This window comes from Bos indicus, chromosome 28, assembly GCF_029378745.1.
Source record: "Bos indicus isolate NIAB-ARS_2022 breed Sahiwal x Tharparkar chromosome 28, NIAB-ARS_B.indTharparkar_mat_pri_1.0, whole genome shotgun sequence".
NCBI lineage: Eukaryota > Metazoa > Chordata > Mammalia > Artiodactyla > Bovidae > Bos > Bos indicus.
The window spans coordinates 22,093,896-22,165,984 of NC_091787.1; positions in this window are offsets into that span (position 1 = coordinate 22,093,896).

The following is a 72,089-nucleotide window of genomic DNA, read 5'->3' on the forward strand; positions in this document are numbered from 1 at the left end:
TTGATTTGCTTGTGGATCCATTTATAGATGTATTTATTTATATAATGAATTCCTATAAACCCACTACCCAACTAGCCAATAACCATCTTTGGGATTTTTGCTTTTGAATAATAAATAAATAAATAAGTCAATAAATATGAGCTCCTTTGTTTTAATCCCTTATGTTGTCATTTCTGCTGTTCTGTTCCCAGAGAGCTAAGGGCTTTTTCTTTGAAAATCCACTTCGGGAACTAGTCACAAGCTTCATACTCTTCAATTCCCATAACTTCCTAGAAAGCTCTTCTTTAGCTCATCCATCTCTACCCCAGGACTCAGTCCTCATACAGCAAGTCAGAAGCCTTTTTTCTGCCCTATCTCCAAATGAGGGAGAAAACTGACTACTATGAAGGAAACATTCTTCTATGCCCGTATTAATTTATAATGTGCATTTATGTCTAGTTACTCTGGGCTGTGGCTCTTGTAATACAACATTAATTTTCCTTGAGAAGTTTTTCTTCCCTGATGATTTTAAAGTCCTATTCTTAAAGCCAATACTTGATGAGTTTGTTCTTTGCGGTTTTATGTGGTATTTTTTACTATGTGGGCCAATTAATCATTTTGACTGAAGAGAAAAGGGCAAAAGACGGAAAAAATATTCAGAATTAAAAATGAATGCATCAATATATAAGAATGGTCTCATTTTAAAATGAAACTACTCAAGAAAGTAAAAGCAAAGGTGAAAGCTACTGTTTTCCAATTTCTAGAATGTTACATTGAATACAACTGGCTTCATTGAAGTATGGGTGGTCAAATGTTACCTGAATCCTAGTCCTACTTGAGATCTTTTGAATTCTATCTATCTAATCTCTGTCCAGTATCATGTAAGAATATACAGATAAAGAAGAAATACAGACATAAAATCAACACACGTGAATCAAAACTCAGCGTTAAATGGAACATCACAAGAAACATTCAAAACTGAAATACCATCTGAAACCCTGATTTCCCTCTAGTATCAAATATATTTCTTAATTTTGTGCTTACTGCTTTTGCTTTTCACACTCATTTTAATGCAAGTGGATTTTTTAAAAATATGAAACTATTATACTTTTTATTTTTAAGTTTATATCAATAAGAGTATATGAAATGGATTATTGCCATTTTCTTTTTAACTCAATTTAATATTTAATGCTATTCACACAGATTTACTTGATGTTTTTAATGCTTCTAAGTATTCTATTGGATGGATATTCTATAAAATTTAAATTAATTTCAATATGTTCTGTGTGATATCATTTTGGAAATTTTTTGAGATATACTTTCTGTCTCAGTGCAGAATAAATTTTCATAATTTTGTTCATGTGTAAGGATATCTTTCCTGGTGGCTACTGCCTGTAATGCAGGAGACCAGGGTTTGATCCCTGGGTTGGGAGATCCCCTGGAGAAGGGAATGGCTACCCACTCCAGTATTCTTGCCTGGAGAATTCCAGGGACAGAGGAGTCTGGCAGGCTACAGTCCATGGGGTCGTAAAGAGTCAGACACAACTGGGTGACTAACACTTTCACTTCAAAGATATACTTGGGTTGAAATGATTGCATTTGACAATTACAGAGTTCTTGCATTAAATGCAACCTGCCTTTTTCTTCTCTCCAATTTCATGCTCTGAAAGAAAGAAGATCTGTGCATTTTTTTCCACTGTAGATGTGACTATGGGGGGATATCAGTCCTCCTGCAATGAGTATTCCAACCTGTTTGATAGTGCTGCTTGTCTCCTTGCAGTCAACAAATTGTAATTTGTATGTCAGTCTCGTGATTCTTATGATTGTGCGCCAATGTAAGCTTACTTCAGAAAGATCAAATCCATTTCCTAGGATGGCAGACTTGAGGATAAAAATCCTTTAGTCTCAAGCAATTTTGTTTCCCTAGAAAACCTTTCATCTTTCTTATCGTGCCACACAGTTCCTCAGAGAATTCCTTTTCTGAAAACTATAGGATCAATGATGCTAGCCCTACCCACAGTGGCTCTTTTGCTTATTCTCAGAAAAATGTATATTAATGAAGTGGCGTAAATGACCCAAACAAATAAATACAAGTCCTTCTGATATAATACAAAATTGTTCAGTCTTTATTCTTGTAAGATATTAGCTTCAATATGGATTAGCACACAATGGAAAAATATTCTCCTACGTTTTTATTTTCCTTTCATTGTTTTTTAATTTTCCTCATTCATTTATTCTTAATTTAATTGGCTTTCCTTGTTGATAATTAAGAAAAGTTACTAATGTTTGAGAAGGGGTATTGAAGGAAAAGCCATGGAAAATAATCATATGCCATTTTAAAAATTATAATGTATCATGCTAATTCATGTGATAAAGAAAGATAGAAATCTGTTGAAATGAGATATAATTAATGTCATTTAAAAAGTTAATTGGTGGGAGCCAAGATAATTTCTAATTAATAAATGACAGTTTAATAGAAGTAATGCAAAAAGTATGAACTAATTCTGAAATAAGATTGTATTTCTAAAGAAGCATATTTTGACTTTCAAAGCCTAAATTCTGTCAGATTTTTTTCTCTTTGAGTCAACCAACAATTGAGTTTTCTTGTAGACTTAAGGAAAATTATTATTTAAATATGAGGCTAGTTCTTGATGAATTTAATCTTCAAATTCCTTGCTCTATTCTAATTGTCTTGTGCTTGCCTAGGGATTATATTTGTATGTTATCACTGTAGTCTTCCTTATTCTGATATTCATACACAGTCTATTGATTCATAAATATTAATGCTATGAATCAAATAAACTTTGTCATTGCTATAGGCAAAACTGTATAAAAAAGGAAATCTCAAAGGGGGCTTTCTCAGATTGTATTAGTATTATTCTGTGTCTGTTTCAGCCTCATTTGTCTGTAAATATTAAAAATGTAACTTTCAAGGTAATTCCTCTCCTCACAGAATTCATTTCCCCACAATTCTAAAATCATATGTTATAGAAATTAAAATGTTCTAATTTTTCATTTTTGGGGGCTAATTTCTCCATATTTGCATTATTTCCTTTGTGAAATACTATACACAAAATGTGATTTTCATTGAGTATGCCCAGACTAAAGTTTTGGTGATTACTCTAAGTCATTTCATATTTATTAAGTACTAATTGTTTAGTCTTATAGATGAGAAAATCAATATTGTTTAATTGTTGCTAGTGACCAACTCTATAATGTGTTATATTCATTATTGCATGTTCACTTAAACATAAAATTAATAAGTCATATGCAGGTGATGTTTAAATTTGGAAGACTAATTTTTCCTGAGATCTAAGTATGTAGTTAACAATCTTGTTAGCTGAGATGAACTAAGCATGATGATTACAAACAAGTGTTTTTCACATGTGATCATACTCCAGAACTAACATTGTCAGATTGATTATTGATGTAACAATGCATATGAGCATCATGTCATCTACATATGTATATAGTAGATATAGAAAGAGATATAGAGATAAGTATTCTCGTTATTTGCTAATCTCATATTCATACCCTTTTCTACTTGAGAAAATTTATTTCTGATTTTGAAGTACTTTTACAGTCACTCATGGACATGTGGAGAGAGGTAAAAAATTCAAGTCACCCAAGATATATGCTTCCACCCAGCTGAGGTCAAATAAGATGATGCACTTAGTTTTATAGCTTTCATGTTATAAACATTTGTGTTAATTTTTCACAGTCTGTTTAGTGTCACACTGTTCACATTTGTGTGCTTTTTGTTGGTTGATGATCTTACTGCTTAAAGTGATCCACAAGCATAGTGCTAAAGTGCTCTCCATTGTTCTAAGCACATGAAGCTGTGATGTGCCTTATGGAGAAATACATGTGTTAGATAAGCTTACTTAAGGTATGAGGAATAGAGCCAGGTGGCTGCGAGTTCAACATTGATCAACTATATATACTTATATTTGTATTCTTATATTTCCTTATGTTTATATTATATGAAATGTCCAGATAACAACACATATAAAACAAGACTACTTATAAATCACTTGAGGAAAATGTGGTGACCAGAGGCTCTAACCTTTATGGGACTCTAACCTTTATTTTGGGGCAATGGTTCAGATTTTATTAATTCAGGTTCTGCAGAGCCTGTAGATTATAATTACCATTAATAATGAGAATTGACTGTAAATAGATGATAGATAATTGACATACAGACAAGTAGATCTATGCATACATAAATTAGTGAAAATATAGGTGTTTTAATAACTCTTTTACAATGAATTCTGATATAGCTCTCACAGAGATGCAAGATTTTGCCTAACTTAAAAGAAAGAATGTTTTTGACTGTATTTATTGTGTAAACACATGAATGTTGCACAAAAATATTTTGTAAACTTACATGTGTTCCTGAATTTCTGTTTTGGCACATATAAGTTACAATTTCTGTTTTAGTATAGACATGTGGTTTTCAAAGTGTCTTCCTGAACTAGCAGCATTAGGATGTCTATGTTCCAATTTCTCCATAATTTGGTCAACACATTTTTTTTTCCTTTGGTACACTAGCAGTTCTAATGGGTCCAATTTGAGATTCCATGCTGACTTAATTTGCATTTCCCTAAATAATGATATTGAGTATCTTTTCATGTTCTTGTCCATGACTTGTAAATCTTCTTAGGAGAAAAGTTTATTTATATTGTTCATCCATTTTAATTTGAATAAGATAGTAGATTTATATCAACTCATTATTTGGCTTCTCTACTTGACTACACTATAAATAAAAATGATGACACTTTCAGAAAAATGATGTTAACACTAATTCAATATATGATTCTAAAATCAATTTCTTTCATTGAAGCTAGAACTCTTAGGAGATAATCTTTTATGAACATTTGTAGGCAACTTTAGTCAGTCATACATAGCAACATACCACATGCACAATTAGTGCAACATGTCACATGCACATGTATAAACCCACACCTAAGCACACATACATTGTTTATTCAGGCTATTTGATGGTAGGCATTACCAATGACAAGTAATTTCAAAAATATTTGCTTGTGCTTATTTGCTGTAATAAAAATACAAAAGATAATTTTCAAACTACTTATCTCAGGAAAAAAACATAAGCACATTAATATAGCATTCTTCACTTTCTGAGGATCTTTGTATAGGATATAAATTATAGTTCAGTGATATTCTATAAGCATTATTAATATGGAATTTTGAATAAGAAAGTTAGATTAATTATAAAAACCCAGAAAAGAAATTCTGATGCTCAAAGATAACTATACAGTATCTTCAGTGACAGAAAACAAATATATATCTGAGAGATTTTAATAAGAATATAATCCTAATATCTTGGCATTTTCCTAAAAGAATGCTGATTTCAGAATGAAACACTACAGAATCTGTTTAGGTTCATCTATTTTAAATATCCACACCAGTGCATAGCTTATTTAAATTTTTTGTCACAATTTCCACCATACTAAAGGCTAGTTATATAACAAAGCCAAACCTTACCAACTTCTAGGACTAAAATCACTACATCAAGTACCTCTTGTGACTTTATCTGGGTTTTACAAATATCTTGTGCAAGATCATTAGCTTTGAGTCTAGACATCTCTAAATGACTTCTGGAAAAGTCTTCACACAGACCTAAAGGTACAAAGAAGACCTGAAGTAAATGGAAGATACAGTACTATATTTAGACCAGTAAAATATAAGTTTGCAGCAAATATAATGATAAACTTGTTTTTTATCTCTCTCTCTCTTTTTTTTTTCATTTTGGAAGATAATTTGCTTTTCTCTCATGGTGTGATTTTATAGGCAGGGAAATAAACACTAGTTTGTAGGTAATAACTATTTCTCAAAGGGTTTAATGCAGCCAAAAATTAAGAACTGGAAAAAGCGTAGCTTCATGCTGTGTTTACAGAATAAGAAGTTGTATTTTGACCAAATTTTAATATTTCCAGTTTGAAAAAGAATAATTGAAAATTTGCTGCTCACAAATGTAATGAGTTTCACTGTGTTGAAATGTCTCAGCTTTTTAACTTTTAAGTGAACCACTTTGAGCCACTTTATGGAACGGTCTTCTGTAATTTTACAGAATCTTTATCATCACGGTTTGTCCAGAGCTTGAGATATGCTTAGAACATTTCTGGGCCTGTATCCCAAACAATCATAATTTATATATATACCTAATTCATATAATTTGCCAAGAGCTATTTTGCCATGTAAATCTATTCTGAACTTTGTTTTGTATGTAACAGCTGCACTCACGATGTGAGTAGAAAACAAAATTATTATCTTCACAAGATGAGTACAAGCATATTTTATTTAAAGAAAACTCCTCACTGAGCTTCCCTGGTGCCCAAGCAGTAAAAAATCCACCTGCTAATGCAAGGGGTGTGGGTCAATCCCTGTATCGGGAAGATCCCTTGGAGAAGGAAACGGCAGCCCACTCCATTATTCTTGCTTGGAAATCTTAAGAACAGAGGAGCGTGGTGGGCTGCAGTCCATAGTGTTGCAAAAGAGTGAGACATGTTGCTGCTGCTGCTGCTAAGTCGCTTCAGTTGTGTCCGACTCTTTGCGACCCCATGGACAGCAGCCTACCAGGCTCCCCCATCCCTGGGGTTCTCCAGGTAAGAATACTGGAGTGGGTTGCCATTTCCTTCTCCAATGCATGCAAGTGAAAAGTGCAAGTGAGACTTAGTAGCTAAACAACAGCAACCTCACTGGAGTAGAACTAAGAACAAGTGGAACAAGCAAAATTGCCTACTTGCTTGGGCTTAATGCACTACTTCAGACCACTAGGAAACCTCTAAGTAAATTCCTATTCTGAAAAACTCCAGTGCTGGAATAATACAGCTATGCTAGTTAGCATGTTCCTGATTCTAATACATTCCCCATTCAAATACATAGGCCTGAAATCTGGGAGTCTACTGGTAAGTGTCAGTCATTCAATACAACATGAAGTGATACTGCCTTCTAGGGTATTACTGAAAGTCAAAGTGAAAGTGAAGTTGCTCAGTCGTGCCTGACTCTTTGCGGCCCCATGGATAGTAGCCTGCACCAAGCTCCTCTGTCCATGGGATTTTCAAGGCAATAGTACTGGAGTGGGTTGCCATTTCCTTCTCCAGGGAATATTCCCAACCCAGGGATCGAACCCAGGTCTCTCACATTGTAGACAGACGCTTTACCGTCTGAGCCACCAGGGAAGTCCAGGGTATTACTAACATAATCAAATTCACCTTAAGGCAATGTTACAGCATGTAAGAATTGAGGAAAAGGCAACAAGATATGATAATAACTTCAAAAATAAACATATTCCATTTAAATTCCTTTCTGGAGCTCCTAATATATTAGAGAATATCTTACTGAGATTGACTAAGCGGAAAAAAAAAGGCTTAATTTACTTCTTATAATTTTTGTTTTTTTTGGTCTGTAAAATGTCCCTCATGTTTGCATCATTGTTTTTTCTTCTCTAAGAATGTGAGTTGTTCTGGTCCATTGCCTGCTTTTGTTTTTTGTGGTGTTTTGGAGTACAGTAAAATGCAGTTTAAAAATTTACCATTTGTTATATTTAGTACATTCACAATGTTGTGCAAGAATTACCACTATCGAGACTATTGAGTTTGAAAACATTTTAATCATCCCAAAAGGAAATTTCACACCTGTTATGCAGTCACCCTACTTTCCTCCCTCCTACTATCTCCTGGAATCTGCTAATTTGCTTTCTGTCTCCATAGATAGTCTATTTTGGATATTTCACAGAGATGAAATAATTTAATACTTGACCTTTCTGAGTCTCATTTCTTTCACTTAACATATTTTCAAGGTTCATCCTACTATCAATAGTAGCATGTCTGGGTATTTCATTTGTATTGACAAATAATATTCCACAGTATATATCGTTTCATCAGTTAATGAACATTTAGGTTGCATCCACTTTGGGCCTTCAGTGCTTCTATGAAGGCTTGTGTAAAAATGTTTTTTTGAGAACCTGTTTACTATTCTTTTAGGCATTTAGCCAGGAGTGGAATCATGTGGTTTTATGGTTATTCTATGTTTAACTTTTAAGGAACTGCTAAACTATTTTTCATAGTGCTTGTGACATTTTGCATTCCATCAGCAATGTCCAAGTGCCCCAGTTTCTCCATTATTTGGTCAATGCTATTTTTTGGTACAGTAGCAATTCTAATGTGTGTAATTTTAGATCACATTGTGGCTTGATTTGCATTTCCCTAAATAATAAGATTGAGTATCTTTTCATGTGCTTGTTTGTGACATGAAAATCTTCTTAGGAGAAAAGTTTATTTATATACTTCATCAATTGTTTAAAACTTGGGCTGCTTTTCTTTTTGTTGTTGAGTCATAATTGCTTTTTGTATTCTGGATACTAATTTGTTATCATATATATGTTTCACAAATATATTCTCCCATTCTGTGGGTTGCCTTTCATTCTGTTTATAGTGTCATTTGGTGCATGGAATTTTTACCTTTAATAAAGCCAAATTTCTTTCTTTTTTTCTTGTGTTTTTGATGTCATGCATAAATAGCCATTACCAATTTCAAGGTTATGAATATTTATCCCTAATATCTTCTTCTAAAAGGTTTAGGGTTTTAGCTATTGTATTCATGATTCTGATCCATTTGGAGTTAATTCTTGCATATGGTTTGAAGTAAGGATTCAACCTCATTTCCTTGAACATTCCCAATGCAAGGTCTTGAAAAGATGGTCTTTCCTCATTGAATGAACTTCACACTCTTGCCAGAAGTTACTTGATCATAGAGTATGGGCTTATTTCTGCACAGTCACTATTCTTCTATTGACCTGTATGCATATCCTTATGTAATATCAAAATTTATAGTTATTGTAGCTTTATAGGAACTTTGAAATTTGGAACGTGTGAGTCCCTTAACATTGTCCTTTTTCAAGATTGTTTTGGCTATTTAGCTGCTGCTGCTGCTAAGTCGCTTCAGTCGTGTCCAACTCTGTGCCACCCCATAGACGGCAGCCCACCAGGCTCCCCCATCCCTGGGATTCTCTAGGCAAGAATACTGGAGCAGGTTGCCGTTTCCTTCTCCAATGCATGAAAGTGAAAAGTCAAAGTGAAGTCACTCAGTCGTGTCCAACTCTTAGCGAACCTATGCAAATCCGTACACATTTTAGAGTAGAATTTCCATTTCTTCAAGAAAGCTGTTGAGATTTTGATGGATAATGCATTGAAAGCATAGACAGTTTTGAGCAGTGCTGTGCTGTGTTAAGTCACTTCAGTCGTGCCTGACTCTTTGTGACGTGATGGATTATAGCCCGCCAGGCTCCTCAGTCCATGGGATTTTCCAGGCAAGAATACTGATTGGGTCAACATTTCCTCCTCCAGGTTGTCTTCCCAACCAAGGGATCAAACCCACATCTCTTATGTATCTTGCACTGGCAGAAAGGTTCTTTACTATTAACACCACCAGAGTGGTAGCATTATTTTAAGAATTTTATATCTAGCAATTCATACATGCAGATGTCTTTCCACTTATTTTCATTATTTCAAGAATATTTTGTAGTTTTCATTGTACATATTTTGTAGCTCCATCAATAAATTTGTTCTAAGTATCATCATTCTGTTTGATGTTATTATAAATGTAACTTTCTTTCATCCTGTATAGAAATCAGATCAGATCAGATCAGATCAGTTGCTCAGTCGTGTCTGACTCTTTGCAACCCCATGAATCACAGCACGCCAGGCCTCCCTATCCATCACCAACTCCCAGAGTTTACTCAGACTCACGTCCATCAAGTCAGTGATGCCATCCAGCCATCTCAGCCTCTGTTGTCCCCTTCTCCTCCTGCCCCCAATCCCTCCCAGCATCAGAGTCCTTTCCAATGAGTCAACTCTTCGCATGAGGTGGCCAAAGTACTGGAGTTTCAGCTTTAGCATCATTCCTTCCAAAGAAATGCCAGGGCTGATCTCCTTCAGAATGGACTGGTTGGATCTCCTTGCAGTCCAAGGGACTCTGAAGAGTCTTCTCCAACACCACAGTTCAAAAGCATCAATTCTTTGGTGCTCAGCCTTCTTCACAGTCCAACTCTCCCATCCATACATGACCACAGGAAAAACCATAGCCTTGACTAGCCGGACCTTTGTTGGCAAAGTAATATCTCTGCTTTTGAATATGCTATCAAGGTTGGTCATAACTTTCCTTCCAAGGAGTAAGCGTCTTTTAATTTCATGGCTGCAGTCACCATCTGTAGTGATTTTGGAGCCCAGAAAAATAAAGTCTGACACTGTTTCCACTGTTGCCCCATCTATTTCCCATGAAGTGATGGGACAGGATGCCATGATCTTCGTTTTCTGAATGTTGAGCTTTACGCCAACTTTTTCACTCTCCACTTTCACTTTCATCAAGAGGCTTTTGAGTTCCGCTTCACTTTCTGCCATAAGGGTGGTGTCATCTGCATATCTGAGGTTATTGATATTTCTCCTGGCAATCTTGATTGCAGTTTGTGTTTCTTCCAGTCCAGAGTTTCTCATGATATACTCTGCATATAAGTTAAATAAACAGGGTGACATTATACAGCCTTGACAAACTCCTTTTCCTATTTGGAACCAGTCTGTTGTTCCATGTCCAGTTCTAACTGTTGCTTCCTGACCTGCGTACAAATTTCTCAAGAGGCAGATCAGGTGGTCTGGTAATCCCATCTTTTTCAGAATTTTCCACAGTTTATTGTGATCCACACAGTCAAAGGCTTTGGCATAGTCAATAAAGCAGAAATAGATGTTTTTCTGGAACTCTCTTGCTTTTCACATGATCCAGCGGATGTTGGCAATTGGATCTCTGGTTCCTCTGCCTTTGCTAAAACCAGCTTGAATATCTGGAAGTTCACGGTTCACATATTGCTGAAGCCTGGCTTGGAGAATTTTGAGCATTACTTTACTAGCGTGTGAGATGAGTGCAATTGTGTGGTAGTTTGAGCATTCTTTGGCATTGCCTTTCTTTGGGATTGGAATGAAAACTGACCTTTTCCAGTCCTGTGGCCACTGCTGAGTTTTCCAAATTTGCTGGCATATTGAGTGCAGCACTTTCACAGCATCATCTTTCAGGATTTGGAATAGCTCAACTGGAATTCCATCACCTCCACTAGCTTTGTTCGTACCGATGCTTTCTGAGGCCCACTTGACTTCACATTCTAGGATGTCTCGCTCTAGTTCAGTGATCATACCATCGTGATTATCTGGGTCATGAACATCTTTTTTGTACAGTTCTTCTGTGTATTCTTGCCATCTCTTCTTAATATCTTCTGCTTCTGTTAGGTCCATACCATTTCTGTCCTTTATTGAGCTCATCTTTGCATGAAATGTTCCTTTGGTATCTCTGATTTTCTTGAAGAGATCCCTAGTCTTTCCCATTCTGTTGTTTTCCTCTATTTCTTTGCATTGATCACTGAGGAAGGCTGTCTTATTTCTTCTTGCTATTCTTTGGAACTCTGCATTCAGATGGTTATATCTTTCCTTTTCTCCTTTGCTTTTCACTTCTCTTCTTTTTACAGCTATTTGTAAGGCCTCCCCAGACAGCCATTTTGCTTTTTTGCATTTCTTTTCTATGAGAATGGTCTTGATCCCTGTCTCCTGTACAATGTCATGAACCTCATTCCATAGTTCATCAGATACTCTATCAGATCTAGGCCCTTAAATCTATTTCTCACCTCCAGTGTATAATCATAAGGGATTTGATTTAGGTCATACCTGAATGGTTAGTGGTTTTCCCTACTTTCTTCAAATTCAGTCTGAATTTGGCAATAAGGAGTTCATGATTTGAGCCACAGTCAGCTCCTGGTCTTATTTTTGCTGACTGTATAGAGCTTCTCCATCTTTGGCTGCAAAGAATATAATCAATCTGATTTCGGTGTTGACCATCTGGTGATGTCCATGTATAGAGTCTTCTCTTGTGTTGTTGGAAGAGGGTGTTTGTTATGACCAGTGCATTTTCTTGGCAAAACTCTATCAGTCTTTGCCCTGATTCATTCTGTATTCCAAGGCCAAATTTGCCTGTTACTCCAGGTGTTTCTTGACTTCCTACTTTTGCATTGCAGTCCCCTATAATGAAAAGGACATCTTTTTTGGGTGTTAGTTCTAAAACGTCTTGTAGGTCTTCATAGAACCATTCAACTTCAGCTTCTTCAGCATTACTGGTTGGGGCATAGACTTGGATTACTGTGATATTGAATGGTTTGCCTTGGAAATGAATAGACATCATTCTCTTGTTTTTGAGATTGCATCCAAGTACTGCATTTTGGACTCTTTTGTTGACCATGATGGCCACTCCATTTCTTCTGAGGGATTCCTGCCCACAGTAGTAAATATAATGGTCATCTGAGTTAAATTCACCCATTCCAGTCCATTTCAGTTTGCTGATTCCTAGAATGTCGACATTCACTCTTGCCACCTCTTGTTTGACCACTTCCAATTTGCCTTGATTCATGGACCTGACATTCCAGGTTCCTATGCAATATGCTCTTTATAGCATCGGACCTTGCTTCTATCACCAGTCACATCCACAGCTGGGTATTCTTTTTGCTTTGGCTCCATCCCTTCATTCTTTCTGGAGTTATTTCTCCACTGATCTCCAGTAGCATATTGGGCACCTACTGACCTGGGGAGTTCCTCTTTCAGTATCCTATCATTTTGCCTTTTCATACTGTTCATGGGATTCTCAAGGCAAGAATACTGAAGTGGTTTGCCATTCCCTTCTCCAGTGTACCACATTCTGTCACATCTGTCCACCATGACCCGCCCGTCTTGGGTTGCCCCACGGGCATGGTTTAATTTCATTGAGTTAGACAAGGCTGTGGTCCTCATGTGATTAGATTGACTAGTTTTCTGTGAGTATGGTTTCAGTGTGTTTGCCCTCTAATGCCTTCTTGCAACACCTACCGTCTTACTTGGGTTTCTCTTACCTTGGGCATGGGGTATCTCTTCATGGCTGCTCCAGCAAAGCGCAGCCATTGCTCCTTACCTTGGAGGAAGGGTATCTCCTCACAACAGCCCTTCCTGACCTTCACCGTGGGATAGCTCCTCTAGGCCCTCCTGCGCCGGCACAGCCATGGCTCCTTGTACAGGGGGTTGGTCCTCCCGGCCACCGCTCCTGGCCTCGGGTGTGGGGTAGCTCCTCCCACCGGCCGCCCCTGGCCTCAGGCTTGGGGCATTGGGTATCTCCTCCCGGTCACCGCCCCTGACCTTGGACGTGGGGTAACTCCTCTCATCACCGCCCCTGACCTTGGACGCTGGGTATCTCCTCTCACAACTGAACTTTTCATATTAATCTTGTACTCAGCATTTTGATGACTTCTTCTACTAGCTATAATAGTTTTTTGTTGGATTCCATAAGATTTTCAATAGATAAAGTTATGTCTTTTGCAAATGGAAAAAAATTACTCTTTCCTTTCCATCTTGGATGCTGCTCATCTCTTTTTGTTGACTAATTTCCCTCACTAGAACTCACAGTAGAGCATTGAACAATGTGAAAATGTGATGCCTGACTTGGTCCTGATCTTTGGGGTATAACTTTCACTCTTTTACCATTCAATAGTATGTTTAACTGGACATGGAACAACAGACTGGTTCCAAATAGGAAAAGGAGTTCGTCAAGGCTGTATACTGTTTATTTAACTTATATGCAGAGTACATCATGAGAAATGCTGGGCTGGAAGAAACACAAGCTGGAATCAAGATTGCCGGGAGAAATATCAGTAACCTCAGATATGCAGATGACACCACCCTTATAGCAGAAAGTGAAGCGGAACTCAAAAGCCTCTTGATGAAAGTGAAAGTGGAGAGTGAAAAAGTTGGCTTAAAGCTCAACATTTAGAAAACGAAGATCATGGCATCCGGTCCCATCACTTCATGGGAAATAGATGGGGCAACAGTGGAAACAGTGTCAGACTTTATTTTTTGGGGCTCCAAAATCACTACAGATGGTGACTGCAGCCATGAAATTAAAAGACGCTTACTCCTTGGAAGCAAAGTTATGACCAACCTAGATAGCATATTCAAAAGCAGAGACATCGCTTTGCCAACAAAGGTCCATCTAGTCAAGGCTATGGTTTTTCCTGTGGTCATGTATGGATGGGAGAGTTGGACTGTGAAGAAGCCTGAGCGCCGAAGAATTGATGCTTTTGAACTGTGGTGTTGGAGAAGACTCTTGAGAGTCCCTTGGACTGCAAGGAGATCCAACCAGTCCATTCTGAAGGAGATCAGCCCTGGCATTTCTTTGGAAGGAATGATGCTAAAGCTGAAACTCCAGTACTTTGGCCACCTCATGCGAAGAGTTGACTCATTAGAAAAGACTCTGATGCTGGGAGGGATTGGGGGCAGGAGGAGAAGGGGACGACAGAAGTTGAGATGGCTGGATGGCATCACTGACTTGATGGACGTGAGTCTGAGTGAACTCCGGGAGTTGGTGATGGACAGGGAGGCCTGACGTGCTGTGATTCATGGGGTCGCAAAGAGTCAGACACGACTGAGCGACTGATCTGATCTCATCTCATCTGAGTATGTTTGCTGCTGCCGCTATGTCACTTCAGTCGTGTTCGACTCTGTGCGACCCCATAGACGGCAGCCCACCAGGCTCCCCTGTCCCTGGGATTCTCCAGGCAAGAACACTGGAGTGGGTTGCTATTTCCTTCTCCAATGCATGAAAGTGAAAAGTGAAAGTGAATTCGCGCAGTCGTGTCCGACTCTTTGAGACCCCATGGAATGCGGCCCACCAGGCTCCTCTGTCCATGGGATTTTCCGGGCAAGAGTACTGGAGTGGGGTGCCATTGAGTATGTTTAACTATCGATTATTCATCAATGTTTTTATTATGTTGAACAAATTCCTATATAGTTTAACTTCCCTCTTTTTTGTTATGAAAGGATGTTGAATTTTTTTCCAGGCTTTTTTTCTGTCAATTGAAAACATTATGTCAGTTTTCCCTTCCTAATGAAAATGTGGTATATTATATTTACCTATTTTCATATGTTGAACCACCTTACATTCTTGAGATAAATCCCATTTGGCCATGGAGAAAAATAATTTCAATATGTTGCATTTGCTGTACTACTATTTTATTGAGAATTTTCACATCTCTCTTTCTATATGATCTGCTTTCTTTTCTTGTGGTATCATTGTCTAGCTTGGTATCAGAAAAGTTTTGACCTTATAGAATGGCTTAGGGAATATTTCTTCATTTTGTATATTTGTTTGAAGAAATTTGAGAAGTATTTATGTTAAATCTTTTAAAAATATTTGGTGGAATTCACCTATGAAGTGATCTAGTCCTAGTTATTTCTTTTTGAGGAGGTTTGGGCTTCCCTGGTGGCCCAGTGGTTAAAGCATCTGCCTGGAATGAGGGAGACTGGGGTTTGATCCCTGGGTCTGGAAGATCCCCTGGAGCAGGAAATGGCAACCCACTCCAGTATTCTTGCCTGGAGAATCCCACGGAGGGAGGAGCCTGGTAGGCTACAGTCCATGGGTAGCAAAGAGTCGGACACCACTGAGCGACTTCACTTTCACTTTGATTAATAAATTTCTTTATCAGTCTGTTATGATTCACTATTTATTCTTATGTAAGTTTTAGTAATGTGTATGCCTCTAGGAGGGCTTCCCTTGTGGCTCAGCTGGGAAAGAATCTGCCTGCAATGCGGGAGACCTGGTTTAAATACCTGGGTTGGGAAGATTCCCTGGAGAAGGGAAAGGCTACCCGCTCCTGCATTCTGGCCTAGATAAGTCCATGGACTGTATAGTCCATGGGGTCGCAAAGAGTCAGACACGACTAAGTGATTTTCACTTTCATGCCTATTGGAAATATTCCATTTTATCTAGTTTTCTCTAATTTGTTAGCACAATCATTAATGATATTCTTTTAATATTGTTTTTTTTTATTTTTATTTTTGTAGAGTCAAAAGTAATCTCTTCACTTTCATTTTGGATTTCAGTTACTCTTTTTGTAATAGTCGATCAACTCTAGTGTTTGTTATTTCTATTGTTTTTCTATTTTATTTCATTTATATTCATTCTAATCTCTATTATATTCTTCCTTATATTTGTTTTGGGTTTTTGTTATTTTTCTAGTTTTTTTAATACATAATGTTAGGTTATTGATTTGCCGTTTTTCTTCTCTTGTAGTATAGGCATTTATAATTATAGATCTCCCTCTGAGCACTCCTCAGAGGTGTGAAAGAGTGGTAGAAGAAAAGTATTCTATGGTCTTATGATTAAATCTCAGTTTTTAACTGGGCTTCTTTCTAAGACCTATGACCTTCACAAGTTTCTCTTACCTTTCCCCCTCTCTTCTCACCTTACATCAGACAGGAAGGTTAGAGCCAGGTGATTTTGACAACTATCATCTCTGTGAATGTGACTCCACATTGTGTTGTTTTTACTTATCCTCACAGACTAGCTTATAGCTCTTTTGAAACTGACTCTTGGCTTACTCCTTGTTTCAGTCTGAGTGCTCTGAATCTCAGCTGATGCATGTCAGACAGGCAGAAAAAGATCCAGAGAATGGCGATGCCCAATGAATTTAAGAAAAGAGAATTTTGAAAAATAGAAAATATGAGCATTGACAAATGTAATGGGAACACAAAGAAAATCATGTTTCAGAAGCTTGATGGATACACAGATGGTATCATTGCTGTTTACTCTGATTTAATAGATGTCTTTTTTTTTAAACATTTTTGGACTTGAATTAGATTTTTACTTTTAGAATATGTATATATCCACAATATTCACTCATTTATCTTTTATTTGTTCAAAAAAAGTCTCAACAAAGAAAAATAAAAAATAAAGAGTGGACAAATATTCTATCAAAAATCAGAGTAAATGACTATTATTGCTTTCATTTTTAAAAGTTTAACAGAAATATCTTGTGAAAGATGGTATCTTTGATGGAAAAGTAACTTTAATTTTTTTTTTTCAAAAGAAGCATCAGTTCAATTGAAACATGCTATGCACACTCCTAAGAACACAGTCAGAATGCATTTATAGAGATTTTATTCAAATATCAACAACTGAAAAACATTAAATTACACTTCTCATTAAAGTTGGCACATTCTTAAACCTTTACAGGTCCCCATAAATGTAACCTTACATGTATACTTTTTAATATCACTCACTGAATTTTAGATGTAAGAGAAATTTTAGAAAACATGATGATCTATTATAAGTCTTAATTTGTACAGCACTCTTTTAACATTTATGCTCATATAATAACTGGGTTCAAACTCACATAACAATGAAATCACTCAATTCTAGGACATAAAAAGAAGCCAAGTTCTGTAGCTATTCTTATAAGGATGCTAGGGTGACAGTTAAAATAAGTTGTAATTGACACTAATTGGTGCTCCAGATTGCTATGGCATTATCTTCTTTATAATAATGTGGGCAGAATAGCTTGATACTTTAAAGTATTAAAAACATGTCTTGTATGAAATAAAGCCACTGACATCTATAACTGAATAACAAACAGCAGCAAATAGAGATGACATTTTGAAAAATGTATTATTGTTTTACAAAAATATTCAGAAGTAATTAGGGCTGCAGATTACATATAACTTTTTTCTATTTAAAGTGAATTTTTATTGTGATATTAATTAAAAATTAAACTTAAATATTAAAAACTATCCTATCTGAAGTATAATTATTCAATCACAACTATTCTCTACAGTATGTGTATTCCTTCAAGTTGTCTTTTTGTAGACAATTGAAATATTATGCATGATTTAATGTTGCTCTTTTTCTCCTATCTTCAACTAATAAATATTTTCCAGTGCTCTCCAAAAGTATTACCTATTAACATTTTCAATAGCTGCATATAATTTTATTATTAATTAATCACCGTATACTTAGCCTATCTCTTATGTTTGGAAATGTAGACTATTTCCAAATGGCAAAGTTATTAAAAATATTACATTTAATATCTTTGTCCTTATCAGTGTTTATAATTCGTATTTATTTCTAGAATGAACAACTGTAAAACTTCTTGGATAGACACAGAAATATTTTAAATGTGTTGGTATAAGAATATATTTCCAAACTCTTTTATAGAAAGATAAATCCACTTGCCAGTCTAAAAGATCTTATGAAAACTTATCAGTCTAGGTAATGTTTTTTTCTATTTTTTTTTAAACTTTTGGACTCTGTGGGAGAGGGCGAGGGTGGGATGATTTGGGAGAATGACATTGAAACATGAATAATATCATATGTGAAACGAATCGCCAGTCCAGGTTCAATGCATGATACAGGATGCTTGAGGCTGGTGCACTGGGATGACCCAGAGGGATGGTATTGGGAGGGAAGTGGGATGGGGGGGTCAGGATGGGGAACACGTGTACACCCGTGGTGGATTCATGTTGATGTATGGAAAAACCAATACAATATTGTAAAGTAATTAGCCTCCAATTAAAATAGATAAATTTATATTTAAAAAATAAACTGCATTTCTCTTATTACTTGGATGCAGACTATTCTTATATATTTGCCTAATACATGTGTGCCAAAGGGGTTATCAGTTCCTTGTCTTTATTCACTTTTTAATTGAGGTCACAGTGTTTCATCTTATTGCTGTATACACATTTCTTATTTATTAAAGTATAAATGTATGTCATATGGCAATACATGTATTCCCTATCTTTGATCTCTGGTTTTTGGTTACTATTTTACCTATGCAACTTTCAAAATTTTGTAAAGTTAAAATCCATCCATCTTCTGCTTTATAATATCCTATTATTTTAATAAAAATTAATCTATCCAAAATAATTTGTATCCATTCAGAATATTTTGGCATCTGCTGTAAAGACAGGACTCTATCATTTTTCCAACTAGTTTACCAAATTGTCTCTACACTATTTAATATAAATCCCATTCCTCCTTGAGTCACGCTTTCTCTCTTGTCATATAAACTAATATGTGGTAGATCCTATTTCATGGCTGTCAACTCTGTTTTATTGCCCTGTTCCTCTAATTTTACATTGTTTCATACTATTAAAATTAGGTCTAAAATGGCTATTGTCTTCTCATTGCCCTTCTATATTAGAATTCTTTTTGCTGGTCTTGTTTGCTTATTTTTCTTCATAGGCTTCAAAGTAATTTGGTCAAATCTCAAAAATAAGTTATTCTGGGCTTTTTTGTCTTTATGGAACTAAATTAAACCCATTTGTGAATAGGAGTTAAATTTTGTCTAAGAGTGGTTTCTACCCAAAATAAGGAAGTTTTTCTGAATTTATCACAGAGTTTAAAAGGCAAAAGAGACACAGATGTATAGAACAGTTTTTTAGACTCCGTGGGAGAGGGCGAGGGTGGGATGGTTTGGGAGAATGGCAATGAAATATGTATATTATCATATGTGAAACAAATTGCCAGTCTAGGTTCAATGCATGATACAGGATGCTCAGGGCTGGTGCACTGGGATGACCCAGAGTGATGGGATGGGGAGGGAAGTGAGGGGGGGATGGTTCGGGATGGGGAACACATGTACACCTGTGGCTGATTCATGTCAATGTATGGTAAAAACCCATACAATATTGTAAAGTAATTAGCCTCCAATTAAAATAAATAAATTAAAACAAATTTTAAAAAAGGATTAGTAATCAAAACTAATTCAGTCAACATTTCTTCACCATAGTCCTCCAAGATTTGTAAACATGCTGCTAATCCATGTAATTCAGCATTTCTTATTTATTAAATGTTGCTATTCAGTCCCTGCAAATATTTCAACTTGTAGGAATTATGAGAATTTCACTTTGTCTTCCCCCCATGATGTCAGTAGTCACAAAGCTGGACATGAGGATCAATTAAACACTGGGATGAGGTACTAAATGTTATAGATAACATTAACGAGCTAAAAGCAAGGTTCACAGTACAAGGCTTACTTTTCCTGTCATAAGAGGGCTATGTATTTCCTGACATTTTGGCAATCACAGGAGGTGAGTGGACTATAATTTTGCAAGGTGAGGAAAGATTGTTTCCGCTTTCTGTATAATCACTATTAAGAATATCAGCTTCTAAGGGAACTGGGAGAAGTTCTTCCTGGAGTTGCATTAGAATATATATTTCAGGATGCATTCGTGTATGCTAAGTCACTTCAGTTGTATCCGACTCTTTGCAACGCTATGGACTGTAGGCCACCAGAGCTCCTCTGTCCATGGAATTTTCCAGGCAAGAATACTGCAATGGGTTGCCATGACCTCCACCAGGGGATCTTCTTGACCCAGGGATCTAACCATGTCTCTTATGTCTCTTGCATTGGCAGGCAGAATCTTTACCATTAACACCATCTGGGAAGCCCATATTCCAGAATTTTTCCTCACAAAGTGGATTTGAGCTCTACATAATTCTTAGATCTTTCAAAGGTAGCCTTGGTAATGGGAATATTTTCTTTATAATATTTATTTGTACTTTTTCTATGAGAAATATAATTCATGCATTCTCCTTTCTTAAATTAAAAATTTAGAAGGGCAATTGTTTTCTCTTTTATTTATTTAATTATGGTCCACTTGATTTTGCATAAGATATGAGGACTGTTGAATGAATTAAAGTAATTCAGGAGGAAAATTTTATAAAAATAGGCCAAGGAAAAATATAAAACGAGGAAATGATCAAAAGTGAGGAGAAGACAAAATTTAAGTAGATATAAGTATAGATGTGTGTATATATATATATATATAAAGCCAAATTTCTACAGAATTAAACTTGAACTGTAAATCCAGCTCAAATAAAACAGACTTTATCTACGTGACACATTTTGTTTATCAGGCCCACACACACTGATTTCTCAGAGGAAAAGTATCATTTCCCAGGCTTTTGTTAAAGAAGAAATTCTAGACATGAGTCTTATCATGCAGCAAAATTGATGATATGAAAAAACCTTGGTAGTTATAGTCCTTTAATAATGGAATAACAGAGGCTGTATAGATTGTTTGTTACAGCAGTCTTCAATACTGGTCAATGTGATGGTGTTAAAGTATAGGTCTGTTATCACCCTTTTAGGGTGGGGAGCAGAACAGAGTGGCCAAAGCACACAGCTGTCTGATCATTTGGCTTGATTCAAGAAAATAACAAGATATTGAGTAGATGAGCTGTGAATCCCAAGCTGCCTTGTAAGTATATCAATTCTTTCAACCTGACCTTTAACAAAAGTTAAAAATCAAGTGCTTTGAAATCACAATCTATGGCCTGGTTCTGTGTTCTTTAAAGAGAATTTACCTACTTTACAATTACATAGGTAAATAACAATGTCTATTATCCTCTTGCGGAAGTAAATAGATAGTAGCTGCTGAGTTAGTGTTTAGTCATTCTACCCCTAAAGAGGGTTCAGGATATTTTTTTCAAAACTCTGAACTTGTTCCCTCCACTGATTACAATTATATTTGACCTCGTGTATTGGAAATCTACTCTGCTTATATTTTAATTGATTGTATCTAAAATTGACAACATGTCTTTTTTTAAAATATTGTCTAATTGAACAGACATCTTCACTTCAGTTCAGTTCAGTCACTCAGTTGTGTCTGACTCTTTGTGACCCCATGGACTGCAGTACGCCAGGCTTCCTTGCCCATCACCAACTCCTGGAGCTTGTTCAAACTCATGACCATCAAGTCGGTGATGCCATCCAACCATCTCATCCTCTGTCATCCCTTTCTCCTGCTTTCAATGTTTCCCAGCATCAAGGTGTTTTCCAATGTGTCAGTTCTTTGTATCAGGTGGCCAAAGTATTGGAGCTTCAGCTTCAGCATCAGTCCTTCCAATGAATATTCAGGACTGATTGGATCTCCTTGCAGTCCAAGAGACCCAAGAGTCTTCTCCAACATCACAGTTCAAAAGCATGAGTTCTTTGGTGCTCAGCTTTCTTCACGGTCCAGATCTTATATCCATACATGACTATTGGAATCTCATTATTGAATTACCAGTGGGCATTTTGTTTTCCTCTTATTAATTTTCTGAAAATGTTACCTGAACAGTTTGTGACTTACCTGAAAATCTTATCTATAACCACATTTCAGTAACTTATTATTCAAATCTTTGCTTAAATGTCATTTCCTGACACAAAAGTTCATGAATTCCTTTGTCCAATGTATCTGCCCATGCTTTCTCTATCTTCCCATTGGCTGTTATATTCTTCATAGCACTTACTGTAGTATCTTTCCCCCTAAGTAGAATGTAAGACCTGTGAGAGCAACAATCTTTAGAACCTAAAACAGACTCTGACACATAGTAGTACATCAGTGAATATTTATAAGATCAATAAATTTTAGAAAGCTGAATGAATACATGAATAAAGTTATTAATGTAAATAACATGTGCTGACTTCTTAATTATAATAATGAATGGTAATTGCAAGTAAACATATTTTAGCACACCAAAATATTTACCTCTGTTTCCTCCAAAAATTGTAAGATATGAGCACTGGATTTTACCAGAATTTTAAGCATAAATCAACGCATTAATTATTTTATCTGACCTTTCAAAATCATACTTTACTACTATATAGCACAATTTTCCTTATGTATTTGGATAAACCCTGAGGGTCACCTTTAAACATACTCTTCATTTCTATATGCTGTTATTTCATCAAGGGTGTTCACACCTGTACTTCACAGTTTTTAATTTGTTTATATTAAACATAAATAGATTAATTAATTGCATACTTTTCAAAAATATTAACATTTTTCTTTCTTGACCATTTTTTCTTTTACTTTGGGTATGAGCTATAAAATGGTCCATGAAATGGATGATCTATTATATCTAGGTAATCAAAATGTTATCCCTTATATTAGCCAATTTGATTGACATCATAGTTAATATAGATGATATATATAAAACATTTTTGAAATATTTGTTTTAGATAAATATTTAAATTTATAAAGAAAAGTTTGTTTAAATCTAATAGCTTTTTAACTGAAGAAATAAATATTGTCCATGTTATTTGAAAGGTGTGTATGTATATGTGTCTGTTACATTACTTATCTTTCAATGTATCCAAGTAAAATTTGAGATCTCTTAAACTACAGGAAAATGAAAATAATACATACTGAGATACAATTAGCACAACTGTCTAATCTATAGTTATAACATTCTACATAGATTCCTCAAGCTGGGATGCACATTTCTTTGTACTAGACGTAGTGTTATTTCTTCATGTTTGCCTTAATATGAAGAGAGCCTTAAGGACAAATGACATTTAAGTTATGCACCAAAAGAAAACAGCCACTCTACTTTTGTACTGGAGGGTGACATGGCCCTTAGGTTTTAATATAAATATCTTATTTTGATATGTTCAACAGGATCTATTTTATCTTTCCAACATGCCAATCTCTTGTATTGTGTTAATGCCAGTAAGTTGCACTAAATATGACAAAATGTCTGGCATACTTGACTGGGATAATAAAAATTTCCTCAGCAAAAAAAAAAAAAATGTCTTCTCACTAGGGTTCAGTAGATAGAGATATATACATATATGTCTTGTACTTGTTGATGGGCTGTAAATGAAAAGAAAACTCTTTTTTTTTGAATATTGTAATTTGGAAATAATCTTTTATTACACACTGACTTGCCATATGAGTTTAAAGTGCAATTGAGAAAATTTTAAATGGCAGATATCCCTCTCCCATCCACTGAGACTATTAATACACATATGGAAGCATAGAGAATTAAAATGAGGCAGAAAATACTGGATATTTGTCTGCTTGCTGCTACTTTTGTATATTGCACTGAAAAAAAGAAGTTAACCTCTTTGCTTCCACTTCATTTTTTACTTATTGTAGTGAAAGAAGGAATTAGCTGCTATTTGTAAACAACTTTGAAGCTGAAAACTTGTGTGAAACAAGAGAAAGTGCTTCAGTTAGATTTCAGATGATGTAAACACAGCCCAGTGTAAATTATCTCCTCAAACACCTGCTCTCTTTCCAAATTAATGTGTTGGACATGAGGACATGAGCTCATTTGAATTCCTTTAAAAATATATGTTTCATATACCTATTTTTAGAGTTCTGTTCTATTAAAGAAATTCACTCATGTCTCATATATAATGACTGAACTTTCCTCTCTCTTATATTTTGTCTCTCCACTCAAAGAATAAATAGCTAAAAAATAGACTATGAAACAACTGACAAAGCTAAGAAAGGGCTAAAAATGAAAGTATTGTTAGCCCTAACTACATTGCCTTCTACACATGAAAATATCAAATAAATAAAATAATTTACCTAGTATAATCTTTGAACTCGGGAATAATCACTAAATGTAAGTATAAACATAGTGTTTACTGATTATACTGTGTAGCACAGGAAACTATATTTAATATCTTATAATAACCTATAGTGGAATCTGAAAAAGAATATACATATATATGTGTGTGTGTGTGTATGTGTATGTGTGTGTGTACCTAAAGCACTTTGCTGTATACTTGAAACATTGTAAATCAACATATTTCAATTTTTTTAATTTATAATTTAGAAAAAAAGAAAAAAAATTTACTGATTAAAATTCTCAAAAATCAGTATTTCACTTTCTTCTTTATGAAGTACATTAGCTCCTTGGAATTATCAAGTTTCCAGTTTTAAAGTACAAAAGTAACTTCAAGTTTATGGGATGTTTGTTGTATTCTAAGGTAATTTGATCTTGCCCATTGTGAGGTTTGTGAACAAATTGAAAAAGATTTCTTCTGCATTTGGAAAAAAAAGTACATGTTTACCACTGTTTATTGAATTCATAACAACTTCTATTTTTAATGGAAAAGTAGAACAATCATGGGGCTTCCCTCATTGCTCAGTTGGTAAAAAATCCACCTGTGATGCGGGAGACCCCGATTCGATTCCTGAGTTGGGAAGATCTGCTGGATAAGGGATACGCTACCCATTCCAGTATTCTTGAGCTTCCTTTGTGGCTCAGCAGTTAAAGAATCCACCCGCTATGCGAGAGATCTGGATTTGATCCCTGTGTTGGGAAGATATCCTGGAGAAAGGAACCACTACCCACTCTAGTATTCTGGCCTGGAGAATTTCATGGACTATACAATCCATGGGGTCACAAAGAGTCGGACACAACTGAGTGACTTTCACTTTCAGCACAATCATATCTATATAGTGGTGCTTAAATTCATATCAATACTTTTAAAAGCAAAACTCATAGTTCTAATTTATCCTATGATATTTACTAAAAATATACCTTCTTTCTTTAAAAACAAAAAATTATACCTGTACTATTATGTCAAGATATCCCACCAACAAAATGTCTGGAGTTTAGCCGCCATTTAATGGGTTTTTCATCTATGTCTGATTTTTGCAAAAGAAGGCCTTCTGATTCTTGTCTTGACAATATTGACTCTGCAACACAGATTCCTTGAGATGTTATCATGCTCCTCAGAGCTGTCTCTCATTAGTGACTACTGCTCTCCCTCATCCTATTCTTGATTGTTTTACTGATTATGAGAGTGTATTTGTGGTGAGATGGTGCACTGCTCTCCTCATCATCTAAAAAATTAGTATACACCTAACTTCTACAAGAGAAGCTTGGATATATAATTAATAAGACCTTATAAGACCTTACTAAGGATTGCCAGCTTCTCAGGTGGTGTTAGTAAGGAATCCACCTGCCAATGCAGGAGACTCAAGAGGTGCAGGTTCAATCCTTGGGTTGGGAAGATCCCCTGGAGAAAGAAATGGAAACCCACTCCAGTATTCTCGCTTGTAAAACCCCAAGAACAGAGGAGCCTGGTGGCCTACAGTCCATGGAGTCATACGGAGTTGGACAGGACTGAGTGACTGAGGACACAAGGATTTGAGGATAAACCAAAATACACCACATACATACACACATACATACATACACTTTAAAAATATAACCTGCATTTACTGCATAAACACATACTGCTTTAAGAGGCATTAATCTTATTTCCCCTATGTTATTCACTACATCTTATTCCTAGGCTTGGAAATTTGGATAAACTGACCTCAGATTATAAACAAAGACAATATTTTTATTTTAAGCAGATTTTCTAGGCATGCTTCTGAAAGTCCTTATTTTTCACAAAGATGACTGCGGCAAGGATTGTGAATTACATAAAGGCAAATGTCCAATTCCCATTACGATACTTGCTTAATGGTTCTGCCAAAATATAACAAACTCCAAAGTTGACAATTTCCTGAGGTCTGGACTATTATCTATAGCAACCATTGTATAGAAATTTGAAGATTTTTATATAGTTTGTATTCTGTTTGTAAAATGAAAATCACAATACAAGTTACATTCTTTGTACATTATGAAAATCTGTGAACAGTTGAAAAACATAAAGGTATAGAAAATAGTCCCAACTACAAGATTACTGCTATATTTCTTTTTGGGGAACATTGATTTATCTATTCTCAGTATCTGTAGCAATGAGATAACTGATAATCATGATTGCTAGATTCATACACTGTTTTAACAATTTAGAAAATCTTGATGACACAGCTATATAGATATTTAACAAATAATACTATATGGGCATTTTTAAATGCTTATTAGGAGTTTCAAGGTATTGCTGTTAATGATTTCACTCAAAAAACCTAGAAGGATGTGAGAATGTGTGTGTGTGTGTGTGTGTGTGTGTGTGTGATTGCAATAGTGCACATGTGAGTTTTGAAAAGCTAAATGAGTGTATTATAGAACAAGAAAACTTCATGCACTGTAACTTCTTAAGGAAAGCTTTCTATTTCTTTGTTTAATTTGTACCAGCATATTGTACAAAACAAGATGTCAGAAAGATAATTCTATTAACATCTTTTTCTAAAGATCTTTGAATAATACTTGCTTTTTACAGAAACTCTAAAGGTTGCTACGATTCACAGCATGTGTGTGTGTGTTTCAGTCATATCTGACTCTTTGCAACCCGATGGACCATAGCCCACCAGTCACAGAGAAATACAATAATTTTGAACAAAATGTGAAACTGCCAGGATAAGTGATCAGCTTCTAGATCACAGTGTAATTGAAAACCATTTTTTTCTCTTAATTCTTATGCTGTTTTTGCAAACTTTTGTGTGCAAGGCAGTCACTGTGTTTGAATCTAAAAACACGGCCTCTGCTTTGGAAAAAAAAAAAATCAATATGGTGGGTTTGGTGAGAGAACAATACTGGAATTAGGCATGAACATGAATAATTATAATATATATAGAATATGTAAGATGTTCCAAAGTAACAGAAGGATTTTTGCATGAAGAGATTATTATATTCTATACGGGGGACTTAAAGAAGGATTAAGGGACTATTTGGATTGCCAGGTTGGGACACTTTCTTGAAAGGAGATACATTTTAAGTGAAGAGAATTAGATTGAAAATGTGGAATTAAGAGTGGAATTTAATTTGTGTCTTCTACCCTAGAGATAATTATAATAAAAATAATTACAACTACAGCTCAGAGTTGAATTAAGTGCTATGGGCTAAGATAAGCAGTTGGGAGGCATTACGTCATATAGTTGTGACTACTTCTTGATAGGAAAGCATTGCTTACTATTGTCCCCACTTTGTAGGTGAGGAATCTGAAATTTAAAGGTACTGGATAATGTTCTCAAGGACACACAACCTGAAAGAGGTGGACTTGAGTTCAAGAAGCAAATAAAATCTTTGTAAATTTAAAGACCATACTCTAAGTTAAAACTGTATCGTTTTCCCAGGCAATCAGGATCAGAACATGGCTTTGGTCACTGAAACAGCCGAGGTCTCTTTGGCCTCAAACAGCAGATTCAAAGAAAGGATATGGAAAGAGTAAACATTTATAAGCAGAATACCCTAGATCTGCTTCCCTGTTAGCTCAGACAGTAAAGAATCTGCCTGCAGTGCAGGAAACCTGGGTTCCATCCCTGGGTTGGGAAGATTCTCTGGAGAAGGGAATCAACCCACTCAAGTCTTCTTGCCTGGAGAATTCCACAGTCAGAGGCTACAGGCCATAGGGTAGGAAACTGTTGGACACAACTGAGAGACTAAAACTTTGACACTTTCACTAGGTCTGAATGTCATAATATTTTAGCCCTGATGAGCTCAAATATGTACCCCCAATAAAAATGATAGTTATAAAATACAGTGAGATAATAGACTTGCATCCAATAACGTTATGTATAATGCTTCACAATTTAATGGAAACTATGATATTATAACAATTAACAAGACATGTACAATTATTACATCTCAAGTGTTTAATTTTATGTGCTTTATAAAATACCACTATATCAAGGATTGAGTACTCTAAATTATTTTAGACAGTCACAATATAATCACACTAATTTTAAGACCACTGGTTAAAGAGGCTGACATCACAGGTGTCCACATCTAAAAATTAAATTAAAAAATGACCATAACACTAAATTTTAAAAACTTTTCCACCCTGTTTAAGCAGAATAATGTTTTAGTATTAGGCTTCAGTTTTATCTCGATGAATAGATTTTTTTCAGTAGCCTGCTAGCAGACTTATTTCTCATATTTAGATTTACAATAATTTGCAGTTATTCTTCCCCATGACAGATTAAAGAAAAATGCATTTCTGCCTGACTCATTTTTACTCCTCTTTTTCCTTTTCCCCCTAGCTTTCAAAATAACTGATTCTTGAGTTCCAACCATGTATACTGTAGCATTATGTTAAATGTTCATTTTAAAGTGTAATGCAAAATAAATATCCTTCCACTGAATAGCCTTGGAACCCCTGTTGAAAGTCAAATAAAATACAGATTTTGATTGTATAGAAATATAGATTTATTTCTGGACTCCTAGTTCTATTCAATTGTTCTAAATATCTATATGTCAATACCACCCTGATTTGATTCTATACTTCTGCACTAAGTTTATTTTTTTATTTTTTATTTTTTTATTTTTTTTTTATTTTTATTTTATTTTTTTCATTTTCTTTTTTTTTTTTTTAATTTTATTTTATTTTTAAACTTTACATAATTGTATTAGTTTTGCCAAATATCAAAATGAATCCGCCACAGGCATACATGTGTTCCCCATCCTGAACCCTCCTCCCTCCTCCCTCCCCACACCATCCCTCTGGGTCGTCCCAGTGCTCCAGCCCCAAGCATCCAGTATCCCGCATCGAACCTGGACTGCACTAAGTTTAAATTCAGGAAATACGAGTCCTCTAACTTTGTTCTTCTTCACTATTGTTCTATTTATTCAGAGCCCCTTACATTTCCAAATGAATTTTATTTTTTAATTAATTTTTGTTAGAGTATAGTTGATTTACAATGTTATGTTTATTTCTGCAGTACAACAAAGTGAATCACTTATACATATAAATATATCTACTCTTTTTTAGATTCTATTCCCATATGGGTCATTACAGAGTAATGAGTAGAATTTCCATATGAATTTTAGTGGCGGCTTATCAATTCCTGAAAAAGAGGCAAGATTTTGCTAAGGATTATGTTGAATCTGGGCTTCCCTGATAGCTCAGTTGGTAAAGAATCCGCATGCAATTCAAGAGACCCAGTTCAATTCCTGGGTTGGGAAAATCTGCTGGAGAAGGGATACGCTACCTCCTCCAATATTCTTGGGTTTCCCTTGTGGCTCAGCTGGTAAAGAATCCACCTGCAATGTGAGAGACCTGGGTTTAACTCCTTGGTTGGGAAGATCCCCTGGAGAAGGGAAAGGCTACCCACTCCAGTATTCTGGCCTGGAGAATTCCACGGAGTGTATAGTCCATGGGGTCACAAAGAGTCGGACATGTCTGAGTGACTTTCACCCACTTACTCACTCATGTTGAATATATGGTTCAATTTAAGGAATGCTGCAATCTTAATAGGGTTTTCTCAGGTGGTACTAGTGATAAAGAACCTGCCTGTCAATGCAGGAGATGTAAGAGGTCCAGTTCGATCCCTGGGTGGGGAAGATCCCCCCCCTCCCCGCCAGTTAGAAATAGCAACCCATTCTAGTATTCTTGCCTGGAAAATTCCATGGAAAGAGGAGTCTGGAAGGCTACAACCCATGAGCCTGCAAAGAGTTGGACATGACGGAGGGACTAGGCACATATAGACATATGCCATCTTAACAATATTAAATATTTCACTTCATAAATGTAGGAGGTGTTTCAATTTGGTTGCTGTTCAATTTATTTCAACAATATTTTATGGTTTCCACAGTACAAATTTCATACTTCTTCTGTTATATTTGTCCTAAATATTTTATTCTTTTTGGCATTATTGGAAATTGAAGTGCTGTTTTAAAATTTCATTTTTAGATTGCTATGTCTAGTGCGTAGATATACAATTATTCATTTTTGTACACTGATCTTGTACCCCACAACTTTATGGGGTTAATTTTTTTCTAATAGTTTTTAGTGGACTCCTTAGGATTTTCTATACACAACATAATATTACCTGTAAGTAGGACTTGTTTTGCTTCTTCCTATGCAATGTATCGGAGAAGGCAATGGTACCCCACTCCAGTACTCTTGCCTGGAAATCCCATGGATGGAGGAGCCTGGTAGGCTGCAGTCCATGGGGTCGCTAAGAGTCGGACACAACTGAGCGACTTCACTTTTAATGTTCACTTTCATGCATTGGAGAAGGAAATGGCAACCCACTCCAGTGTTCTTGCCTGGAGAATCCCAGGGACAGGGGAGCCTGGTGGGCCGCCGTCTATGGGGTCGCACAGAGTCGGACACAACTGAAGTGACTTAGCAGCAGCATGCAATGTATATGCCTTTTATTTGCTTTTCTTGCCAAATTAGTCTGACTGGAAACTCTAGTATAATATTTAAAAAAAAAAAAAAGTGAGCATAAGTGGCAAAAACAGAAATCCTTGTTTTCTTTTTGATTGCAGAAGGAAACTATTTGGTCTTTCTCCATTAATTAAGTATAGTGTTAGCTGTGTATTTTCATAAATGACCTTTATCACGTTGATGCCCTCTCTCAGTTATACATACTTCCAATTTCTAATTTATTCATTTTTCACCATGAAAGAGTGTTAGCTTTTTTTTTTTCTTCTCCATCCTTAGATGAGGAAATGGCAACCCACTCCAGTATTCTTGCCTGGAAAATCCCATGGACAGAGGAGCCTGACAGGCTATAGTCCATAGGGTCACAAAGAGTTGGACATGACTGAAGTGAATCAACATGAGTGCGAGCATTGAGTTGATCATGTAGTTTTTGTACTTTAATCCTCTGATGTCATATATAACATTCATTGCTTTCTTCTCTTAAAAGAACTTTACATTCTTGGGATAAATCCTGCTTGCTCACAGTGTCTGATCTTTTTAATATGATGCTGGATTTGGTATGTAGCTTAAGATTTTGTCCGTATGTTTTTGAGATGTTGATAATTTTTTTCCCCTGTGATGCATTTGTTATCAATGTTAAGAATGAATTGATAAGTGTTTCCTCTTCTTTTATCTGGGGAGAATATGTAAAAAGAATGGGATAAATTCTTATTTAAATATCTTGAAGTTTTCTCCAGTGAAGCCATTCAGTCCTGTTCTTTTGGAACTTTACTTTGTTGGAAGCGTTTTCATTACTAATTCAGTGTGCTTATTTGTTAAAGGTCCATTCAGATTTCACTTCCCTTTTGAGTCAGTTTCAGTAACTTATGTCTTTGTAGAAATTTCTCTATTTTTACCTAATTTTCTATTTTTTGACATCCAGTTGTTCATAGTAGTCCATTACGATTTTTTGTGCCTGGAAGGTTAGTAGTAATGTCTTCTCTTTCATTCCCATTTTTAGTGATCTGAACCTTTTTTCTCAAGGTCAGTCTAGATGAAAGTTTGTTAATTTGTTGGTCTTTTCAAAGATCAAGGTTTTTGTTTCATTAGTTTTTTTCAAATGTTTTCGACTCTGGTTTTCACTCCAGTGTTATCACCTCCTTCTTCTTTTATATTTAGTTTACTCTTCTACACTCAATGTCTCAAGATGAAAGGACAGGTGAGCGATTTGGGATCTTCTTAGTAAATACAGATATTTATACTTACAAACTCTTTACCAAGCACCACATTCGCTACACACAATATGTTGGTCAAGTTTATCTTTTATTTTCATTCATCTCAATGCATTTCTAATGTGTTTTGTAATTTTTTCTTTGACTTATTTGGAAATATCTTGATTGTTTTCCACATCTTTGCAAATTTCCTAAAGTACCTTCTGTTACTGATCTCTAGTTTCATTCCAGGGTGGTCAGAGGACATACTTGACATGATATCAATCTTTTTAAATGTAATCACTTTTATGGTCTTGTATACAGTCTATCTTGGAGAATGTCCCCTATGCACTTGCAAATAATGTATATTAGGCTGTTGCTTTGTTTAGTGCTGTATAAAATTTGTTAGGTCTAGTTGGTTTATAATGCTGTTCAAGTATTTCATTTATTTCTATGTAGTTGTTCTATCCATTTGAGAGTAGGTTACTGAAATCTTGGGCCATTATTTGAATTATATATGCCTCCAACAAGATTGTGTTAATTTGTTTAAATAATTTAAGCCTCTGTTATAGCAGCTTGATTAGAATTATATTTATAATTATTCAGTTCAGTTCAGTTCAATCACTCAGCCATGCCTGACGCTTTGCGACCCCATGGACTGCAGCACGCAGGCCTCCCTGTCCATCACCAACTCCCGGAGTTTAGTCAAACTCGTGTCCATTGAGTCGGTGATGCCATCAAACCATCTCATCCTCTGTCATCCTCTTCTCCTCTTGCTTTCAATCTTTCCCAGCACCGAGGTCTTTTCAAATAAGTCAGTTCTTCGCATCAGGTGGCCAAAGTACTGGAGTTTCAGCTTCAACATCAGTCCTTCCAATGAATATTTAGGACTGATTTCCTTTAGGATGGACTGGTTGGATCCCCTTCAAGAGTCATCTCCAACAACACAGTTCAAAAGCATCAGTACTTCAGCACTCAGCTTTCTTTATAGTTCAACTCTAACATCCATACATGACTACTGGAAAAGCCATAGCTTTGACTAGACAGACCTTTGTTGACAAAGTAATGTCTCTGCCTTTTAATATGCTGTCTAGGTTGATCATAACTTTCCTTCCAAGGAGTAAGCATCTTTTAATTTCATGGCTGTAGTCACAATCTGCAGTGGTTTTGGAGCCCAAAGAATAAATTCTGCCACAATTTATTATTTCCCCATCTATGTGTCATAAAGTGATGGGACCATATGCCATGATTTTAGTTTTCTGAATGTGGAGTTTAAGCCAATTTTTTCACTCTCCTCTTTCACTTTCATCAAGAGAGTCTTTAGTTCTTCACTTTCAGCCATAAGGGTGGTGTCATCTGCCTATCTGAGGTTGTTGATTTTTCTCCAGGCAATCTTGATTCCAGGTGTGCTTCATCCAGCCCAGTGTTTCTCATGATGTATTCTGCATGTAAGTTAAATAAGCAGGGTGACAATATATAGCCTTGATTAACTCATTTTCCTATTTGAAACCAGTCTGGTGTACCATGTCCAGTACTAACTGTGGCTTCTTGACCTGCATACAGAATTCTCAGGAGGCAGGTGAGATGGTCTGGTATTCCCATCTCTTTCAGAATTTTCCACAGTTTATTGTGATCCACACAGCCAAAGGCTTCGGCATAGTCAGTAAAGCAGAAGTAGATGTTTTTCAGGAACTCTCTTGCTTTTTCAATGATCCAATGGATGTTGTCAAGTTTATCTCTGATTCCTCTGCCTTTTATAAAACCAGCTTAAACATCTGGTGGTTCATACTTCATGTATTGCTGAAGACTGGCTTGAAGAATTTTGAACATTACTTTGCTAGTGTGTGAGAGGAGTGCGATTATGTGGTAATTTGAGCATTCTTTGGCATTGCCTTTCTTTGGGATTGAAAGGAAAACTGACCTTTTCCATTCCAACTCCAAAACTGTTGAGTTTTCCAAATTTGCTGGCAAATTTAGTGCAGCACATTCACAGCATCATCTTTTAGAATTTGAAATAGCTCAACTGGAATTCCATCACCTCCAGTAGCTTTGCTTTTTGTGATGATTCCTAAGGCCTACTTGACTTCACATTCCAGGATGTCTAGCCCTATTTAGGTGAGTGATCACACCATCATGATTATCTGGGTCTTGAAGATCTTTTTTGTATAGATCTTCTGTGTATTCTCACCATCTCTTAGTATCTTCTGCTTCTGTTAGGTCCATACATTTCTGCCCTTTATTGAACCCATCTTTGCATGAAATGTTCCCTTGGTATCTCTAATTTTCTTGAAGAGATCTCTAGTCTTTCCCATTCTGTTGTTTTCCTCTATTTCTTTGCACTGATCACTGAGGAAGGTTTTCTTATCTCTCCTTGCTATTCTTTGGAACTCTGCATTCAAATCTTTCCTTTTCTCCTTTACTTTTTGTGTCTCTTCTTTTCACAGCTATTTGTAAGGCCTCCTCACATAGCCACTTTGCCTTTTTTCATTTTTTTTTTCCCCTTGGTGATGGTCTTGATCCTTGCTCCTGTACAATGTCACCAACCTCCATCCATAGTTCATCAGGCACTACATCAGATCTAGTCCCTTAAATGTATTTCTCACTTCCACTGTATAATCATAAGGGATTTGATTTAGGTCATACCTGAATGGTCTGGGGCTTCCCTGGTTGTTCAGATGGTAAAGCATCTGCCTGGAATAAGGAAGACAAGGGTTCAATCCCTGGGTCAGAAAGATCCCCTGGAGAAGGAAATGGCAACCCACTCCAGTACTCTTGCCTGGAAAATTCCATGGACAGAGGAGCCTGATAGGATACAGTCCATGAGGTTGCAAAGAGTCAGACATGACTGAGCAACTTCACTTTCTTTCTTTCTTCTTTGAAGGGACTACTGGTTTTGCCTACTTTCTTCAATATAACTCTGAATTTGGCAACAAGGAGCTCATGATCTGAGCCACAGTCAGCTCCCAGTCTTGTTTTCGCTGACTGTATAGAGCTTCTGCATCTTTGACTGCAATGAATATAATCAATCTGATTTCAATGTTGACCATCTGGTGATGTCCATGTGTAGAGTCTTCTCCTGTGTTGTTGGAAGAGGGTGTTTGCTATTACCAGTGGGTTCTCTTGACAAAACTCTATTATCCTTTGCCCTGCTTCATTCTGTACCCCAAGGCCAAATTTGCCTGTTAATCCAGATGTTTCTTGACCTCCTGTTTTGCATTCCAGTCCCCTGTAATGAAAAGGACATCTTTTTTTGGGTGTTAGTTCTAGAAGGTCTTGTAGGTCTTTATACCATTCAACTTCAGCTTCTTCAGCATTACTGGTCGGAGCATAGACTTGGATTACCGTGATATTGAATGGTTTGCCTTGGCAACGAATAGAGATCATTCTGTTGTTTTTGCGATTGCATCCAAGTACTGCATTTCAGACTCTTTTGTTGACCAAGATGTCTACCCCATTTCTTCTAAGAGATTCTTCCCCACAGTACTAGATATAGTTATCATCCGAGTTTATAATTGTTAACTGTTTATATTTATAATTATAAATAGCACTGTATATTAGTATTTGTCTGTGTGGATCGCAATAAACTGTGGAAAATTCTGAAAGAGATGGGAATACCAGATCACCTGATCTGCCTCTTGTGAAATATGTATGCAGGTTAGGAAGCAACAGTTAGAACTGGACATGGATCAACAGACTGGTTCCAAATAGGAAAAGGAGTACGTCAAGGCTGTATATTGTCACCCTGTTTATTTAACTTCTATGCAGAGTACATCATCAGAAATGCTGGACTGGAAGAAATACAAGCTGGAATCAAGATTGCCGGGAGAAATATCAATAACCTCAGATATGCAGATGACACCACCCTTGTGGCAGAAAGTGAAGAGGAACTCAAAAGCCTCTTGATGAAAGTGAAAGTGGAGAGTGAAAAAGTTGGCTTAAAGCTCAACATTCAGAAAACGAAGATCATGGCATCCAGTCCCACCACTTCATGGGAAATAGATGGGGAAACAGTGGAAACAGTGTCAGACTTTATTTTGGGGGGCTCCAAAATCACTGCAGATGGTGATTTGCAGCTATGAAATTAAAAGACATTTACTCCTTGGAAGGAAAGTTATGACCAACCTAGATAGCATATTCAAAAGCAGAGACATTACTTTGCCAACAAAGGTCCATCTAGTCAAGGCTGTGGTTTTTCCTGTGGTCATGTATGGATGTGAGAGTTGGACTGTGAAGAAGGCTGAGCGCCAAAGAATTGATGCTTTTGAACTGTGGTGTTGGAGAAGACTCTTGAGAGTCCCTTGGACTGCAAGGAGATCCAACCAGTCCATTCTGAAGGAGATCAGCCCTGGGATTTCTTTGGAAGGAATGATGCTGAAGCTGAAACTCCAGTACTTTGGCCAACTCATGCGAAGAGCTGACTCACTGGAAAAGACTCTGATGCTGGAAGAGATTGGGGGAAGTAGGAGAAGGGGACGACAGAGGATGAGATGGCTGGATGGCATCACTGACTCGATGAACTTGAGTCTGGATGAACTCCTGGAGTTTGTGAGGGACAGGGAGGCCTGGTGTGCTGCAATTCATGGGGTCGCAAAGAGTCGGGCACGACTGAGCAACTGAACTGAATTGAACTGAACCTATTATTATTAAATGCTCTTTATAACTATAATATTTATTTGTTTGAAAGTCATTTTGGTTGGTATCAGCAATGCCTTTTCACCCATTATAGTTGCTGTTTCCATAGTATATTTTTATTCATCTTTTTATTTTCAACATACTTGTATCTTTGAATAACAAGCATGTCTCTTATAGTATTTTGGACCCGTGTTGTGTATTTTTTTTTTTAATTCGATCAGAATTTCTTTGCTTTGGATTATTTAAACCATTCATTTGTTGAATTCTCATCTTCTCCTTTGTGTTTTAGCTATATCATACTTATTTTTGTTCTTCTTTTATGTTTCTTTTGTTTTCTTTTCCATCAATGGAGTATTTGTTAATGTAATATATTAATTTCTTAATGATTTATGCCATGTTAATTTTTTAGTAGTTGCTTTAAGCCCTACATTATTATTCTTAGTTTATCAGAACCTATTTCTTATTTGCATCACCTTATTCCAATGAGATATAGAAGTAGTATTAGTAAAGTTCTGTTACCTCATCCACATTTTTGTGCTATTATTATTATGCACATGAAAAGTATTTATATTGCAACCCAACAATGCATATAGTCATAATTACTGCTTTCTATAAAAGAAAGGATAGAAAGTATACGTTTTAGGTGTTATTATATTTCCTTTGTAGTTAGAATTCTGGCTTCATTTCACTTTCTATTTCAGATTTAATGTCCAGTCTTTGGATAGCACAGCTTTAATGCTGACTATGATCCCCCCACAATGACTTTCTTATGTTTTTTTCTGTGGTGAAGAAGAGTAGCATAGGTATTTTTTAATTCCACATGAATAAAAATATTAATGAGAATATATAGTTTAGAGCACAATACATATTTTATTGATAAAATACATTGATTTATCCTTTGACCAGAGACAATATATGTTTTATCAAGGTTCATCTTACAATGAATTCATGTTGCTCTTCAATAATTCATTTGAGGAAATCCTATGTGTGAGATGTACACAGCATGTCATGTATAGAGCCTGAGTCATCTCATCAGAATTCACTTTTCACATTTCTAATTGGATTGGCTGTGACTTGGATTTATTGTTTCTAACATATAGTCCCATTTGGACTTTTGATAATCCAACTACCCCTCTCAAACAAATGGAACACAGGAAAATATAGCTGGCAAAAGAATAGGGCCACTTTAATACTCCCACACACAAACAAAAAGATTATGTAATGCATGTTTATATTAAGATAACAGGTTACTAAACATATTAGGAACTTCAGCAAATCAGAGAAACCTGAAATTGCAGAACACCAGGTGGTTTGCCCATTATGCTAGTGACATCCATTTCCTTCACTGCTCTAACCACATTTCTTCTGCAAAGAGGAAACAGTAGGATGCTGATTGCTTCTCATACTTTCTGGTCTTGTGTCACACTTTCAAAGAAAACTGTCCTTTTAACTGTAATTTATAATGCACTATGTAATTTACTGCTACAGTGAGCATGCAAAAAGTATTTGTTTAATTTGGAATTTGGGGACTGCTGAGCTTTGACCAATTTGTGTGGCAAAGCAGAAATCTTTTACTTTTGTTAAAACGCCACATCCCACTTTCAATACTTGAGCAAATAGTTTCAGTATGCAATTTAAACATATGTCATTTCCTCCATAAGTTGAATCTATTAATCACAGTTTTGATTTCTATTTATGAAAACAAGCTCTTTATGATGACCCATATATATCTCAATTTGTTCTCCAAGTATTCCATAATAATTAGCCATTTTCTTTTTTACAGAAGATGAACAATTTAATGACATTGGTCAATTGTTTTGGTTTTCCTACATGCTAAGCTAATAAATGATAATAGGGGTGCTATATATTTGTGTGTGTGTTTATGCAAGTATGTGTTTCTCTGTCTGTAAGTATATGTGTGTATATATATGTATATGTATGATATATATGAAAATACTTGTATCAATATATTCATATAGTCTGTGAGTGATCATTAATCCTAGTTTAAGCTGACTGTACCTAAGGGATGTTTCTGAGGCTTTAATCTTATTTGCTCCTGATTAACTTTTGAAGCCACAAAATTTAAATTTTCAGTAATTTACAAAGGAGTGAAAAACATTATTTGAGCCCCTGCTAATAACCCAGAACTCAAGTATCAATATCTAGTGAAGCAATACTGAAAACCTTAAGACTCAAAAGCATTAGTAGCAAATCAAGATTGCCATTAAGGATTGCTGTTTCCCAGTTTTCCTCCAGCAAGTCAGGGCCCCTGCATATATTTCAGATTTTGTGTACTACTCAGCATTAGGGGGCTCTAGTCATTTCAGTCTGTGGACATCAATCACCTTCAGTTTAACCCCATTTGTGACGCTTTGCCCTCAGGAAAGCCAGCAAACCAGCTTCAGGCTGGGTTAATTCCATTTCTCTGATAGGATTTGTTTTATGCAGAATAGACACATGCTCTTTCCTCCCCTTTTCTGCTTCTATTTCCTCTTCTGATGATTTCCTGCTCTATCTCCATGTTCAGTATTTCCCAATCATCACATTTTTCACCTGAGTTAGGTTTCTATTTTATTTCTTTTAATCACCATCTTATAATCAGATTTCCCTGGTGGCTCTGACAGTAAAAGTGTCTGCCTGCAATGCTGGAGACCCAGGTTCGTTCCCTGGGTCAGGGAGATCCCCTGGAGAAGGAAATAACAACCCCCTCCAGTACTCTTGCCTGGAAAATTCCATGGACTGGAGCCTGCTGTCCATGGGGCAGCAGAGTCGGACATGACTGAGTGACTTCACTTTCATTTTCACTTTATAATTGGTAGGGATATCAAATATTTCTTAACCATGAAGTAAGGGATGTTTAGTCTGTCTTCAACAGTTTTCTTTGAGATATTTGTCTAATTTAACCCTGGAGCCTGTTCCCTTCTGACTGGTGAAGATAAGTCTTTCCTGTTCTTGGTAAATTTTTCACTTTTTACCAGTGTTATTTACCTTACTTTCACTTCTCTGAGTGCTCATTTTTTACTCAGACTGAGCAAAATATCGAAGCATATAACTTAAATATACCTTCTAAAACCCATGGAGGATGAATATTATTATCCCAATTTTACAAATTTTATAATTCACTCAAAGTCAGGCTATTAATAAATGATGGAATTCTAGCCCCATTCTACCTTATTTTAGTATCTAAACTCTTTCTGCTAGTTAATTTCTCAAGATTTGATTTAGTGTTCTTAATTCTCCCCTTCCACCTCCCTAACTCACACTTTTGATCTTGTTGCCAATCTTTCATAGTAGTATCTAGATGTAATATATTTTTATTTGAAGGATATGTGATATCATCAGTTTTCTTAAATTGTGTGTATATGCCATGTTTTGTTTTCTAGGAGGGTTGTATTATAAAAACTCAGGAGTCAGTAGCATCTAAAACATTATTTTTTAATTGGTAAGATTTACAACAGTACCACCATAGGTGAGCTCAAAGGGTGATTTTATGATCCTGATTTTCATCAGGAGACATCATTTCAGGAACAAAGTCTGATCGACTGACACATTTTGCTTGCATACACGTGTTGCTCTGCTTGATGAAAAACCCACTTTAAACCCTGAGTCCTTGAGTGTAAGATTGCAGCCTCTTTCTTACAGTTTAGAGCTTTCAAGTCAGGGCATTTATATAAATAAGAAATTTAAAATCTTCACAAATAAAATATACCTCAGATGACAAAGTCACTTATATGAAGATTGGAAGGCACCTCTGCTTTAAGAGTTCATTTGCTTTCTTTATGGCTCAGAGGGTAAAGAATCTGCCTACAATGCAGGAGACCCAGGAAGACACCCTGGAGGAGGGAATGGCAACCCACTCCCAGTATTCTTGCCTGGAGAATTCCATGAACAGAGGAGCCTGGTGGGCTACAGTCCATGGTGTCGCAAAGAATCAGACATGACTGAGGGACTAACACTTTCACTCTCTTTATTCTGTTGCTAGAAGAAATTGTTGAGGAAAATCAGAATCTTTGGAATAATAGCTGAGTTCATATCTCATTTAGGGAGTGTATTATCACTCCATGTTCATTATAGCATTATTCACGAAGACCAAGATATGAAAACAGCCTAAATGTACTTTGATGGATAAATGGACTTCTATCTACCTATCTGCTACCGCTGCTAAGCCACTTCAGTTGTGTCCGACTCTGTGCGACCCCATAGACGGCAGCCCACCAGGCTCCCCCATCCCTGGGATTCTCCAGGCAAGAACACTGGAGTGGGTTGCCATTTCCTTCTCCAATGCATGAAAGTGAAAAGTGAAAGTGAAGTCATTCAGTTGTGCCCGACTCTTCTCAACCCCATGGACTGCAGCCCACCAGGCTCCTCTGTCCATGGGATTTTCCAGGCTAGAATACTGGAGTGGGTTGCTATTGCCTTCTCCATCTACCTATCTACCTATCTATCTAGATATAAATATAAAAGACAATTTCATTCAGCTGTATGAAACAAGGAAATCATGCCATTTGCAACAACATGATTGAAACTGGAGGGCATTATGCTAACTGGAATAAACCAAAGACAAATACTGTATGATATCACTCTTACATGAGATCTATTAAAAAAAAGAGAGAGAGAGGCAAATTTCATAGAATAGAGAATAGAATGATGGATGATGATTAGGGGGGAAAAGGGAGGGGGGATTTGTAGGTCTTAAAATGTATGTTTTCAGTAATAAGTTATGAGGCTCTAATGCACAACATGGTGACTATAGTTAATGACACAGTATTATAAATTTGAAAGATGCTGAGACTAGATATTAAGCATCCTCACCACAGACAAAAATATGTAAAGTTAACTATACGAGGTGGCAAATGTGTTAATTATCTTAATTGCAGTCATTATTCCACAACATATATGTTTGTCAAATCAACACATTGTATACCTTCAGTTCAGTTCAGCTCAGTCGCTCAGTTGTGTCTGACTCTTTGCGACCCCATGAATCACAGCACGCCAGGCCTCCCTGTCTATCACCAACTCCCGGAGTTCACCCAAACTCATGTCCATCGAGTCAGTGATGCCATCCAGCCATCTCATCCTCTGTCGTCCTCTTTTCCTCCTGCCCCCAATCCCTCCCAGCATCAGAGTCTTTTCCAATGAGTCAACTCTTCACATGAGGTGGCCGAAGTACTGGAGTTTCAGCTTTAGCATTAGTCCTTCCAATGAACACCCAGGACTGATGTCCTTTAGAATGGACTGGTTGGATCTCCCTGCAGTCCAAGGGACTCTGAAGAGTCTTCTCCAACACCACAGTTCAAAAGCATCAATTCTTCTACACTCAGCTTTCTTCACAGTTCAACTTTCACATCCATACATGACCACTGGAAAAACCATAGCCTTGACTAGACGGACCTTTGTTGGCAAAGTAATGTCTGCTTTTGAATATGCTATCTAGGTTGGTCATAACTTTCCTTCCAAGGAGTAAGCGTCTTTTAATTTCATGGCTGCAGTCACCATCTGCAGTGATTTTGGAGCCCAGAAAAATAAAGTCTGCCACTGTTTCCACTGTTTCCCCATCTATTTGCCATGAAGTGATGGGACCAGATGCCCTGATCTTCGTTTTCTGAATGTTGAGCTTTAAGCCAAGTTTTTCACTCTCCACTTTCACTTTTATCAAGAGGCTTTTGAGTTCCTCTTCACTTTCTGCCACAAGGGTGGTGTCATCTGCATATCTGAGGTTATTGATATTTCTCCCGGCAATCTTGATTCCAGCTTGTGCTTCTTCCAGCCCAGCGTTTCTCATGATGTACTCTGCATATAAGTAAAATAAGAGCCGGCTGTGACGGACCATGCGGCAGAAGCGCGCGGGTTGCGACAGACCTCGCAGAAGCGTGGCCCAGAGGAGCTACCCCTCGCGCAAGGTCAAGGGCCGCGGCCAAGAGATGCCCCACGTCCGAGGTCAGGGGCCACGGCCGGGAGGAGCTACCCCGCGTCCAAGGAGCGGTGGCTGCGCGGGCGCAGGAGGGCCGAGAGGAGCTACTCCACGTTCAAGAACAGAAGGGGCGGCTGTGAGGGATACCCCTCTTCCAAGGTAAGGAGCAGTGGCTGCGCTTTGCTGGAGCAGCCGTGAAGAGATACCCCATGTCCAAGGTAAGAGAAACCCACGTAAGACGGTAGGTGTTGTGAGAGGTATCAGAGGGCAGACACACAAACCATAATCACAGAAAACTAGTCAATCTAATCACATGGACCACAGCCTTGTCTAACGCAATTGTATACCTTAAATATATTTAATTATATTTGTCATTTTATTTCTCAATAAAGTTGTGAAAAAAGGAAGGAAAGGAAGGGAAAAAACAGACATATGCCAATATAACTGAAAGCCAAACAAAATAGCCCACAGAGCTTATGTCAGTTAATTTGAATATCAATGTAATGTCAATTAGACATTTTGGGGAAAATACATTTTACTGCTATTGACCCAAGAAATCTAAAAATAAAAAAATCAAATTAACTTAAATGTTAATTAAAGATCTATCTTTAATATTCAAGGAACAAGTACTCTGTCACTTAGAGAAAAAAATTGGAAAACTATAAAATAATTTTATGAAACTTAATTATGTTAATACAATGATTAATGTTAGACCCCAGAAAAACTGTTTTGGGGGATGCACATATGGAGTATTACATTAAGAATATGCAGATTCTGATTTGCCTGATTAGGAGGTACAAGCCACCCACATATGGTGAGCAAGTGGCTCACTCAGTTTCCAAGCTTCCCCTGTGGGGAAATGAAACCCACAGGATCATTTTGATGCAAATCACATTTTCAGTATATCCACATGAAGGAAAAAGTCACAAGATCCCTCCATGAGCTGAGGTTTTCCTCCAGGGTCAGAAGTGAGCAGAAGACAGAAAACAGAGAAGGAGGCAAAGATGGTGGGGGCAAAGGTCACTAACTTTTTCCTTGCTTAACTATGAATGGTTACAATTTTCAAAAGTGCCCAGGAAAAAAGAAAGCAAGAATTTATGGTGGGCATCCTAAATTCAAATTCTTATTTAACTGTCCAGACTCTAAGGGTGAGTAGGGTTACCATATTGTAAAATGCCTAGGCAGCAACTCAGAAGAACAAAAGTTGTTTTTCTTCACATTTGTTTTTCTCACCACAAAAAGTTTGTTCTAATTATATTTACTAAATTGAACTAAAAAATTGTAAATAAGATGTTAGCAAATAAAATTCAACAATATTTTATCCTATTTTAGAAGGCATTATCTCCCCCAAATTTGCAAGGATGGTACAAATTAAGAATTATTTTTATGATTTTACATGTTGTCAAATGTAGTTATTTGAAAGGGTGTGACTTTCCCAAGTCACTCCGAATGGAAAGCAATGTGCTATTTTAACATATGTGTACACTGCAAAATGATAACAACAAGCAAATGAATTAACATATCCATAGCATTCTGTAGTTACCCCTTTCATTGGTGTGGTATTAAAATGAAGTCTACTCGCTTAGCAAATTTCAAGTATATAATACAATATTATTAACTATAATTACCATACTGTACATTGGATTTCCAGAACCTACTCATTCCACAATTGAAAGTTTGTGCTCTTTGATGAATAGCTTCCCTTTCACTCACACCCAGAAAGGAATTGATGAGTTCTTCCTTGACTGCTATTACACACCTAAAATGAATTAGTATTCCCCATGTCAGTCAACCTACTGGGATAGGGAATAAATTTCATAAAAGAGACATTAAACAAATGCAAGAGAGAACCTGCTTTTTTTCTGGGCAATAAAATAAATGTAAGTCCAGATTCCAAGCCCTCTGGATGCCTAAAGCAATTCTAGAGTTGTTAGGAAGAGATTGACTGAAAGAGACCCAAGGCTTGGCCAGAAGTTTTACTTTACTCATGTACCATAATTCCCATTCATTGTATCCTTTCATAAAATGTTGATTAAAAATACAGTCTGGCATTGGCTCTTCTCTCAGGAAAGAGAAAAGGGCCTATATCCATAATTGAGATGAAATAATGCAAAGGAAAGAGCAGTACCCTTTGACCAAAGACTAGAGAAGAAATACTAGGGGTGATTAACAACAGAAGACAGTTTAGTCAAGGCATTGCAATAAGGCAGATGTTATCTATAATACAGACAGTAATGAGATAATGTCAATTATCAGTTCCCGATCTCATGAGATGGAGAAGGCAATGGCACCTCACTCCAGTACTCTTGCCTGGAAAATCCATGGGCAGAAGAGCCTGGTAGGCTGCAGTCCATGGGGTCGCGAAGAGTTGGACACGATTGAGCAACTTCACTTTTACTTTACACTTTCGTGCATTGGAGAAGGAAATGGCAACCCACTCCAGTGTTCTTGCCTGGAGAATCCCAGGGACAAGGGAGCCTGGTGGGCTGCCGTCTGTGGGGTCGGATAGAGTCGGACACGACTGAAATGACTTAGCAGCAGCAGATCTCATGAGAAGCTGTAACCTAGGAAATAACATGGATGAATGCTTGTGCTACTGTGATTAGATGCAGAAAGACATCATACTCATCCCTGTTCCCATTTAAATTATTCATGTATTCTAGTGTATCTGGTCCCATTCATGTATGTGGTCTCATTTAAATCACTCACATCTTCAAGTGCATATAAGATGAAAAATAAATATCATAGCATAATATAAAAAGCTCTAAGTGCTCTTGAGTCCATGGATGGACATAATACTGGTGAAAAATTCTTCACAAGATAGAGTTTGTGTCTTTTCTGATTAAGATAATTTCTCTCATCATTGCTGCTGCTACTGCTAAGTCACTTGGAATCCAATATCCAAAATAAATAAATAAAATCACTGTCATACTTTATTTCTCCCTGTTATTCCCATTCCACATTACCTTCAGTCACATCATTTGTTATTTCCTGAAACTGTTTGGTTCTTCTATATTGTCATGCCTTTGTTGGTTGTTTTACTCTTACCCCCATCTTTTCTGTGTTCCCTCTGAAATCATGTACTAAGATTTAATGCAAGCCTAACAATTCAATAAAAATATTTTCTGATAAGTTTTAGCTCCTGCCAGTTCCACCCTACTATATTGGGAACTGCTTGATGGTAAAGATTAAACCATACATGCACCTCCAAGAAAGAAAAGAGCAAATATTTTTAAATGATTAAAAGAATAATATCACACTCAGATTTTAAATATAGAGTGCACTAGTTCTCAATACCTTGAAACTTCTTCGATTTTGAAGAAACTTGCCAAGCCACAAATTAATCTTCATACATTCTTCTTGGAATGCATATTCATACTGAATCCCAGGGTGAAACCTCAGTATTACATAGGTTCTTGAGATAAATTTGAAAAGTAATTCTAATGTTAATTTTTTGTGATGTATGTCTTGGTCCAATAAAAGAAACCATAGCAAATATTCTGCAAAAATGTTTTGGTTCAAAGTGTCATTTTAGATCATCTTTTCCTAGACAAAGATAAACATTATTCTTACAGTGTTTGGCCAGTAAATGTGTTTTCATTGATGTAGGTTGACATTTCCTTTTGTAAACTAAAATTAATAATTTGAGGGATTGAGAAGACTTGTAAGTGATATGTTATCTAACAAAAGAGACATATATAACATCATCTAAAATAGTTGAACTTTCATAATATGTCTCTTCTTAGTATGCAGCCAGAAAAATGAATTTTAATGTTCATAGCATAACAAGCTCTTTTTTTCCTCTTGATGTTAAATAAAAAAGTAAAATATTAGATTCTTATTTGGAGTGTTACCTCTGATACAGACAATCAAGTAGATATCAATATATAATTGGATTTGTTGTTATTGTTATTTTAGTTACTAAGTTGTGTCCAACTCTTTTGTGACCCCATGGGCTGTAACCCACCAGGCTTCTCTCTCAATGGGATTTCCCAGGCAAGAATACTGGAGTAAGTTAACATTTCCTTCTCCATGGGATCTTTCTGACCCAGGGATTAAACCTGCATCTTCTACACTGGGAGGTGTGTTCTTTACCATTGAGCCACCAGAGAAGCTCTTTATTGCAATCATCAGAAATGGACTTTGCTTAAGTATAACAGAAAAATTTTGGAAGAATATCAGGTCTTACAGAATTACATTGTAGGCTAGGTCATCAGATTTAGAAAATGAAAAAAAGTTCACCACCAATCTCTAGATTACTGCCACTGACACACTTTAGACACTGATGTGAATGATTTCTAAACTTGATATACCTTGGACTCAATTCTGAAGACTTCAAGTCTCCAGTTTACCCTGCCTGATGAGGAGCAGGGATTGAAAAACTTTTGCCTCTTTTTCTCTTGTTGAAAGGGTGGGACCAACGTTAAGGAAGATTTGCCAAAACAAAAAATGTATTGAGAAAAAAAGTGTATTGAGTGTTTATAATAGCCAGGACATGGAAGCAACCTAGACGCCCATCAGCAGATGAATGGTTAAGAAAGCTGTGGTACATATACACAATGGAGTATTCCTCAGCCATTAAAAAGAATACATTTGAATCAGTTCTAATGAGGTGGATGAAACTGGAGCCTATTACACAGAGTGAAGTAAGCCAGAAAGAAAAACACCAATACAGTATACTAATGCATATATATGGAATTTAGAAAGATGGTAATGATAACCTTGCATGAGAGACAGCAAAAGAGACACAGATGTCTAGAACAGTCTTTTGGACTCTGTGGGAGAGGGAGCAGGAGGGATGATTTGGGATAATGGCTTTGAAACATGTATAATATCATATGTGAAACAAAAACAAAAAAAAAAAAGAAAGAAAGAAAGAGGTGGGACCAATGTTAAGGAAGATTTGCCAAAACAAAAAGTGTGTTGAGAAAAAAAGCATATTGAGTATAAGCTTCATATGTACAATGATTTGGTATACATTTTTTAATATATCAGAGATATAACATGTTGCATGTTTTGGCTCTTTACAAGCTCAATATTTGGCAGTCTCTCTATGGCACCCCACTCCAGTACTCTTGCCTGGAAAATCCCATGGATGGAGGAGCCTGGGAGGCTGCAGTCCATGGGGTCGCTGAGAGTCAGACATGACTGAACGACTTCACTTTCACTTTTCACTTTCATGCAATGGTGAAGGAAATGGCAACCCACTCCAGTGTTCTTGCCTGGAGACTCCAAGGAACGAGGGAGCCTGGTGGGCTGCCGTCTATGGGGTCGCACAGAGTCAGACACGACTGAAGTGACTTAGCAGCTGTTAATCGGATATAAAAACCGATGATTTTGAAGGGGCTCATTCTTTTATATTTGAACTTAATTTCATAATATGTTTCTAGATATCATGGAAATAAAAAGATGAAAATATATTTCTGTAGATTATGGAATTGTCATATTAATCAGACTGTTTGTATAGGATAATCTTGACAATTATAGAGTTAACATAAAATAATCATCCCCAGAAGTAAGATTTTTGTCTTGGTATCTTCAAACTGAGTCACTTACAGACTAGGTGGAGACTCCAGACAAGATTATGTCATTTGTTTGATGAAAGATTAAAACCCTGCACACTGTGGTCCTGTGTCCGCTCTTATTTTTAACGTGGCAATAACAAAGTAAATGTCAGTGGTTATAATTCAGAATATAAAGATATTTCTTATGGAACTGCTGCAGGCAAATCAGATCACCAGAATAGTATCAAGTGGTATCAACAGAATGGAGATTATTAAGGAGCATAGTAATACTAATAAAGTGTCTTCACTGAAGTTCCAGTGGCATGATAATTCTTGAAATGGTGAACAAGCCATGAATAATATAAATCACTACTGCTATTAAAAAGCCATTAGGCATCTGGTCCCATCACTTCATGGGAAATAGATGGGGAAACAGTTTCAGACTTTATTGTGGGGGGCTCCAAAATCACTGCAGATGGTGATTGCAGCCATGAAATTAAAAGACACTCCTTGGAAGGAAAGTTATGACCAACCTAGACAGCACATTCAAAAGCAGAGACATTACTTTGCCAACAAAGGTCCATCTAGTCAAGGCTATGGTTTCTCCAGTGGTCATGTATGTATGTATGTATGGATGGATGTGAGAGCTGGACTGTGAAGAAAGCTGAGTGCTGAAGAATTGATGCTTTTGAACTGTGGTGTTGGAGAAGACTCTCTTGAGAGTCCCATGGACCACAAAGAGATCCAACAAGTCCATCCTAAAGGACATCAGTCCTGGGAGTTCATTGGAAGGACTGATGCTAAAGCTGAAACTCCAGTACTTTGGCCACCTCATACGAAGAGTTGACTCACTGGAAAAAACTCTGATGCTGGGAGAGATTGGGGGCAGGAGAAGGGGACGACAGAGGATGAGATGGCTGGATGGCATCACCGACTCAATGGAAGTGAATTTGGTGAGTTGGTGATGGACAGGGAGGTTTGGCATGCTGCAATTCATGGGGTCGCAAAGAGTCAGATACGACTGAGTGACTGAACTGAACTGAACTGAGTCTAGATTGGGAAGAACTATTTAAACTTAGAAATCGCAGAAGTTGCAAACAGAGGTGTACGTGCTCAGTTGCTTTAGTCATGTCCAAATCTGTGCAACCCTATGGACTGTAGCCTTCCAGGCTCCTCTGTCCATGGGACTCTCTATGCAAGAATACTGGAGTGGATTACTGTGCCCTCCTCCAGAGGATCTTCCCAACCCAAGGATCACCACCTGGGAAGCCCCATGAACAGAGGTATAGGCATATTAAATAAACAACCCTTGAAACTGATATATATCAAAGTAAACATATGTAGCAATTAAAGGCAAATAATGTGTTACTTAAAACATTTTCAATAAATATGACAAAGGATTAATATTCTTCTTTTTTTATTTTATTTTTAAACTTTACAATACTGTATTGGTTCTGCCATATGTCGAAATGAATCCACCACAGGCATACATGTGTTCCCCATCCTGAACCTTCCTCCCTCCTCCCTCCCCATACCATCCCTCTGAGTCGTCCCAGTGCACCAGCCCCAAGCATCCAGTATCGTGCATCGAACCTGGACTGGCGACTCATTTCATATATATTATACATATTTCAATGCCATTCTCCCAAATCATCCCCAAAAATGCTTTCAAATTGATAGCCTTTTACTATGTCAATATATAGATGGGTAAAGAGTATAATAGTTAGAATAAAGAAAAAAGATGCTGAAAGAGCTTGTACAAATAGAAAAATATGTACACATTCCCAAATATTTTTGTAATAAAATAAATGCAATTATAAGCATCATATTTCACTTGGAAAAACATGAAGTTTTTAAATGATAGTGTGCATTGTTCAAAAAATACAAAAGTAAAAGGGCATTTTTATTCACTCTCCTAGAACCCTAAGGTATAATAAGCTTTTTGAAGAGCACTATGACTTTAGGTATCAAAGTAATAATATGCATAAACTTGAAATAAATAATTTAAATTATAAGGATTTAATTTAAGTTACAACATAAAAATGCTATTAATCTCTTAATTATCTCTCACCGTTAGGAAACAAAAACTAAATGCTTAATAAGTAAAACAATTAAACTACTCAGATAAAATAGTTTAACCATTAAAAAATATTTATGAGGCATTTTTAGCTCCAAAGAAATAGTCACTCCCATCATTACAACAAAAATACCTCTTGGTCTCATCAGAGAACTGAGGTTGCAGCACATGTTATTTTCATGAAATCTGGAGAGACAGGTGAATCCAGGAAAATCACATCTAAGTACATAGATTAAAGTCATTGGAACCATACGATGGTAGAAGCACTGAATGGTAAGTTTGACTAATTGCTTTAGACTGAATACAGACTAGCATGAGAGGAAGAAACTCCTGGAAGCCACAGTGTTGGTGGAATGCAGGCAGCCAAATGTTCATGAGATTTGCCTCTAGGAACTCTACTAGGTTCTTATGGTTGAATAACTAAGAAAGGGCACCTATTCATTCAATCAACTAGAAAGAAAGAAAAACCATTTGGAATACTATAATATGATCACATTCTATATAACAAAGGTCTACTCTCTGGGATAAACACTTTACCAGAATCGTGTTCCAGAGTCATTGAGGATGGGTGTTTCTCTCACTGCAGCAGCTTCTATCCTTCCCATTTTACTTAAGTTCAAGACTAGGGTGGGATACTCTATAAGAATAAATATTTGTAAAGGTCACAGATATGAACACACTAAAAACCAGATCAATCTAGAATGCTTCCAACTCCCACATTTTACCACTTTACCACCATACTGAGAGTGCTCCAGGGTAATAGAGGATTACAGCTATTATCTCTGAGGAAGAGTATATAAGATCAAAGTCAAGACAGGAGACAAAAGCAAAAACAATAGAAGATTTTAAAATCTCTAGGAAGTACAGCTGAGCTTCCCAGGTGGCCCTAGTAGTAAAGAACCTACCTGCCAACGCAGGAGACATAAGAGTGGCAGGTTTGAGCCCTGGATTGGGATGATCCCCTGGAGGAAGGCATGGCAACCCACTCCAGTATTCTCGCCTGGAGAACCCATGGACAGAGGAAACTGGTGAGCTACAGTCCGTAAATTCAGAGAGTCAGGCATGACTGAAGTGACTTAAGCATGCATGCAGGAGGTATGGCTACTACAAACGTTAAACATGGCACAACTCTTAGCCAGATTTTTTAAAAGCACATTGGAAAGAGACAAAGCAACATTAGAACCAGACCTGGGTATGACAGGTAATTTTACACACAGGAATTTTAAAACACTTATAATTAATATGGTAAGGGCACTAATAGGAAAAATAGACTATATCCAGGAGCAAGCACTATTAGATAGATGAACATTCTAAGCAAGAATCAAAAGAAAATGCTAGAAATCAGAACTGCTTACTAGAAATGAAAGCAACCTTTGATAGGCTCATTGGTGGACTGAGTATGCTTGAAGAAAAAATCAGTAAGCTTGAGATAAATTAATAGAAACTTTCCAGACTTAAATGCAAAAAAAAAAAAAAAAGACAAATGCATAACTGGAATGCTAGAAAGAGAAGAGAGAACAACAAAATAAATGTAGTAATATTAGCCAATGACTATGCAAAATTAATGGCAGACACCAAACCACAGACCTAGGAAGCTCAGAAAACACTAAACAAGATAAATGCTAAAACATAAGCATACATTTATCTTATTTACATTGTAGAAAATTAAAGACAAAGGAAAAAATCTTGAAAGAAGCAAGAAGTCAAGAATAGGGTAAGAATTAAAGTGGATTTTCATCAGAAATCATAATAGCTAGAAGAGTTGTGTGAAATACTTAGGTGCTAAAAGACAAAGCTGTACCAGAGAAGAATTCTATATCCAATAAAATTATTTTTCAAAAGTAAAAAGCAGATATTTTCTCAGACAGACCAAAACTAAGGAAACTATTCACCAGATCTCTCCTGCAATGAATATTAAAAGAACATGTTTGAAAAAAACAAAAGATCTTAAGTGTTAGTCGCTCAGTCATGCCCGATTCTTTGCAACCCCCTGGAGCCCCCTGCACCCCACTAGGCTCCTCTGTTCATGGGATTTTCCAGGAAAGAATGCTGGAATGGGTTGCCATTTCCTTCTCCAGGGGATCTTCCTGACCCAGGGATCAAACCCAGGTCTCGTGCACTGCAGGCAGTTTCTTTACTGACTGAGCTACAAGGGACGCTACAAGGGAAAAAAAGAAAAATGAAACTAAAATCTGAATAAAGGGAGAGCAATAATGAATAAATGAAGATAAACTCATTATTTTTCTTATCCATGGTTAGTCTAAAAGATAACTGTCTAAATTTTAAAAATAAATTTTAAAAATTCACTGATATTTTGTTCAGTGATTACAGCATATGATAAGCAAAAGAAATGATAGTGATGTCATAGACAGAGAAGAGAAGCACCGAAACTTCATGTAAAGTGGTACAGTGTTATTGCAAGGTGCACTTATATTAGTTACAAATGTGCATTGAAAATCCTAGGGCAATCATTAAAGCATTTTTTAAAGTACAATTGCTAATACTAAGAGAAGAAGTGAAAGGAATAAAATGCTTGATAAAAATGCTCAGATAAAAGCAGAGAAAGAAGGAAAAAGAAAGAACAAAGGCAATGATTAAAAACCAGTCACCAACAGGATACATATTAATCCTACTATTTATGAATAATCACTTTTTCTATGATACCTGTATGAAACCAGTTTATTCTGCAAGACCAAAGCAAAATGTGTGTATATTTCAAGAAGGTGGCATTCCATTAAGATTTGGAACAAAATAGAGGCAGGAACAAAAACTTCCTAACTTCTATGAGGCCAATATTACCCTAGTTAAGTGCCGTTAAAACTAGATAAAACCATTACAAGAAAGGAAAACCATAGACAAATATCTCTAGTGGATAGACAAAAAATGATTCTTAATAATATATTGGCAAATGGACTCCAAAAATATATAAAAGGAATTATACTTCGTACCTGACCACTTCCATAGTTTTAAGAGAAAAAATCATATGATCATATACACTACTCCCTCAAGGAGATGGAACATAAATCTCCACATCTTAAATGGTAGCCACATAAAGTGACTTTCTTTCAAAGAGTACAGTTTGGAAAGTGAGGGAAGGGGAGTAACTATATAACAGAATTTGATGAATACTACCTCAATCAGGTGGTCAGGGTTAACAACAACAGATATAAGTCACATTGATAGAAATGTTTTCAGTTTTTGTGGAGATAATTATTATGCTTATTCAAACAAATATTTCTATTGATAAATAGCTTATTTTCAAAATTAAAACTAAGACCCTCTTTCATTAGTCTACTTAATACTAAACTGAATTAAACAAGTGAAGCACTTTAACAATTGCTGAAGACTAGAAACCAAATCAATTTCTGCACTATACTTTAAAATGCAAACTTACTGAGCATTAAACTTTCCCTGGGAATGAGTTCAAAGACTGTAGAATCAAAGATGAACTAAGGTCATTTTTCCAAAATGCAGTGTTTAGATTAGAAGTTTTATTATGAACAGAAACAAAATTAAGTTTGAGTAGTAGCTTACATTTAACAACCATCATAAATCAAAGATTTATTTGATTAAAACATGCCAAGCTTTGTCTGGATTAAAACATGTCAAGCTGCCTCTAGGAGGCAGAATTGGGGATGTTTTCTATCTGAACTGAACAAGGGAAGGATAGAAAGAGTGCATCCAAGTCATGCAGAGTATATCATGTGAAATGCCAAACTGAATGAATAACAAGCTGGAATCAAGATTGCGGGCAGAAATATCAACAAACTCAAATATGCAGATGATGTCTCTATAATGAAAGGAAGTGAAGAGGAACTAAAGAGCATCTTGATGAGGGTGAAAGAGGAGAATGAAAAAGCTGGTTTGAAACTCAACTGAGGAAACCAGAAGGGAAAGAGACCCGTGTACTCCAGTGTTCATCGCAGCACTGTTTATAATAGCCAGGACATGGAAGCAACCTAGATGCCCATCAGCAGATGAATGGATAAGATAGCTATGGTACATATACACAATGGAGTATTACTCAGCCATTAAAAAGAATACATTTGAATCAGTTCTAATGAGGTGGATGAAATTGGAGCCTTATTATACAGAGTGAAGTAAGCCAGAAAGAAAAACACCAATACAGTATACTAACGCATATATATGGAATTTAGAAAGATGATAACAATAACCCTGTATATGAGACAGCAAAAGAGACACTGATGTATAGAACATTCTTATGGACTCTGTGGGAGAGAGAGAGAGTGTGGGAAGATTTGGGAGAATGACATTGAAACATGTATAATATCATGTATGAAACGAGTCGCCAGTCCAGGTTTGATGCATGATACTGGATGCTTGGGGCTGGTGCACTGGGACGACCCAGAAGGATGGTATGGGGAGCGAGGAGGGAGGAGGGTTCAGGATGGGGAACACATGTATACCTGTGGCGGATTCATTTCAATATTTGCCATAACCAATACAATATTGTAAAGTTTAAAAATAAAATAAAAATTAAAAAAAATACAATCACTTAAAAAAAAACCTCAACATTCAAAATAGAAAATCATGGCATCTGGTCCCATCACTTCATTGCAAACAGATAGGAAACAGTGGGAACAGTGACAGATTTTATTTTCTTGGGGTCAAAGTCACAGTGGACAGTTTTGTAGCCCTGAAATTAATGTTATGGAAATCCTAAATGGTGAATTAAAAAGCAGAGACATCACTTTGCCAACAAAGGCCTGGATAGTTAAAGCCGTGGTTTTTCCAGTAGTCATGTACAGATGTGAGAGTTGGACCATAAAGAAGGCTGTGCACCAAAGAACTGATGCTTTTGAATTGTGGTGCTGGAGAAGATTCTTTAGAGTCACTTGGACTTCAGGGATATCAAACCAATCAATTGGTTGGTTGAACCCTGAACATTCACTGGAAGGAATGATGTTAAAGCTGAAGCTCCAATACTTTGGCTACCTGATTCAAAGATCCGGCTCATTGGAAAAGACCCTGACACTGGGAAAGATTGAGGTCAGGAGGAGAAGGGAGTGACAGAAGATGAGATGGCTGGAATGGCAGTCTGAGAAAACTCTGTGAGATAATGAAGGACAGGGAAGCCTGGCATGCTGCAGTTCATGGGATCACAAAGAGTTAGGCATGATTTAATGACTGAACAACAATCAAGTCTGATATGATGACTTGTAAAGTGATAAATTGGCTGACCAGTTTCATATAGTGCTCTACAAATTTATTGTACTAAATATCTGGGTAGGATAGGTGAGGATGACTTTCATATTAGGTAGACAAGAGCCAGAGCTTCCCAGGTGGCACTAGTGGTAAAGAACCTGCCTACCAATGCAGGAGACACGGAAGACGCAGGAGACGGAGGTTCAGTCCCTGGGTCAGGAAGACCCCCTGTAGGAGGGCACGGCAACTCACTCCAGTATTCTGGCCCAGAGAATCCCATGGACAGAGGAGCCTGGCAGGCTACAGTCTATAGGGTCATACAGAGTCAGACAGACTGAAGTGACTTAGCATGCACACATGCAGACAAAAGCTAGTTAGGGTTGTCTTCAGTTCTAAAAAGATCCCATCTCTTGGGACTGCATGTGACTTTCTTATGTACATTTGGTGGGGCCATGATTTTGATTTGCCCTTTCTGACTATGAGAATTTAAATGAACTCAGAAACAACGTAAATACATGTCTTAAATTAGAAAGAAAGGTGATAATAATGGGAACTCTATTCTCTTTGAATTTATAAAAAGTGAAAATGGCATTTGATAGTTTGTGAGAAAACTACTGAAAAGAAGTTCGAATGCTAAAGATGCTTGGACATATCATTTATATGTGTGAAAGTCACTCAGTCGTGTCCAACTCTTTGAGACCCCATGGACTATACAGTCCATGGAATTCTCCAAGCCAAAATACTGGAGTGGGTAGCCTTTCCCTTCTCCAGGGGATCCCCCTTACCCATGGATTGAACCCAGGTCTCCAACATTGCAGGTATATTCTTTACCAGCTGAGCCACAAGGAAAGCCCAAGAATACTGGAGTGGGTAGCCTATCCCTTTTCCAGGGGATCTTCCTGACCCAGGAATCGAACTGGGGTCTCCTGCATTGCAAGTGGATTCTTTACTAACTGAGCTATCAGGGAAGCCCATCATTTAGAGGAAAAGAAGGAAAAAGCCTTTTCACAAAAACTATATGAGAAATGTTTCAGGGTAGAAAAAGTTGAAATGATTTTGAGAGGCTGAGTCAGCTCTGGACCTTATTATTTTAGGTTAGATGAAAGTGGGGTTCAGCTGCTCTGTGGGATTGACCCTGTGGATATGACTTATGTGCCCAACCTGACTGGGCCCTCAAAGCCTTTTGTGTCTTACATTATTCATTTGTTTGCTTATGTTATTTATCATTTTTTTTCTATTCTCTTAATGACTTTGCAGCCATGAAATTAAAAGACGCTTACTCCTTGGAAGGAAAGCTATGACCAACCTAGATAACATATTCAAAAGCAGAGACATTACTTTGCCAACAAAGGTTCATCTAGTCAAGGCTGTGGTTTTTCCTGTGGTCATGTATGCATGTGAGAGTTGGACTGTGAAGAAGGCTGAGAGCTGAAGAATTGATGCTTCTGAACTGTGGTGTTGGAGAAGACTCTTGAGAGTCCCTTGGACTGCAAGGAGATCCAACCAGTCCATTCTGAAGGAGATCAGCCCTGGGATTTCTTTGGAAGAAATGATGCTAAAGCTGAAACTCCAGTACTTTGGCCACCTCATGGGAAGAGTTGACTCATTGGAAAAGACTCTGATGCTGGGAGGGATTGGGGGCAGGAAGAGAAGGGGATGACTGAGGATGAGATGGCTGGATGGCATCGCTGACTCGATGGATGTGGGTCTCAGTGAACTCCGGGAGTTGGTGTTGGACAGGGAGGCCTGGCGTGCTGCGATTCATGGGGTTGCAAAGAGTCGGACAGGACTGAGCGACTGATCTGATCTGATCTGAATGACTTTAAGCTTGGAACTATAGAAAGTCACAATGAGAGTTAAATGTTTCCATGGTTAATCAAATGCTTTGTTTCTTACTGTATTTTTTTTTTCATTTTTAACCTTTCAAACATGAAAATAAATATTAAAGTACATGTATTTTATTTCACTACAAACTCAGTGGAGTTTTTATAAGTAAGCCCATTTTGGAATCTGGAAGCATGAAGCTGTCTTTCTTCAGAAGTATTCAATTTTATATACTAGTAGTTTAGCATAAAGAACTTTAGGAATTTTCTAAAATCATGAGGTTTTTTATTTCCATAGTGTTATTTTTTTTTTGTAGTTCACAAAATCAAGCTTAGTGAGAATTTATTTACAGTAAAGTACAATCTTAAAAATACTAGTTTTGACATATTTATATTCTTAGGCAATCACCACTTTAATCAAGACACAGTATTTCCATCTACCCAAAATGTTAGCTTGTGCTCTATCCCAGGCAACCACCTCCTCCCAACAGTGGCTCCAGGCAATCACTGGTCAGTGGTCTATCTGTCTATACTTTCAAGATATATTTTCTAGAGTTTCATGTGAATGGGACTATACAGTGCTTACTTTTTTGGACTATGACTTCTTTCTCTCATAATTGTTGGTAATATTTACAATCCTTTTGTGTTCTTCAGTAGTTTTTTTCATGTTATTTCAAGAAGTAATCTATTCTTTATATATACCGCAATTTATTCGTATAACTGTTTGTAGATTTGAGCTATTTACAGTTTTTAACTATAACTAAATCTGCTAGGAAGAATCATATGAAGTCTTTGTGTAGATGTATAACTTAATTTCTCAAAAACATAACTAGGAGTGAAGTTGCTGGGATATATTTTGAGAGTAGGTTTAAATTAATAAGAAACTTCAAACTATGTTCCAAAGTGGTTGTATCATTTTGCATTACTACCAGCAGTGTATAAGAATTAAAGTTGCTTATATCCTTTCCAAAAGATGGTATTACCAGCTCTTGTAACTTTAGCCCATCTATGTAGCATTATCTGCTTGTGGTTTAATTTGAATTTCCTTCATGTTTTTGTCTACACAATCGTTGTTTGTGAAGTGTTTGGTTTAAACAGTTTGTCCATTTTTTAGTCTTATTATTGAACTGTTAGTGTTCTTTATTGGAGAAGGAAATGGAAACACACTCCAGTATTCTTGCCAGGAAAATTCCATGGAGAGAGGAGTTTGGCAGGCTACAGTCCCTGGAGTCACAAAGAGTTGGACACGATTGAGTGACTAAACAGTAATGGTGTTCTTTATGCATTCAGCATACAAGTTCTTTTATCAAGTAAATATTAGTTTAATTTGTTTATTGAAATTACATCTGAATATATGTATTCATATGTCATAGATATTTATTTGAAGTCTATTATTTTGTTTTTATTTTTATTACTATATTTAAAAATAGAAATTTTTAATTTTTATAAAGTCAAATTATCAATTTTTCATATTATGTGTGTATTTTGTATGGTCTTAAAATTTGATGATATTATGTTCTCCAATGTTGTTATCTTCTTTTTAAATTCTTTATTGGTCCTTGGCATTTTCACATAAATTTTAGAATTGTCTTGTCAATTCTAACCAGATAAATATGCTGGGATTTTGAGCAAGATTACAATAATTCATAGATTCGAATGGGGAGAATCTTAAAAAAATAAATGAGTCTTCTAGTCCACAAACATGTATTATTTCCTCATTTGTTATATATTCTTTGCTTTCTCTGCAATTTTTTTTTTAGATTTTTCATGGACTAGGTCTTGAAATATTTGGCTTCAGTTTTCAATTGTTTATTGCTAGGCAATAGGAAACCAAATGCATTTTGTATATTGACTTTGCATCTGGGAAACTTATTAACCTTGCTTTTTCTAATATATTTTTGCAAATTTTGTCATATTTTTATCATATGAAATGATGTCACCAGCCAGAAAAGACAATTTTACTTGTTCGTGTCCAGTCTGTATGCCTGTTATTTCTTGTTTGTATTCACTGACTAGGACCAATAAGACATTGAATAGAAGTGGGAAGAATTGGCTTCCTTTCACTTTACAAATGTTACCAGGGAAGGTTTCATTAAATATGATATTAGTTGTCATGTTTTTATTGATGACCATTTTCAGAGTGAAAAAAAATCCCTTTCAATCCAAGTTTGCTGAATGATTTTATCATGAATAATTTTTCAAGTGCTTTTTTATTGCAATAATTATCCAACGAATAGTTATTGAGGCGGTCAACTGGCAAAACTGAAAGTACTAATCAAGCTTGTATTCCCTTACTGCTACAGAGAAGAAGAGAGGTTAAAGGAAGCTCAGGGTCCCTGGCCAATGTTTTGTTTTCTCCCATGGAATAGTACCAGGAGTGGGTGGGCCAGATGGATGCAGAGCAAAAAGGAGCAATTGTCTCTGGAGAGAAACATAACCAAGACTCTTACCTCTTTATAGACTATGGACTGGGCATAGGGAAAGAAAGAAGGGGTAGGAGTGAGAAAGTACTGGGTTCAAGTAAAGTGACTCATCCATGGGCCCTGAGAAGGAGACCTCAAAATAAGTAGTCAGGGCTAGGAAGGCCAATATGCCTATGAGCATGCTGGTGAGTGGTGCTGGGGGAAAGCTGAGTCCTTGACTGCAACTTTATTCAGAAAATTGCAATGTAATGTGCACCAAGTCCAGTGAGGGGAGAGAAGCTATAGCTCATGAAGCCTGTCAAGCAAAGCCTAGTAATAGCCTAGGATTCAGCCCAATAAACCCACATAGAATTTGGGGGTAGAGCCAGACTCCTCACTCATAGATTTTTCTCCTTTATTCTCTTGCTAAAGACAAAGCTTTGAGATTATTCTTCTTTCCTAATATATGTATTTGGAGTTTTAAGTCTCTCTCAAAGCACTGCATTGGTTGTATATGCTGTTATTAGCTTCCCTTGTCTTTCTCCTTTTTTGGTGGTAGTTACTCATGAGTTGACGTTATGCATCTTTAAATTTTCCAATCTGCCTTCAAATAATATTGAACCACTTCACATAGAATCATAAGAAATGCTGGAATAAAGATAGGAATCTGTGATGTATTTTTCCCCCCCAAATCAGGATACTTTTTAGCTGGCTTGCTGATTCATGAAATTAGGACAAATTAAATGTGGATGTCAAAAGTTTGATGTGTAGTAACTGATCTGAAGATATGAAGGAAGTATTCAGGAAGGCACAGCATGCCCAACTGAATTTGAATAACACAAATTTGTATTGACACACGTGTAAGTCTGTATGGTTTTCTCCAATATCTCAGCTGTTACCTGAGTAACACAGGTGGAGAAACCTGGGTTGGAGTTGAGTAGAGCTGATGTGGCAGAAAGAAAACACTCAGATATTGATGGTGAAATTAATTGACTGGAAGAACATATCATCTTACTTAAATTGGATATTAAAAAACTAAATAAATTGATAAGGTGGGTGAAAGATTAGGAAACAAGGAAGTTCCATATTCAGTCTAACGTTGTATTTTCATGCTGGGATAAGTAAGATGAGAAGAAACTTTACCAGAGAAAGAAGTAGAAGCATGAGAAAAAATTTTAATGTAGTAGAATTTAACAATGATATAAAATCTTTATATTTCTTTCCTTGATATATATGAAAGCTGGGATGGTAATCATCCATTTGCTCCACCAGATCCAATTTATACCATACTTCATTGTATTCTTTGCCATAACAAGGAGAGCCTTCATGGAATTATATCACATATTTCCTTCACCACAAGCTTCTCTAGGTCTGAACTTCAAGAGGTACTAACATAAGATTAGAAGACAAGACAGTTCAAGGTAGTTATTCTTATTGATCCCTCTTTGCCAAGCCACAGCTCCTGCCAGGAAGTCCTTTCTGTTGTATGTAGCTAAGAACGCTCAAACTACCACACAATTGCACTCATCTCACACGCTAGTAAAGTAATGCTCAAAATTCTCCAAGCAGGCTTCAACAATATGTGAACCATGAACTTCCTGATGTTCAAGCTGGTTTTAGAAAAGGCAGAGGAACCAGAGATCAAATTGCCAACATCCGCTGGATCATAGAAAAAGCAAGAGAGTTTCAGAAAAAACATCTATTTCTGCTTTATTTACTATGCCAAAGACTTTGACTGTATGGATCACAATAAACTGTGGAAAATTCTGAAACAGATGGGAATATCTGACCACGTTACCTGCCTCTTGAGAAATTTGTATGCAGGAAGTTGTAAGTCAGGAAGCAACAGTTAGAACTGGACATGGAACAACAGACTGGTTCCAAATAGGAAAAGGAGTTCGTCAAGGCTGTATATGGTCACCCTGTTTATTTAACTTCTATGCAGAGTACATCATGAGAAACGCTGGACTGGAAGAAATACAAGCTGGAATCAAGATTGCCGGGAGAAATATCAGTAAACTCAGATATGCAGATGACACCACCCTTATGGCAGAAAGTGAAGAGGAACTCAAAAGCCTCTTGATGAAAGTGAAAGTGGAGAGTGAAAAAGTTGGCTTAAAGCTCAACATTCAGAAAACGAAGATCATGGCATCCGGTCCCACCACTTCATGGGAAATAGATGGGGAAACAGTGGAAACAGTGTCAGACTTTATTTTTCTGGGCTCCAAAATCACTACAGATGGTGACTGCAGCCATGAAATTAAAAGACACTTACTCCTTGGAAGGAAAGTTATGACCAACCTAGATAGCATATTGAAAAGCAGAGACATTACTTTGCCAACAAAGGTTCGTCTAGTCAAGGCTGTGGTTTTTCCTGTGGTCATGTATGCATGTGAGAGTTGGACTGTGAAGAAGGCTGAGCGCCAAAGAATTGATGCTTTTGAAGTGTGGTGTTGGAGAAGACTCTTGAGAGTCCCTTGGACTGCAAGGAGGAGATCCAACCAGTCCATTCTGAAGGAGATCAGCCCTGAGATTTCTTTGGAAGGAATGATGCTAAAGCTAAAACTCCAGTACTTTGGCCACCTCATGTGAAGAGTTGACTCATTGGAAAAGACTCTGATGCTGGGAGGGATTGGGGGCAGGAGGAGAAGGGGACAACAGAGGATGAGATGGCTGGATGGCATCACTGACTCGTTGAAGGAGAGTCTGAGTGAACTCCGGGAGTTGGTGATGGACAGGGAGGCCTGGTGTGCTGCGATTCATGGGGTCGCAAAGAGTCGGACACGACTGAGCGACTGATCTGATCTGATTATATATGGTTCCTGTCTACATATTCAAATATTTGTTTCCTTTCTTTTTTCCTTAAGAAGTAGAGTAATAGCAGTTTCAGGTGTTATATTATTCTGCCAAAGCTCACACCTTTATAAAAATAACTCCTTATTAAATTGACACTAAACTTCCCAATTTGAGTGTGCCATCTGTTTCCACTAGGACCCACGCTAACATGCATGCTCACACATGCACAGTAATAGCCAGTGTGATTTCAAATTTCCTTCTGGTATTAACCTTCCTCATGAAAATCAGTATTTCTCTTGGACTCGTTATACAAGTTCATACACTATTCATAACAAATGGAGGGTATGACCTTGAGTACACAAACTGATCCTTATGTCTCATTTATTTTAATGTCTAAAAATCATATTTTTAACCACTCTAAAACGATGTTGTGAATCCTGAAATACTTACCCCAAAAAATATTTATTAAGTGTTTAGTATATGCCTGGCACTGACCTGATGAAATGAACGTATGATTTAACATGTGTCATGAATGCAAAGTTCCAATTCTGTTAAATAAGAAATCTGGATCTGGACTCTCTCCCATGTACGTACACGCTCTCTCTCTCTCTCTCTTTCTCTCTATCTCTCACTCTCTCATTCTCTCACTCTTTCTCTCTCCTGCTATCTTCTAAATAAAATAGAGGTGTAACACTGATTTGCCTAAGAGGTATAACACGACTTGTCCAAGACCTGAGAGCTGTGAGGCGCTGAGGGCTTTAATGTCTGTCGCTCCAAATCTTTGTTGTGATGAGACAAAGAACCGAGGGACATACACTCGCGTGACATCTGTGGTGCCATGACTCGGGTTTAACCTGGTTGAAACAACCTTCACGCAGAAGAGGCCAAGCACAGCAGGAGCCCAACTCAGCAAAGCTCCCGCAATAGAAGTGGAAGGGGAAGAAACCCAGCGCAGGGGAAGGCCTATCGTGCTGGAAACCAGGACAGTGAAAAACGAACTCAGCAGAAAGCTCACGTGGCCCAGTCTCAGATTCCAGAAGACCTCTGGTTAAGAGAACAGGAGAAGGAGGCCAAGGCCCAGGAGGAGAGAAAGAAAGAGACAAGGCATGCCCAGATGCTGGCTGCCCTCCAGAGAAGCCCTATGGCAAACCCTGAGTCCTTGAAGGACAAGCACAAGACAAATGCCTGATCTGTAAACAGGCGGGGCATTGGGCCAAAGAGTGTCCAAACCGTGGCAAGTCTCCTAGAACAGCTTGCCACAAATGCCGTCAACTGGGACATTGGGCGGCACTCTGCCCTGGGGACCCAAGAGCCTCAAGGTCAAGCGCCAAACCTACCCTCATGATGGTTCAAGAGGACTGAAGCGGCCCGCTCCAGCCAGCCCACCTGTCACAGATAACCATCATGGGGCTGGAGCCAAGGGTGCAACTGATGTGGCAGAAACCTTGGACCACTGGACAAAACCCCGAGAGGGATTGTCAGAAGATCTCCTGACCAATCCTTAGGAAATCTGGTACACTGATGGAAGCAGCTTTGTCTTGGATGGAAAAAGAAGAGCCGGGTATGCAGTAGTCTCCAATTTTGAGACCATAGAGGCTAAGCCTCTGCCACCAGGATCCTGGGCCCAGGCTGTGCTGACTCAGCCACCCTCCGTGTCCGGGACCCTGGGCCAGAGGGTCACCCTCTCCTGCACTGGAAGCAGCAGCAACACTGGGGTCTTTATGTGACTGGTACCAACAGCTCCCAGGAAAGGCCCCCAGAGTCTTGACCTATGAAAATAGCAAACGACCCTCAGGACTCCCAGATTGATTCTCTGGCTCCAAGTCTGGCAGCTCGGCCGCTCTGACCACCTCAGTTCAGTCTGAGGACGACACTGATTATTACTGTTTCTCATGGGCTGATGGATTGAAAGTTTGTACATTGCTTCAGGCCAGAGTGGAAGGAGACAAAAACCTGCTTCCCCCACAGCCATGGGGCTCCCAGGGCAAGGTGTTTGCCCCTCCCTTCCTGGAGTCCCTGAGACCACGGAGCCCTGCTGTCTGGGTGTCCCCTGACTGCAGCTCAGCTGCCCCCTCTGCCCGGCACCCGTCCTTAGGGCAGCGGCACACAAGGGGTGGTCACCTGCCCCTGCAAGAAGGTCTGCTCACAGCAGTTGCCCCCAGTTCTCAGGTCAGAGTCAGCAGAACAGAGCAGGGGGGTCAGTGCCACCCTTGCTGGGTCACTGGGCAGTGTATGCACATCCCTGAGCTTCCGCCACAGAAGCATCTCCTGTTAAAGGAAAAGGAAATGGAACCCAGAGTTTCTACAAGCAATTTCCACACAGTCCAGGGTCCAGTAAAAATTGTCACTTCTATCAGGAACCAGGAAACTAAGAATTGAAGGGAAGTGAGACGGCATAGACATCAATGCTGAGATGCCTCAGATGAGGAAATCAGGTGGCAGATATTTTTAGGGACAAATCCTCAAATCTATTTGATGAGCAAATACAAACACTTTTGGGTCCAAAGGAGAAGGAGATAAATGGAAGGGGCAAAAAATGAATCAGGAGAACAAAATAGTCAGAATCACTTGAAAATACAATGGGTGAAAATAAAAAAGAATTCTCTGTACAGTAAAAAAAAAAAAAAAAATCTGGATCTGCATGTCAAGACTTTGACTCCAAACAGTTTACACAATTAATACCTTTACTATCTTACATTTCCACCTTCTTAGAAATTGCTGTTTAGAAGAGTTGAAGATATTATTATATCAGTTCTCTCGATAATCAATTTGGTGATAAAGATGCAAGTGAATTATGGATGGAGGTTTGTGACATTGTACAGGAGACAGGGATCAAGACCCATCCCCAAGAAAAAGAAATACAAAAAAGCAAAATCGCTGTCTGAGGAGCCCTTACAAATAGCTGTGAAAAAAAGAGAAGTGAAAAGCAAAGGAGAAAAGGAAAGATACCCATTTGAATGCAGAGTTCCAAAGAATAGCAAGGAGAGATAAGGAAGCTTTGCTCAGTGATCAATGCAAAGAAATAGAGGAAAACAATAGAATGGGAAAGACTAGAGATCTCTTCAAGAAAATTAGAAATACCAAGGGAACATTTCATGCAAAGATGGACTCAATAAAGTACAGAAATGGTATAGACCTAACAGAAGCAAAAAATATTAAGAAAAGGTGGCAAGAATACACAGAAGAACTGTACAAAAAAAGATCTTCATGACCCAGATAATCACGAAGGTGTGATCACTCCCACTCACCTAGAGCTGGACATTCTGGAATATGAAGTCAGGTGGGCCTTAGGAAGTATCACTATGAACAAAGCCAGTGGAGGCGACGGAAATCAGTTGAGTTATTTCAACTTCTAAAAGATGATGCTGTGAAAGTGCTGCACGCAATATGCCAGCAAATTTGGAAAACTCAGCAGTGGCCACAGGACTGAAAAGGTCAGTTTTCATTCCAATCCCAAAGAAAGGTAATGTCAAAGAATGCTCAAATTACCACACAATTACACTCATCTCACATGCTAGTAAAATAATGCTCAAAATTCTTCAAGCCAGGCTTCAGCAATACGTGAACGTGAACTTCTAGATGTTCAAGCTGGTTTTAGAAAAGGCAGAGGAACCAGAGATCAAATTGCCAACATCTGCTGGATCACGGAAAAAGCAAGAGAGTTCCAGAAAAACATCTATTTCTGCTTTATTGACTATGCCAAAGCCTTTGACTGTGTGGATCACAATAAACTGGAAAATTCTTCAAGAGATGGGAATACCAGACCACCTGACCTGCCTCTTGAGAAACCTGTATACAGGTCAGGAAGAAACAGTTAGAACTGGACATGGAACAATAGACTGGTTCCTAATAGGAAAAGGAGTACATCAAGGCTGCATATTGTCACCCTGCTTATTTAACTTATATGCAGAGTACATCATGAGAAACCCTGGGCTGGAGGAAACACAAGCTGGAATCAAGATTGCCGGTAGAAATATCAATAACATCAGATATGCAGATGATACCACCCTTATGGCAGAAAATGAAGAGGAACTAAAGAACCTCTTGATGAAAGTGAAAGAAGAGAGTGAAAAAGTTAGCTTAAAGCTCAACATTCAGAAAACTAAGATCAAGGCATTTGGTCCCATCACTTCATGGCAAATAGATGGGGAAACAATGGAAACAGTGGCTGACTTTATTTTTCTGGGCTCCAAAATCACTGCAGATGGTGATTGCAGCTATGAAATTAAAAGACATTTGCTCCTTGGAAGGAAAGTTTTGACCAACCTAGATAGCATATTCAAAAGCAGAGACATTACTTTGCCAACAAAGATCCATCTAGTCAAGGCTATGTTTTTTCCAGTGCTCATGTATGGATGTGAGATTTTGACTATAAAGAAACCTGAGCGCCGAAAAATTGATGCTTTTGAACTGTGGTGTTGGAAAAGACTCTTGAGAGTTCCTTGGACTGCAAGGAGATCCAACCAGCCCATCCTAAAGGAGATCAGTCCTGGGTGTTCATTGGAGGGACTGATATTGAAGCTGAAACTCCAATACTTTGGCCACATGATGCAGAAAGCTGATTTATTGGAGAAGACCCTGATGCTGGGAAAGATTGAGGGCAGGAGGAGAAGTTGACGACTGAAGATGAGATGGTTGGATGGCATCACCAATGCAATGGACATGGGTTTGGGTGGACTCCAGGAGTTGGTGATGGACAAGGAGGCCTGGCATATTGCGGTTCATGGGATTGCAAAGAGTCGGACATGACTGAGCGACTGAAGTGAACTGAAAAATACAGATATCCAGCAGTTAATTAGTTAGGAAGAACTAATGTTTATGTAATGATGTGTGTGTTAAATGTTCATTCATGTCCAACTCTTTGCAACCCCATAGACTGTAGTCTTCCAGGCTCTTCTGTCCATGGAATTCTCCAGACAAGAATACTGGAGTGTGTATCCATTCTCTTCTCCAGGGGATCTTCCCGACCCAGGGATCCAACCCGTGTCTCCTGCAGTGCAGGCAGATTCTTTACTATCTGAGACATCAAGGAAGTCCATAATAATGGTAGTTAAACTAAAAACTGAACATTTTGTAGGAGTTAAGCACATGTAGAGAGAGTAGAGAAGTATTTCTAACAGAGAGAACAAAATGGGTGAAGACTTTAAAGCAGGAAATAACTTGGAATAGCTAGAAAAGAGTTGGGGGAAATGAGGCACAGAATATATCCATTTAGATAGACATGGTTGTATAGGGGTTCAAAATTGCACATAGTGGATATCTTTAGCAATTATGGATGACATGAGACAGCAGAATGGATTTAGGATAAAGATTCCCCAAATGAAAAGTTTTATTAACAACATTAAGTAAACAGATACATGTGTTATTTTGCTAAGGTTGCTGTAATATACTATCACAACAACATCAATGCATCATTTCACAGTTCCAGAATGTAAAAGTCTGAGATCAAGGTGTTGCTAGATTTGCTCTTTGTTAGGACTAAGAGGAGAATCTGTTCCAACTCCGCCTCTAGTTTCTGGTATATTATTGTCACTATTTGGCTTGTTGATGCCTCCCCTCAATCTCTGTCTTTATGTTCAGTTGTCATCCTTCCACTGCGTATATCTGTTTCAAAATTTCTCCTTTTTATAAGGATATCTGTCATGTTCGATTAGGGGCCAACCCTACTTCAGTATGATTTCATCTTAAGCACTTACATTTGCAAGGACCCTATTTCCAAATAAGGTCAAGTCTCAGGTACTGTGGGGTAGACCACAACATATGAATTTGAGGGGGACAAAATTCAATCCATAACAATAGACAATAAACTATTGCATCATTTTCAAAGTGCCTCAGGAGGACCAAAACTCTGAGACTTAATATATTTATCTTATTATAAAATACAGATAAAACAGGTTAGGGATACCTTGCTAATCATAAGGACTAATTTTATTTTCTGTACTCTTGATAGCAATCTATGGATGTTGAGTAGAAGTGCCTCAGGAGTGACTCTAAAAGACTGTCTTTCAAGTTTAGAGTGTGAAAGGTGGAGTATTAAATCCCGAGTGTACACACTTTTCTGATAGACGAGTTATTTGATCCATTTTCTCTTAAGAGAATTTAGGGTAACAACTGAGTATTTACAAGTACAGTCTCTTTCACCCTCCTCTCTCCAGTTCTTCAATTTCACTTTCTATTTCTTTATATAAAAGACTTTGGATAACCCAAGAGCATAGCAGGCCTTTATGGTGTATTTCAGATCAAAGAGATATCTAGTCAGCAAAAAGTTAAAGATCACAGGAGCAAATTTCTCAGGTCTGAGATGTAACCTGAGATCTGTCTTTTTTCCAAAAGAGACAATTGACCTTCTCAATAAATCATAACTTAGGTGCTTTATACAGATGTATCAAGGGCCTTGAAAGCACAGCATGTTCAATACAAAGAAATAGTATTATACTATCTATAATAATTAACTGAAAATAATGGAATAGTATACTTGAGTTCAATTTAGTATAATCTTTATGTTAAAAACAGTGTATCCTAAAAAGCACAAATTATTTTTCCCTTAGTAGGTGGAAAGATTTAGCAAGAGATATAGCAAAAGTTAGATAATAGTAAGTATAATTTTTTACCTTTTTTCTTAAAAATATGTTACATTCAGTATATAAAGGAAAACTAAGTGATAGGAAAAAAGAGTACATTAGGTTTGAAGAAAGAGCAGTATGTGGAAATAAGTCTGCAGTGAGAAGCATGAAATAAGATTCAGATCAAGGAATAGAAAAATTCTAACTAAAATATACTCTGAAGAATAAATGTAATAATAAAGGCAACTTTAATCTGTGCTCCTATTTGAAGCTTAAATCCATATTAAATCTCCTAGTACTGGGGGATTAAAAAAAAAAAAAAAGATGTTAAGAAAGGGCAAGGGAAGAGATTTTTGGAAGCTTCATAAATTATTTGATGAGGAGCCATGCATAGAAACTTTCCAAAGTATAAAATAGATACTCTGTATATGTATGAGTGAGTTTATTCAAGATAACTGTGACTTGCTAGATAATTGAGGGCCTGAGAGGAGGAAAATATATCTGGGGATATCTACCACATAGTTGACGTATCAGTTGAGTTGAGTCTCTGCGTCTTGTCCGACTCTGTGATCCCATGGACTGCAGCACTCCAGGCTTCTCTGTCCTTCACCAACTCGCAGAGCTTGCTCAAACTCATGTCCGTTAAGTCCGTGATCCCATCCAACCATCTCATCCTCTGTCGTCTCCTTCTCCATTGGCCTACAAGCTTTCCCAGCATCAGGGAAATTTCCAATGAGTCAGTTCTTCACGTCAGGTAGTCAAAGTATTGAGACTTCAGCATCAGTGGTTCCAAAGAATATTCAGGACAGATTTCCTTTAGGATGGACTGATTGGATCTCCTTGCTGTAGAAAGGACTCTCAAGTGTCTTCTCCAACACCACAGTTCAAAAGCATCAGTTCTTTGATGCTCAACTTTCCTTATGGTTCAACTCTCACATCCCTACATGACTACTGGAAAAACCATAGCTTTGATTATATGGACCTTTGTTTGTAAAATAAAGTCTCTGCTTTTTAATATGCTGTCTAGGTTTATCACAGCCTTTATTCCAATGAGTGAGTTTCTTTTAATATCATGGCTGCAATCACCATCTGCAGTGATTTTGGAGCCCAAGAAAATAAAGTCTGTCATTGTTTCCATTGTTTCACCATCTATTTGCTATGAAGTGATGGGACCAGATGCCATGATCTTAGATTTTGAATCTTGAGTTTTAAGCCAGCTTTTTCACTCTCCTCTTTCATTTTAATCAAGAAGCTCTTTATTTCCTTTTCACTATCTGCCATAAGTGTAGTATCATCTGCATATCTGAGGTTATTGGTTTCTCCCTGCAATCTTGATTCCAACTTGTGTTTCATGCAGCCCGGGATTTCACATGATGTACTCTGCTTATAGGTTAAATAAGCACGGTGATAATATACAGCCTTGACATTGGTACCAATCCATTGTTCCATGTCCAGTTCTAACTGTTGCTTCTTGACCTGCATACAGAATTCTCAGCAAGAGGTAAGGTGGTCTGATATTCTGATCTCTAAGAATTTTCCCGTTTATTGGATCCACACAGTCAAAGGCATTGGCATAGTCAGTGAAACAGAAGTAGATGTTTTTCTGGAATTCTCTTGCTTTTTCTATGATCCAATGGATGTTGGCAATTTGATCTCTGGTCCCTCTGCCTTTTCTAAAACCAGCTTGAACATCTGGAAGTTCTCAGCTCACATATTGCTAAAGCCTAGGTTGGAGAATTCTGAGTGCTACTTTGCTATCGTGTGAGATAAGTGCGATTGTGTGGTAGTTTGAACATTCTTTGGCATTACCTTTCTTTAAGATTAGAATGAAAATTGACCTTTTCCAGTCCTGTGGCCACTGCTGAGTTTTCCAAACTTGCTGACATATTGAATGCAGCACTTTCACATCATCATCATTTAGGATTTGAAATAGCTCAACTGGAATTCCATCACATTCATTAGCTTTGTTCATAGTGATGCTTCCTAAGGTCCACTGGACTTCACATTCCAGAATGTCTGGCTCTAGGTGAGTGATCACGACATTGTGATTATCTAGGTCATTAAGACCTTTTTTGTGTGTAATTCTTCTGTGTATCCTTGCCATCTTTTCTTAGTATCTTCTGCTTCTGTTAGGTCTATACCATTTCTGTCCTTTATTGTGCTCATCTTTGCATCTTTGTGACTTCCCTGGTGGCTCAGACGGTAAAGCATCTGCCCGCAATGTGGGAGACCGGGGTTTGATTCCTGGGTTGGGAAGATCCCCTGGAGAAGGAAATGGCAATCTACTCCAGCACTGTTGCCTGGAAAATCCCATGGATGGAGGATCCTGATAGGCTACAGTCTATGGGGTCGCAAGGAGTCGGACACAACTGAGCAACTTCACTTTCACTTTCACTGTGCATGATATGTTCCCTTGGTATCTCTAATTCCCTTGAAGAGTCTCTAGTCTTTCCCATTCTATTGTTTTTCTCTATTTCTTTGCATTGATCACTGTGGAAGGCTTTCATATCACTCCTTGGTATTCTTTGGAACTCTGCATTCAGATGGGTATATCTTTCCTTTTCTCCTCTGCCTTTCACATCTCTTCTTTTCTCAGCTATTTGTAAGGCCTCCTCAGAAAACCATTTTCTTTCTTGCATTTATTCTTTTAGAGATGGTTTTGATCACCACCTTCAGTACAATGTTATGACCTCTGTCCAAATTTCTTTAGGCACCCTATCTGTCAGATCTAATCCCTTGAATATATTTGTCACTTCCACTGTATAAACATAGGGATTTGATTTAGGTCATACCTGAATGTGTTTCAGTGGTTTCCCCTACTTTCTTCAATTTGAGTCTGAATTTTGCAATAAGGAGTTCATTCTCTGAGCCACAGTCAGCTTCCAGTCTTGAAATTTGCTCACAGTATAGAGCTTCTCCATCTTTGGCTGCAAAGAATATAATCAATCTGATTTGAGTATTGACCATTTGGTGGTGTCCATGTATAGAATCATCTCTTATGTTGGTGGAAGAGGGCGTTTGCTATGACCAGTGTGGTCTCTTGGCAAAACTCTGTTAGCCTTGGCTCTGCTTCATTTTGTACTCCAGGGTCAAAATTGCCTGTTACTCCATGTGTCTCTTGACTTCCTACTTTTGCATCCCAGTCCCCTACCATGAAAGGACATCTTTTGGAGTATTAGTTTGTGATGGTCTTGTAGGTCTTCCGAGAACCATTCAACTTCAGCTTCTTTGGTATTAGTGGTTGGGGCATAGACTTGGATTACTGTGATATTGAATGGTTTGCCTCGGAAACAAACAGAGATCATTCTGTTGTTTTTGAGATTGCACCCCAGTTCTGCATTTC